The 69885-nt window shown below is 46.8% G+C and overlaps 6 protein-coding genes and 1 non-coding gene across 8 annotated transcripts; 5 read left to right on the forward strand and 2 right to left on the reverse strand.

Moving 5' to 3' along the window:
- The first annotated feature begins 7205 nt into the window (after window positions 1-7205).
- Window positions 7206-11842, forward strand: LOC103627678 (O-fucosyltransferase family protein). The gene is made up of 8 exons (XM_008647971.3): window positions 7206-8409; window positions 9559-9626; window positions 9728-9816; window positions 9922-10087; window positions 10185-10474; window positions 10590-10794; window positions 10910-11067; window positions 11201-11842. The coding sequence occupies exons 1-8, from the start codon at window positions 8133-8135 to the stop codon at window positions 11442-11444; spliced, it is 1497 nt and encodes a 498-aa protein (XP_008646193.1). The 5' UTR covers window positions 7206-8132; the 3' UTR covers window positions 11445-11842.
- Window positions 11843-32942: 21100 nt separating this feature from the next.
- On the forward strand, window positions 32943-35868 carry LOC103628835 (solute carrier family 35 member F2). The gene is made up of 5 exons (XM_008648960.3): window positions 32943-34039; window positions 34522-34576; window positions 34679-34761; window positions 35537-35602; window positions 35863-35868. Exons 1-5 carry the CDS (start codon window positions 33086-33088, stop codon window positions 35866-35868), a joined length of 1164 nt encoding a protein of 387 aa, XP_008647182.1. The 5' UTR covers window positions 32943-33085.
- A 1036-nt stretch (window positions 35869-36904) lies between these two features.
- On the forward strand, window positions 36905-38071 carry LOC100193921 (Protein TIC 20-v chloroplastic). Its single transcript, NM_001138993.2, has one exon. It carries the CDS (start codon window positions 37035-37037, stop codon window positions 37677-37679), a length of 645 nt encoding a protein of 214 aa, NP_001132465.2. The 5' UTR covers window positions 36905-37034; the 3' UTR covers window positions 37680-38071.
- On the reverse strand, window positions 37866-41808 carry LOC100279738 (Transcription factor BIM3). Of its 2 annotated transcripts, none has more exons than XR_002269423.3 (11): window positions 41450-41808; window positions 41241-41324; window positions 40742-41095; window positions 40527-40641; window positions 40188-40257; window positions 39252-39344; window positions 39078-39116; window positions 38779-38956; window positions 38543-38691; window positions 38335-38461; window positions 37866-38212 (listed from the first exon to the last, which is right to left on the reverse strand). XR_002269423.3 is itself a non-coding variant. In NM_001152697.2 (11 exons), exons 1-11 carry the CDS (start codon window positions 41463-41465, stop codon window positions 38135-38137), a joined length of 1290 nt encoding a protein of 429 aa, NP_001146169.2. In that variant the 5' UTR covers window positions 41466-41587; the 3' UTR covers window positions 37868-38134. The 2 variants fall into 2 exon arrangements, 1 of the variants encoding a protein (NP_001146169.2); NM_001152697.2 differs by having other exon boundaries at window positions 37868-38212; window positions 38543-38678; window positions 41450-41587.
- Window positions 41809-52270: 10462 nt separating this feature from the next.
- Window positions 52271-54374, forward strand: LOC103628836 (enhancer of mRNA-decapping protein 4-like). Its single transcript, XM_008648962.1, has 3 exons — window positions 52271-52849; window positions 52925-53265; window positions 54369-54374. Exons 1-3 carry the CDS (start codon window positions 52561-52563, stop codon window positions 54372-54374), a joined length of 636 nt encoding a protein of 211 aa, XP_008647184.1. The 5' UTR covers window positions 52271-52560.
- A 7688-nt stretch (window positions 54375-62062) lies between these two features.
- TRNAM-CAU (transfer RNA methionine (anticodon CAU)) lies at window positions 62063-62134 on the reverse strand. The gene has a single exon. It is a non-coding gene; the product is annotated as a tRNA-Met (tRNA).
- A 6057-nt stretch (window positions 62135-68191) lies between these two features.
- LOC103627679 (bZIP transcription factor RISBZ3) lies at window positions 68192-69202 on the forward strand. Its single transcript, XM_008647972.3, has one exon. The coding sequence runs from the start codon at window positions 68244-68246 to the stop codon at window positions 69024-69026; it is 783 nt and encodes a 260-aa protein (XP_008646194.1). The 5' UTR covers window positions 68192-68243; the 3' UTR covers window positions 69027-69202.
- The last annotated feature ends 683 nt before the right edge of the window (window positions 69203-69885 follow it).

A 69885-nucleotide genomic window follows, 5' to 3' on the forward strand; every position in this document is an offset into this window, starting at 1 on the left:
CGGGCAATGCATGCCCTTCTTCTCGTCTCTTAACCACGATCGCGGCGCTGACCACCTGAGTGGTAGCAGCGACGTAGATCAAGAGGGCTTCTCCGGCAGTGGGAGGCACCAGGATGAGTGCGTTCGTAAGGAGCGCCTTCAGGTTCTCGAGGGCTTCCTCGGCCTCGGGGGTCCAAGTGAAGCGCTCGGTCTTTCTTAAGAGGCGGTACAGAGGTAGGCCTCTTTTGCCGAGGCGCGAGATGAAGCGGCTCAGAGCCGCAAGGCATCACATGACCCTCTGTACTCCTTTCAAGTCCTTGATGGGGCCCATGCTGGTGATGGCCATGATTTTCTCCGGGTTGGCCTCGATGCCCCGCTCGGAGACGATGAACCCCAGGAGCATGCCTCGGGGGACTCCGAAGACACACTTCTCAGGATTGAGTTTCACGCCTTTCGCCTTGAGACACCGGAATGTCGTTTCAAGGTCGGAGAGGTGGTCGGAGGCTTTCCTCGTCTTGACTACAATGTCATCGACGTAAGCCTCGACCGTTCGACCAATGTGCTTTCCGAACACGTGGTTCATGCACCTTTGGTATGTCGCACCCGCATTCCTCAAACCAAATGGCATAGTAACGTAGCAGTACATGCCAAAGGGCGTGATGAAAGAAGTCACGAGCTGGTCGGACTCTTTCATCCTGATTTGGTGATACCCTGAGTAGGCATCGAGGAAAGACAGAGTTTCACACCCAGCAGTGGAATCCACGATTTGATCAATGCGAGGCAGAGGGTAGGGAACCTTCAGACATGTTTTGTTTAGACCAGTGTAGTCTACACACATCCGCCATTTCCCTCCTTTCTTTTTCACAAGCACAGGGTTGGCAAGCCATTCGGGATGGAATACCTCTTTGATGAACCCTGCGACCATCAGCTTGTGGATCTCCTCGCCTATGGCTCTGCGCTTTTCTTCGTCGAATCGGCGTAGAGGCTGCTTCACGGGTCGGGCTCCAGCTCGGATATCCAGCGAGTGCTCGGCGACATCCCTCGGTATGCCAGGCATGTCTGAGGGACTCCACGCGAAACCTTCGGCGTTCGCGCGGAGAAAATCGACGAGCACTGCTTCCTATTTGGGGTCGAGCTCGGAGCCAATCCGGATCTGATTGGAGGCGTCATTGCTGGGGTCGAGAGGGACGGATTTGACCGTCTCAGCTGTCTCGAAGTTGCCGGTGTGGCGCTTAACGTCTGGCGCCTCCTTGGAGAGGCTCTCCAGGTCGGCAATGAGGGCCTCGGATTCGGTGAGGGCCTCAGCGTACTCCACGCACTCCACGTCGCATTCGTACGCGTGCCGGTACGTGGGGCCGACGGTGATGACCCCGTTGGGGCGCGGCATTTTGAGCTTGAGGTAGGTGTAGTTGGGGACGACCATGAACTTGGCGTAGCATGGCCTCCCCAGTACTGCATGGTAGGTTCCTCGGAACCCGACCACCTCGAACGTGAGGGTTTCCCTTCGGAAGTTGGAGGGAGTCCCGAAGCAAACGGGCAGATCGAGTTATCCGAGGGGTTGGACGCATTTCCTAGGGACGATCTCGTGAAAAGGCGTCGTGCCTGTCCGGATCGAGGACAGATCGATCTGCAGGAGCCCGAGGGTCTCAGCGTAGATGATGTTGAGGCTGCTGCCTCCGTCCATGAGGACCTTGGTGAGCCTGACGTTGCCGATGACGGGGTCGACGACGAGCGGATATTTCCCCAGGCTCGGTACGCGGTCGGGGTGGTCGCCCTGGTCGAAGGTGATGGGCTTGTCGGACCAGTCTAGGTAGACTGGCGCCGCCACCTTTACCGAGCAGACCTCCCGACGCTCTTGCTTGCGGTGCCGAGCCGAGGCGTTCGCCACTTGCCCCCCGTAGATCATGAAGCAGTCGTGGACCTCGGGGAACTCCTTTGCCTTGTGATCCTCCTTCTTGTCGTTGTTGTGGGCCCTGCCACCCTCCGCAGGTGGCCCGGCCTTGTGAAAGTGGCGCCGAAGCATGACGCACTCCTCAAGGGTGTGCTTGACGGGTCCCTGATGATAGGGGCACGACTCCTTGAGCATCTTGTCGAAGAGATTGGCACCTCCAGGAGGATTCCGAGGGTTCTTGTACTCAGCGGCGGCGACAAGGTCCGCGTCGGTGGCGTCGCGTTTCTCTTGCGACTTCTTCTTGTTCTTCTTCTTGGTGCCACGCTGAGCGGACGCCTCGGGGACGTCTTCCGGCTGGCGGCCCTGGGCCGCTTGTCCTTTTGGAAGATGGCCTCAACCGCCTCCTGGCCAGAGGCGAACTTGGTGGCGATGTCCATCAGCTCGCTCGCCCTGATGGGGGTCTTGCGACCCAGCTTGCTCACCAGGTCGCGGCAGGTGGTGCCGGCGAGGAATGCGCCGATGACGTCCGAGTCGGTGACGTTGGGCAGCTCGGTGCGCTGCTTCGAGAATCGCCGGATGTAGTCCCAGAGAGACTCTCCCGCTGCTGGCGGCAGCTTCGGAGATCCCAGGAGTTCCTAAAGCCCACGTACGTGCCCTGGAAGTTGCCGGCGAAGGCTTGGACCAGGTCGTCCCAGTTGGAGATCTGCCCCTGAGGCAGATGCTCCAGCCAGGCTCGAGCGATGTCGAAGAGGAACAGGGGGAGGTTGCGGATGATGAGGTTGTCATCGTCCGTTCCACCTAGCTGGCAGGCCAGTCGGTAGTCCACGAGCCACAGTTCCGACCTCGTCTCCCCCGAGTACTTTGTGATGGTAGTCGGGGTTCGGAACCGGGTCGGGAACGACGCCCGTCGTATGGCCCGGCTGAAAGCCTGCGGACCGGGTGGCTCGGGCGAGGGACTTTGATCCTCCCCGCTGTCGTAGCGTCCCCCACGCCTGGGGTGGTAGCCTCGGCGCACCCTCTCGTCGAGGTGGGCTTGACGGTTGCAGTGGTGGTGCTCGTTGCCGAGGCGACCCGGGGCCGCAGGCGCCGTGTTGCGCGTGCGCCCGGTGTGGACCGAGGCTTCCCGCATAAATCGGGAAGTCGCGGCGCGATGCTCCGAGGGGTACCCCTGCCTTCGGGAGGCAGAGCTTTCGGTCCGTCGGACCGCGGCATCCTCCAGGAGATTCTTGAGCTCTCCCTGGATACGCCGCCCTTCGGTGGTCGATGGTTCCGGCATCGCGTAGAGTAGTATTGCTGCTGCAGCCAGGTTCTGGCCGACCCCACTGGAAGCCGGTGGCGGCCTTGCCCTGACGTCATCGGCAATGCGGTGCTGGATGCCCTGGGGTAGATGACGCGCTTCTCCGGCCGGAGCTTGGTCTGCCCATTCCTGCCCGATGTTCCGCCGGAACTGCTCAAGTGTTCCTGCTCCCTCGTCGAGCCTGGCCTGCATCTCGCGGATTTGCTCGAGCTGTGCGTCCTGACCCCCCGCAGGGACTGGGACCACAGCTAGCTCCCGAAGGATGTCAACGCGAGGCGCAGGCCTAGGGGGATCGTCGTTTTCCGGCATACCAAGATGGTTGCCTTCACCGGGACCCCCTAGATCGACGTGGAAACATTCACGACTTGGGCCGCAGTCCTCGTCGCCGAAGCTGCGGCTACCATCGGAACAATCGGAGAGGCAGTAGTCGCATGCGGTCATGAAGTCCCGCATGGCAATGGGGTTACCGAGCCCGGAGAAATCCCAACAAAAGTCGGGCTCGTCATCTTCCTCGGAACCCGAGGGTTCGTAGGTCGAGACGGCCGTCAGTCTGTCCCAGGGCGACCGCATATGGTACCCCGGAGGGTTGGTACATGCCTCTATGAAGGCTTCCACCAAAGCGAGGTCGCTTGGTGGGTCAAAGTTGAATCCAAGAGGCACGAGATGAGAATCGGACGGTACCTCTTGGTCGACGGGCGGTGACGAAGTCGCGTCAGGGGCGGACTGCACCGTTGTCTCAGGTACGAGGGCGACGCCCAGCAAGTCCTTCACGAGCGTGCTGGCGTCGCTCGTCTGCATGGGGTTGGCGTGTTGCGGGGAAACGACGTTCGTCTTCGTCTCAGACACAAGGTCGAAGCCCGACGTGTCCCCCGCTGGGGCGCCGACGTCGTCGACTTGCTCGACAGCCGACGAGGTGCCGCCTCCTGCTTGGCCATGGTTGCCCCTCCTCCTCCTCCGTCGGCGAGGGAGGTGACGGGACAAACCCGGATGTTGTTCTTCCGCCACGTGGGGAAGACGTCGTTGATTCCGCCGCCGGCGGGCGGGCTGACGGCCGCCATTGTCGCTGTCGCGCGGCGGAAGAAGGAGTATCATGTCGTAGCTGTCGTCGAGGGACATGAACTCAAGACTCCCGAAACGGAGCATCGTCCCGGGTTGGAAAGGTTGCTGGAGACTACCCATCTGGAGCTTGACGGGAAGCTGTTTGTCAACACACAGCAGGCCCCTACCTCGCGCGCCAACTGTCGGCGTTTCGACCCCGAGGGGTCCCTGGACTGACGAGTAAATTGTCGTTGCGTGTCCCAGCCCAGATGGGTCGGCGCGAGACGGGACACAAAGGGGGAGAACAGTAAGGGGAAACCGTGGCCTTCGGGTTGTCTTGGCCAGGGCGGATGGATGCGCTTGCAGTAGGGGGTTACAAGCGTCCGCGTGGGAGAGAGAGAGAGCGAGAGCCTTATGCGTCGGCCCGTTCTCCCGCGTGGCCAACCTCCTCGTACGAGAGCCCTGGACCTTCCTTTTATAGGCGTAAGGAGAGGGTCCAGGTGTACAATGGGGGTATAGCAGTGTGCTAACGTGTCTAGCAGAGAGGAGCTAGAGTCCTAAGTACATGCCGTCGTGGCAGTCGGAGAGGTTTTGGCACCCTGTTCATGTGATGTCGTGGCCGTCGGAGGAGCGCTTGGGCCCTGTGGAAGGACAGCTGTCGGGGCTGTCGAATCCTTGCTGACGTCTCCTTGCTTCCGTAAGGGGCTAAGAGCCGCCGTCGTCATGGAGCACGCGAGGCGCCATCATTATTTGTTTACCGGGGTGAGCCGGATGGGACGCCGGTCTTGTTCCCTGTAGCCTAAGCTAGCTAGGGGTAGGGTAATGATGGCCTTCCTTGTGACGTGGCGGGTCCGAGGTCAGGCGAGGCGGAGGCTCCTCCGAGGTCGAGGCTGATTCTGAGCCCTGGGGTCGGGCGAGGCGGAGTTCGTCTTCCGAGGTCGAGGTTGAGTCCGAGCCCTGGGTCGGGCGAGGCAGAGACCGTCTTCCGAGGTCGAGGCTGTGTCCGAGCCCTGGGGTCGAGCGAGGCGGAGTCCGTCGTCTAGCGTCGAGGTTGAGCCCGAGCCCTGGGGTCGGGCGAGGCGGAGACCGTCTTCCGAGGCCGAGGCTGTGTCCGAGCCCTAGGGTCAGGCGAGGCGGAGTCCGTCGTCCAGCGTCGAGGTTGAGCCCGAGCCCTGGGGTCGGGCGAGGCAGAGCTTCCTATGGCGCCCGAAGCTGGACTTAGCTGCTGTCAGCCTCACTCTGTCGAGTGGCACAGCAGTCGGAGCGACGTAGGCGGCGCTGTTTTCTTGTCAGGTCGGTCAGTGGAGCGGCGAAGTGACTGCGGTCACTTCGGCTCTGTCGACTGAAGAGCGCGCGTCAGGATAAGGTGTCAGGCGATCCTTGCATTAAATGCTCCTGCGATATGGTCGGTTGGCGTGGCGATCTGGCCAAGGTTGCTTCTCTGCGAAGACTGGGCCTCGGGCGAGCCGAAGGTGTGTCCGTTGCTTGAGGGGGCCCTCGGGCGAGACGTGAATCCTTCGGGGTCGGCTGCCTTTGCCCGAGGCTGGGCTCGGGCGAGGCGAGATCGTGTCCCTTGAGTGGACTGAGCCTTGACCTTAATCGCGCCCATCAGGCCTTTGCAGCTTTGTGCTGATGGAGGTTACCAGCTGAGATTAGGAGTCTTGGGGGTACCCCTAATTATGGTCCCCGACAGTAACAAGTTCACAAGGATCACAAATTTATAATATAAAAAGTTTACAAAGATCAGAAGTTCATAATATAACAAGTTCACAGTATAACAAGTTCATAAAGATCACAAGTTCACAAACTCAAAGTTCGCAATTCACAATATCCACTCGATTTAGCTGACATGGCATGCTTACTCATGAAATATCTTTTCTTCCTCGCATAAAGAGTTTTTTCACAGCCTCATATGAAAACCCTAAAATATAGTGTGTGGAAAATATAGACTATCGACTCTCTATCATTATATATTACTAATACATAACATGTGCATAGAAAAGAATGGATTTGTTCGAGAGACCAAACCGTTAATCTCAACTGCCTTCCAACACTATCTATCCAAAAAATCTTAAGGCATCCAAAAAATACAAAAATAAGTAATCCTTATCAGAGACATACAAGCGATGCGAAAAAATCACATGCAGGAAAATTCTGAAAAAAATTCCGAGACACAATTCCGGGAAATTCCGAGACACAAATCCGGTAATTTCCGACAAAAACCGGTAACCGAAGAAAACAGTCGGTAAAACACCACGCCGATTCCGATACCGACCCCGATAGAAAATTCCGAAAACCGATTCCGTTTTCGAAAAATATCGTTACCGGTGAATCCGATCGAAAAATTTCGAAATCGGTTTCCGAAATACCGAAAAATTCCGAAACCGTTTTCATCCCTAATCATGTGTTTTATGCTAGAACAGAGCATATATAAATCAATTACCTGGGTTTATATCTCGACGGTAACCGTCGGTTACCAGTATTTTTTCTAGGTAGATTTCGTAAATTTCGTTTTGAATTTTTGAATTTCAAAAACACTTATAAAAAATCTGGAAAATAAATTCTATCAAAGACTAGAAGATCACATGAGCTCAAAAATAATTTTCTTGATAAAAAATCTATCTTTAGGTTACAATTTTTTTGTGTGTGCTCCATCACTCGTTGAACCTCTTACCTGTTAGATCCATTAGGCTATCCGCACTCATACTACTCTAAATTTCTACCCTAAAAAGAATATTCTGTCCTGATCAGCAAAATTCTTTACTCTATACCACAATCCTCCGCACTCATATTACTCTATATCCATACTCTATATCAACTATCATATATTTAATTCAACCACGTCGTTGGTGCGGGAGGAGAAAGAGTATAGAGCGCCACGCCGTACGACGCTCGCAGTACCGTCCCGAAGCCCGCACGCTATCGTTCAGTTCCATTTAGCGCTACCCACTGCACGCGAACTGTACGCTAAACAGGGGTAGCGTCCCGTTTGGCGTTCACGAGTGCGGGCAGCCTCACAAATGTGATTCTCTATGTGCTCATTGCTTCTCTATTCCACTCTCTCACCAACTCAACTCTGGGCCAGCGTCTCACTCCCTACACGGAGAATTCGCTCGCTGCTCAACAGATCCTAGCGATAAGCAGCGGGACGCGTTTCTCGGTGCAAACAGCCCCATCTTGCCAGCGCTTGATTTAAACAATTCCCGGTCAAAAGTTAGCGAATTCCACCGAGAAACAAACGAAATCCGTCCAAAAAAAACCCCCCCGCCGATTTCAATTTGAAACTGTAAATCGTTCGAAAACAACGAAATTCGAGCGGTTTTCGCTGTTTTTCGGTTGTCGGTCGCTGCCGAGAAACGATACCAAGGTTAACCCTGCTCCATACGCACGCACGCCCACTCCCCCTGCTTCTGAGGACCCCGGGATCCGCCCGCTCCCCGCCGCCGACGCGCCGCAGCAGCCATTTTCACCTGCTCGTCACCTTTCCTGTTACCGGCGCGGCGCGAGAGGAAGAGGAAGGCTGCGTCGTTTGGTGCCGTGTCGGGGTCCGCCAATCCGGAGATTCGGCTGCGAAAGGAAGGTGATAAGGCGGAGTGCCCGAGAATTGGCAATAACTGCTGGATTGCTGCTGGAGGCGCTCAGTTCCGCGTTCGGTTGCCCGATTTCGTGCCGATTCGGAGCTCTCATTGGGCGCTCGAGCGTGCGTTTATATATAGCGCATTGGTGGTGGCCTCTCGCCGTCCGTGGCCCGTGGGCCGTGGGTGTGGGTGGAGAACTTGTCGCCGTGCTGATGATGCATTGAGTGGCGGCGAGGCGATACCCCCTCCCTGATGTTCCAGGTGGTTGTTTTGCGTGCGTTGGTGAAGATGCCTCGCGGGCAGGCTCTTTGATCGCGCGGGGCCTCGCTCGTTGGTGTGTAAGGCGGCAATGGGGATCAAGGCGGTGGAGAAGCTCAGGTGCCCCTCGTCGGTGGCCGCCGCGGCGCGGTCAGGCTTGAAGCTGTGGATGCTGCGGGCCGTGACGACGGTGTTGCTCTGGACCAGCGTCGTGCAGTTCACGGCGGTAGGGAACACCTGGACCTGGGGGCCTCGCGTGCTAAAGGGATGGCCGTCGTGCCGGACGGCGCGGGAGGCGGCCGCGGTCACCACCACGCGGCTTTCAACGCCGGAGCCCGTCGTGGAGAAGGCTGCGCTGCCACCGAAGAGTGAGTACCGCCGCTCTGCCTTTCATCGATTTCGTACGTTTTGGAAATTGGAATGGAAGCACGAATTGTATGCCTACGAAAATGCGTTTTGTGTTAACTACTTCCTATTCAGATACAGATTTTGTGCATTGGTGGTTGCCACTCCTTGGATGGAGCGCAATAAGTTATCTTCGCATTATGGGTCGTTTCAATGTTAGTCACAGTATCTTATATGTTAGGATTAGGATTCATGGTCTGGAAAAAAAAAGTCTACCAGGTTTTACAGGGGAAGGTTTTTGACAGAAATACCAGCTGTTCGAAATCCTATTAGACCATGTTTGGATCATTTGAATTGAATTTCATTCTAATAGTAGCAATTTATGCACAAATTAATTAAGCTAATATAGTTTTATATGGAATATATTTGTATACTATTGTTGGTCATATGATGGAGATATTTATGTGCTACATTTCTACTATATGGGACTATGGGAGCGAGCCGAGGAGCATGTTATAAATTGCAGAGTATAAACATAGTGTCATACTCTGGCTATGCATAAAATCAATTTCTATCCCTCACTCTATAAATTTGATATAGGCATATATCTGAATTTTGAAAAGTGGTAAAATATCAAATTCAAGCCAAATAGCGTAATCTATTAAGTAGATTCCAATTCTTCTAAAATGAATGGATCCAAACGACCCTTTATGATAATATGTTAATTAATTATTTTGGGAAAGGTGTGAAAGTAACAGTACCAACCTTTAGCTTGTACACTGAATTTATGGCTTATGCTTTCCCTTCTTGGTACCAATCAACCAATCATGCTGCATTTCGGTATATAAGTGTCCTTTCACCTTTCACTTTCACCATGGTGTCTAGGTATATGAACTACAAGGTGATGATGGACACACATGTGATACAATAATCATTTTTACTGTTTGATACATTTTTCATGAATATCTTTCACTTGCCCAATGTTGTTAATATAAATTGGCTTGACTATATGATTACCAATTTACCATTGTCAGTGAGCTGTGAGCCTCAACTGTATCACAATATTGACAGTATTATCTGTTGCCTAATATGGGTTGATGCGCATGAGAGCATGTGTTTTAATTTCCTTCATTGATTTTCGTAATCTTTTTTTCTTCCTGAAATCATGTTAGGAATTTATCAAAACAATGGTTATTTGATGGTCTCATGTAATGGTGGGCTTAACCAAATGCGAGCTGCTGTAAGAAACTTTAAGACTCCTCATGTAGTCATTTGCTAAAGAAAGACAATTCTTTCTAGGGCCTAACATCTAGCATCCTTGTCTTTGCCCTGTTGAATCAGATATGCGATATGGTTGCCATCGCAAGATCTTTGAATGTGACTTTAATTGTGCCTGAGTTGGATAAGACGTCATTTTGGAATGATCCAAGGTGTGTTTATTGTTGATATTAAAGTTTTCTTTTCCCAGTTCTTTTTTACTGGATGGATTTTATGCATAGTCTTTGTGATAATATGCTTATGCATTCTGCCTCTAGTGAATTTCAAGACATATTTGACGTTGAACATTTTATAATCTCTCTAAGAGATGAGGTTCGCATACTTAGAGAATTGCCACCAAGAGTAAAACGGAGAGTGGAGTTAGGAAAGTTCTACTCAGTGCCTCCTGTTAGTTGGTCGGATATCTCCTATTACCATAAGAAGGTTAGAGATGTCCGATGTCATGAACTCTTGTGTCCATATCCAATCCATAGAATCTTTACCATTTGGCCAAAAGCTGATAACATTTCATCCTGTACAGATTCTACCTGCAATTCAGAAATATAAGGTACTCCATCTTAATAGAACTGATGCTAGGCTTGCTAATAATGGTCTGCCTCTGGAGATCCAGAGACTGCGTTGCCGGGTCAATTATTCTGCACTGAAATTTACGTCCCAAATTGAAGTGTTAGGAAGGAGAGTGATTAGAATGCTTCGCCAAAATGGCCCCTTCTTAGTTATTCATTTACGATATGAGATGGATATGCTTGCCTTCTCTGGCTGTACTCAAGGCTGCACTCCTAAAGAAACCGAGGAGCTTACAAGGATGAGGTAAAACTCTTCTACTTTGCCATTTATTCCAGTCTCTTGGTTCATACCACCTTTTGATGTCTTGTAAATGTGTCTGGTCTTTCTCATACTGATAGTGCAGTTACTCACACTTCAGGTATGCTTACCCATGGTGGAAAGAGAAAGTAATAAACTCTTTTGTGAAAAGAAAAGATGGTCTTTGCCCTTTGACGCCAGAGGAGGTTGCTATTGTTCTTAGAGCATTGGATATCGACAAAAGTATGCAAATCTACATTGCAGCTGGGGAGATATATGGTGGAAAACGCAGAATGGCTTCTCTTACCTTGGCTTACCCTAACGTGGTATGGACCAAATGCTTCACTTGCGAGTTGCGACACCACTGTTGTATTGTGCTGTCATCAATCGATTTGTCTCTTTCCTGTTTTCACTAATGGGTAGTTCGGACAATGTGTGCAGGTGAGAAAGGAGACGCTTCTGGAACCTTCTGATCTCATGTTCTTTCAGAACCATTCGTCGCAAATGGCTGCACTGGATTACTTAGTATCACTGGAAAGTGATATATTTGTTCCCACATATGATGGCAACATGGCTAAAGTTGTCGAAGGACACCGGAGGTATCCATAATCTCAACTTAGTCTGTTTTTGAACGAACAACATATTCTGAAGATTTGCACTATGTTTTTCATCGAGTAAATTCTGCATCGGAAGTATCCACCTGCACATATCGAGTGCTACTTATTTGTACAGGTACCTGGGATTCAAGAAAACAATCATGTTGGATCGAAAACTTATAGTTGAGCTGGTAGATCAGTATACCAGTGGTTCTTTGCGGTGGGATGAGTTTGCTTCATTGATCAAGGCTGTCCATTCAAACCGTATGGGATCAGCAGCCACCAGGGCAGCGATCCCTGACAGGCCTAAGGAGGAGGACTACTTCTATGCCAACCCTCAAGAATGCTTGCAAGGTCCCAATATGTTGCAAACATTGTGAGCTTGTCACTTGTCAGCGCTCTTGCCATTCTTTTTGCAACTTGGCATGGCTGAACATAGGATTATCCATCATATCTTCTGAACCTGCCAAATGGAATAACATGCTTTTGTTAGCAGTTCAGAGCCCAATGAGAAGGTCTGTGAACGGGTTCTGAAACAACAAAGGTGGATATATGACTTGAATTTAGGTGATAGGCAATGCTTGAGTGGAGAGGCAATTTGTTTGTGGATTAAACCAGCAAAAGCTGTCAAGCAGAGCTGATGCTCATGTACGAGACTGTAGTATAGATGGTGCAGTAAGTCCAAAAGTGATCTTTGTAGGGAAATATTGTTTCAAAAGAAAAACTTTTCTACACGTGCCAACATTTGGATAAGAAAATCTGTCAACTTTCCGGTTCAGTTGAAATTTTACGGTCTTTGAGCAGATCCGCTAGCTAAAGGGTAGGGATGTAAAAAGTCGGAAACAAACCGAAAAACCTCTTTTCCGTTTTTTATCTGTATTTTATCATCGGAAACGGAATCGGATCCGGAATAGTTGGAAGCGAGAGCGAATAAATGGAATTGCGAAAACGAACGGTAACGAAAATGCTAATGGAAACTCGTAATTTAATACAATCATAGATGTAGCTTTATGTACACCATTACCAAACAAATAACAATGGTTACAATGACCACTTGTGTTATAATTTGTCACATAAAAACACGATGCTTGAGTTTATATACTAATGCATATTAGGATCGTCCTATATCTATTAAATACAGAATAAATAAAGATTAAATCCGGATAAAGACGAGATCTCGCAAAAGGGGTGGAATAAATCCTCCTGGTTTCTATATTTTTCCGAAAATACGGAAACAGTTGGAGTAGGATTTTACCCGCCCGTTTTTAACTCTACTAAGGCCTTGTTCGTTTCTGTCGGATTGGTGGGTCGGAACGATTCTTAACCAGATTGCTTCTCTAATTTATATAAACTTTGATTGAGTGGAACGATTCCGGGTGCGATCCTACACAAACGAACAAGGCCTAAAGGGTACATTCGGACCGCTCGGACCGGTCCAATCCAAGCCCAAAAGAGCTTGGCCGTTTGAATTTCGGGCCGATTCGGTCTATAATTAGTTCGGGTTGTATCGGGTGGACCCATGACCCGACACATAATTATTTAAACGTGTCAGGCTTATTTTGGACAGTCTGAAAAAGCCCAAAAATCAAATTTTGTCTCAGAATTCACTTTAGAGTCCAGATTTTAAAGCGAATTTAATATATAAAAAAATAAGACAAACAAATTTGAATAAAAGAAATTTTAATGTTTTTATTAATTTACTAGAGATGTGTAATAACTACATTGTTAAAAATTCTTTTTACGGAAGAAAAAAAAGAGTATAAATAGCTCCGGACAGAGTTTATAAGTTCAGTTGATTGTCTAATGTTCATAACAAAAGTAAAGCTACATCACACCTTCTAACTCAAAGTTGTAAAAATATCTAACTAACATTATCTCTAGTTGTGTTCTTTATCAGTTACATGAAATTGTGAAATTAAATGTGGTTTTGTTGAATATATAGGTCTTCCTGTGCCTCTATATGAGTCATTTCATGTCTGTCTTAAACAAGTCATGCTGGTGCCTACCCATGAGTCTCAACCTTGGCCCAAGCATAACTCTATGCAACGGGCCAGCCCGACTTGACACTAAAGTATTTCAAGGCATATCGTGCCCGTGTCGTGCTTTAAGCCAGCCCAACCAAATATATCGTCTTGGTTTCAGTGATGAACTGATAATTATTATACGATTGGGCTTGATGTGCTATCAGTTTTAGCCTTTTAGGGGCGTGGGAGCTGTTAACTGGACGTGCCACGTCGCACAATTATCTTATTGCAGGACTGTTAGGAAAGATGAATGAGTCTCTGGTATGTGGGGCTGCGTCCCTGAGTCACTGGTCCGTGGAACATATGTCGTAGTATAAGTACGATAGCTGCTTTGGGCAGGGGGATGAAATTACGGAGAAACTGAATACAACGGAGCTCTCTGTTGTCTCATTCCCAACCCAAGCTATCTCTCTCGCCTACCTCTTTCTCTTCTCCAATCCGCCTGTGATCGATGTGCTAACAATTGGTATCAGAGGAGTCAATTCTCGTTCTGCTAGCTCCATGGATCCCGCTGCCGTCAAGTTCCTCCTCGACGAGATCGGCAGAAAGTTCGACGAGGCCGACGCTCGCTTCGATCGACTCTTCGCCAGGCTGCAGCAGCCCGCAGGCGGAGACAGCCCGTCCTCCTGCAACAACGACTGCAGCGTCGTCCCCGTTACGATCCAGCCCACGACCGTCGGAGCCGATGTGGTTGCTGACGATTGGGCCAACCTCTTTGACAATGGCGATGACTCCGACGAGCAGCGCGACGAGGAGCCCATCATCGCCGACGATTGGGGTGGCATGTTCGAGCAGTCTGCGCAACTTCGGGAGGAGCGCGACTTCGATTTCTCCGCCGGTCTTTCCTACGCGGCCGCGCCCAGCGCACCGGTGACCACCACACCCATGCCCACAAGGTACTGAAAGGGAAATGTGCCTTTGGGCCATTTCTAAGTATTTTGGTGATTGAGTGCAAACACAAGTGCTTAAATGTGAAAATATGCCCATGGATGAACAAAGTGCAAATCACAAGTTAAGGTATGTTTCTAAGCCTTAGTACATTGGTTTTGTGTACTAATATTCTTGTCTAAGTGTTAGAAACAGGAAGAAGAAGAGGAGTGGAGGGCTGCTTCGGGCTGGGGCACCGGACTGTCCGGTGTGCACCGGACAGTGTCCGGTGCGCCAGACCAGCGCGGAGCAAACCAGCCGCTCTCGGGTTTTTCTCCGGCGACTTCGGCTAAAATTCACCGGACTGTCCGGTGTGCACCGGACTGTCCGGTGAGCCAACGGTCGGCCGGGCCAACGGTCGGCCGCGCGATCGGCGCGCGACACGTGGCCGAGCCAACGGTCGGAATGGGGCACCGGACTGTCCGGTGTGCACCGGACATGTCCGGTGCGCCAACGGCGCCCAGATCTGCAACAGACAGCAACGGTCGGATGCGCTGTTTATGGAAATAAATCGGGCACCGGACAGTGTCCGGTGTGCACCGGACTGTCCGGTGCGCCCGACGACAGAAGGCAAGGATAGCCTTCCAGATGTGTTCTCAACGGCTCCTAGCTGCCTTGGGGCTATAAAAGGGACCCCTAGGCGCATGGAGGAGAATACACAAGCATTCCTTGAGCACTCTTGATCACTCACACATCAATCTCGCGCACTTGTTCGACATTCTAGTGATTTGAGCTCCGTTCTAGTGTGCTAGTCTTTTGAGCTCAAGTCTGGGTCTTGTGTGTGCGTATTCGCTGTGATCTTTGTGTCGTGTGTGAGTTGCTAATCCCTCCTTTGCTCTGTGATTCTCTGTGAACATCTTTTGTAAGGGCGAGAGGCTCCAAGTTGTGGAGATTCCTCGCAAACGGGATTGAGAAAAGAAAAGCAAGAACACCGTGGTATTCAAGTTGATCATTGGATCACTTGAGAGGAGTTGAGTGCAACTCTCGTCCGTTGGGACGCCACAACGTGGAGTAGGCAAGTTTTGTACTTGGCCGAACCACGGGATAACCACCGTGTCATCTCTGTGTTTGATTTCTTGTGGTTATTGTGTTTTGACTCCTCTCTAGCCACTTGGCCATAATTGTGCTAACACTTAACAAGTTTTTGTGGCTTAAGTTTTGAAGTTTTACAGGATCACCTATTCACCCCCCCTCTAGGTGCTCTCAATTGGTATCAAAGCCGTTCTCTTCAAGAAAGGGACTGAAAGGGAATTAGGCTTACACCGAGTTCCTAAATAATTTTGGTGGTTGAATTGCCCAACACAAATAATTGGACTAACTAGTTTGCCCAAGTGTGTAGATTATACAGGTGTAAAAGGTTCACCCTCAGCCAATAAAAAGACCAAGTTTTGGATTCAATAAAGGAGCAAAGGGGCAACCGAAGGCACCCCTGGTCTGGCGCACCGGACTGTCCGGTGTGCCACCGGACAGTGAACAGTACCTGTCCGGTGCACCAGGGGACTCAGACTCAAACTCTTCGCCCTCGGGAATTCTCGGAAGCCGGCGCGCTATAATTCACCGGACTGTCCGGTGTGCACCGGACATGTCCGGTGCTCCAAGGAAGCGTGGTCTCCAGAACTCGCCAGCCTCGGGTTCGCGCGGCAGCCGCTCCGCTAAAATTCACCGGACTGTCCGGTGTGCACCGGACTGTCCGGTGTGCCAGCGAAGCAACGGCTCCCTGCGGCGCCAACGGCTCCCTGCGGAGCATTTAATGCGCGCGCAGCGCGCGCAGACGTCAGACATGCCCATACCGGTGCACCGGACATCAAACAGTACATGTCCGGTGTGCACCGGACACCCAGGCGGGCCCACAAGTCAGAAGCTCCAACGGTCAGAATCCAACGGCAGTGATGACGTGGCAGGGGCACCGGACTGTCCGGTGTGCACCGGACTGTCCGGTGTGCACCGGACTGTCCGGTGCGCCATCGAGCAGACGCCTCCAGCCAACGGTCAAGTTTGGTGGTTGGGGCTATAAACACCCCAACCACCCCACCATTCATTGCATCCAAGTTTTCCACTTCTCAACTACTACAAGAGCTCTAGCATTCAATTCTAGACACACTAAAGAGATCAAATCCTCTCCAATTCCACACAAAGCCCTAGTGACTAGTGAGAGTGATTTGCCGTGTTCATTTGAGCTCTTGCGCTTGGATTGCTTCTTTTCTTTCTCACTTGTTCTTGAGATCACAACTCCATTGTAATCAAGGCAAGAGGCACCAATTGTGTGGTGGCCCTTGCGGGGAAGTTTTGTTCCCGGCTTTGATTTGAGAAGAGAAGCTCACTCGGTCCGAGGGACCGTTTGAGAGAGGGAAGGGTTGAAAGAGACCCGGCCTTTGTGGCCTCCTCAACGGGGAGTAGGTTTGCAAGAACCGAACCTCGGTAAAACAAATCTCCGTGTCTCACTTGCTTATCCGCTTGGGATTTGTTTTGCGCCCTCTCTCTTGGACTTGTTTATATTTCTAACGCTAACCCGGCTTGTAGTTGTGTTTATATTTGTAAATTTCAGTTTCGCCCTATTCACCCCCCCTCTAGGCGACTATCAATTGGTATCAGAGCCCAGTGCTTCATTAGAGCCTAACCGCTCGAAGTGATGTCGGGAGATCACGCCAAGAAGGAGATGGAGACCGGCGAAAAGCCCACTACAAGCCACGGGAGCACTTCATCGGAAGAGTCCCGCACCAAGAGAAAGGAGAAGAAAAAGGATTCCTCCAAACGGAAGGAGAAAAAGGCTTCCTCTTCTCACCACCAAGAGAAGAAGGAAAAATCTTCTTCCCACAAGCCGCATCGGAAAGGCGACAAGCATAAGAGGATGAGGAAGGTGGTCTACTACGAGACCGACACTTCATCAACTTCTACCTCCGACTCCGATGCGCCCTCCGTCACTTCTAAGCGCCAAGAGCGCAAGAAGTATAGTAAGATCCCCCTACGCTACCCTCGCATTTCCAAACATACACCTTTACTTTCCGTCCCATTAGGCAAACCACCAACTTTTGATGGTGAAGATTACGCTAGGTGGAGCGATTTAATGCGATTTCATCTAACCTCGCTCCACAAAAGCATATGGGATGTTGTTGAGTTTGGCGCGCAGGTACCATCCGTAGGGGATGAGGACTATGATGAGGATGAGGTGGCCCAAATCGAGCACTTCAACTCTCAAGCAACCACAATACTCCTAGCCTCTTTAAGTAGAGAGGAGTATAACAAAGTACAAGGGTTGAAGAGCGCCAAGGAGATTTGGGATTTACTCAAGACCGCGCATGAAGGTGATGAGCTCACCAAGATCACCAAGCGGGAAACAATTGAGGGGGAGCTCGGTCGGTTCCGGCTTCGCAAAGGGGAGGAGCCACAACACATGTACAATCGGCTCAAGACCTTGGTGAACCAAGCGCGCAACCTCGGGAGCGTAAAGTGGGATGACCACGAGGTGGTTAAGGTTATTCTAAGATCACTTATTTTCCTTAACCCTACACAAGTTCAATTAATCCGTGGTAATCCTAGATATACCAAAATGACCCCCGAGGAAGTTATCGGGAATTTTGTGAGTTTTGAATGCATGATCGAAGGATCAAGGAAGATCAACGAGCTTGATGATGCCACCACATCCGAAGCTCAACCCGTTGCATTCAAAGCAACGGAGGAGAAGAAGGAGGAGTCTACACCAAGTCGACAACCAATCGACGCCTCCAAGCTTGACAATGAGGAGATGGCGCTCGTCATCAAGAGCTTCCGCCAAATCCTCAAACAAAGGAGGGGGAAAGACTACAAGTCCCGCTCCAAGAAGGTTTGCTACAAATGTGGTAAGCCCGGTCATTTTATTGCTAAATGTCCTATATCTAGTGACAGTGACCGAGGCGACGACAAGAAGGGGAGAAGAAAGGAGAAGAAGAGATACTACAAGAAGAAGGGCGGTGATGCCCATGTTTGTCGGGAATGGGATTTCGACGAGAGCTCAAGCGACTCCTCCGACGACGAGGACGCCGCCAACATCGCCGTCACCAAGGGACTCCTCTTCCCAAACGTCGGCCACAAGTGCCTCATGGCAAAGGACGGCAAAAAGAAGGTTAAATCTAAATCCTCCACTAAATATGAATCCTCTAGTGATGACAATGCTAGTGATGAGGAAGATAATTTGCGTTCCCTTTTTGCCAATCTTAACATAGCTCAAAAGGAAAAATTAAATGAATTGGTTAGTGCTATTCATGAAAAGGATGACCTTTTGGATTCCCAAGAGGATTGTCTAATTAAAGAAAACAAAAAACATGTTAAGGTTAAAAAGGCTTATGCTCTTGAGATAGAGAAATGTGAAAAATTATCTAGTGAGCTAAGCACTTGCCGTGAGATGATTGACAACCTTAGACATGAAAATGCTAGTTTAAATGCTAAGGTTGATTCACATATTTGTAATGTTTCAATTCCCAATTCTAGAGATAATAATGATGATTTGCTTGCTAGGATTGAAGAGTTGAACATTTCTCTTACTAGCCTTAAAATTGAGAATGAAAAATTGCTTGCTAAGGCTAAGGACTTTGATGTTTGCAATACTACCATTTCCGACCTTAGAACTAAGAATGAAATCTTGCATGCTAAGGTTGTAGAATTAAAATCTTGCAAACCCTCTACATCTATTGTTGAGCATGTATCTATTTGTACTAGATGTAGAGATGTTGATGTTAATGCTATTCATGATCATATGGCTTTAATTAAACAACAAAATGATCATATAGCAAAATTAGATGCTAAAATTGCCGAGCACAACCTAGAGAATGAGAAATTTAAATTTGCTCGTAGCATGCTTTATAATGGGAGACGCCCTGGCATCAAGGATGGCATTGGCTTCCAAAGGGGAGACAATGTCAAACGTAATGCCCCTCCAAAGAACTTATCTAACTTTGTTAAGGGCAAGGCTCCCATGCCTCAGGATAACGAGGGTTACATTTTGTACCCTGCCGGCTATCCTGAGAGCAAAATTAGAAAGATTCATTCTAGGAAGTCTCACTCTGGCCCTAATCATGCTTTTATGTATAAGGGTGAGACATCTAGTTCTAGGCAACCAACCCGTGCCAAGTTGCCTAAGAAGAAAATTCCTAATGCATCAAATGAACATAGCATTTCATTTAAAACTTTTGATGCATCATATGTTTTGACTAACAAATCCGGCAAGGTCGTTGCCAAGTTTGTTGGGGGCAAACACAAGGGCTCCAAGACTTGTGTTTGGGTACCCAAAGTTCTTGTTTCTAATGCCAAAGGACCCAAAACAGTTTGGGTACCTAAAGTCAAGAACTAAATTTGTTTTGTAGGTTTATGCATCCGGGGGCTCAAGTTGGATACTCGACAGCGGGTGCACAAACCACATGACCGGGGAGAAAAGGATGTTCTCCTCATATGAGAAAAACCAAGATCCCCAAAGAGCGATCACATTCGGGGATGGAAATCAAGGTTTGGTCAAAGGACTTGGTAAAATTGCTATATCTCCTGACCATTCTATTTCCAATGTTTTTCTTGTTGATTCTTTAGATTACAACTTGCTTTCTGTTTCACAATTATGTCAAATGGGCTACAACTGTCTTTTTACTGATGTAGGTGTCACTGTCTTTAGAAGAAGTGATGATTCAATAGCATTTAAGGGTGTGTTATAGGGTCAGCTATACTTAGTAGATTTTGATAAAGCTGAGCTCGACACATGCTTAATTGCTAAGACTAACATGGGTTGGCTCTGGCACCGCCGACTAGCCCATGTTGGGATGAAGAATCTTCATAAGCTTCTAAAGGGAGAGCACATTTTAGGATTAACAAATGTTCATTTTGAGAAAGACAGGATTTGTAGTGCATGCCAGGCGGGGAAGCAAGTTGGAGTCCATCATCCACACAAGAACATCATGACGACCGACAGGCCGCTTGAGCTACTCCACATGGATCTATTCGGCCCGATTGCTTACATAAGCATCGGCGGGAGTAAGTATTGTCTTGTAATAGTGGATGATTATTCTCGCTTCACTTGGGTATTCTTTTTACAGGAAAAATCTCAAACCCAAGAGACCTTAAAGGGATTCTTGAGACGAGCTCAAAATGAGTTCGGCTTAAGGATCAAGAAAATAAGAAGCGACAACGGGACGGAGTTCAAGAACTCTCAAATTGAAGGCTTCCTTGAGGAGGAGGGCATCAAGCATGAGTTCTCCTCTCCCTACACGCCACAACAAAATGGTGTAGTGGAGAGGAAGAATCGAACTCTATTGGACATGGCAAGAACCATGCTTGATGAGTACAAGACACCGGACCGGTTTTGGGCCGAAGCGGTCAACACCGCCTGCTACGCCATCAACCGGTTATATCTTCACCGAATCCTCAAGAAGACATCATATGAACTCCTAACCGGTAAAAAGCCCAACATTTCATATTTTAGAGTTTTTGGTAGCAAATGCTTTATTCTTGTTAAAAGAGGTAGAAAATCTAAATTTGCTCCTAAAACTGTAGAAGGCTTTTTACTTGGTTATGACTCAAACACAAGGGCATATAGGGTCTTTAACAAGTCCACTGGACTAGTTGAAGTCTCATGTGACGTTGTGTTTGATGAAACTAACGGCTCTCAAGTAGAGCAAGTTGATCTTGATGAGATAGGTAATGAAGAGGCTCCATGCATCGCGCTAAGGAACATGTCCATTGGGGATGTGTGTCCTAAGGAATCCGAAGAGCCTCCCAATGCACAAGATCAACCATCCTCCTCCATGCAAGCATCTCCACCAACTCAAAATGAGGATAAGGCTCAAATTGATGAAGGGCCAAATCAAGAAGATGAGCCACCTCAAGATAATAGCAATGATCAAGGGGGAGTTGAAAATAATCAAGAAAAGGAGGATGAGGAAGAACCAAGGCCGCCACACCCAAGAGTCCACCAAGCAATCCAACGAGATCACCCCGTCGACACTATCCTCGGAGACATTCATAAGGGGGTAACTACTAGATCTCGGGTTGCTCATTTTTGTGAACATTACTCTTTTGTTTCCTCTATTGAGCCACATAGGGTAGAGGAAGCACTTCAAGATTCGGATTGGGTGATGGCAATGCAAGAAGAGCTCAACAATTTCACAAGGAACGAGGTATGGCATTTAGTTCCACGTCCTAACCAAAATGTTGTAGGAACCAAATGGGTCTTCCGCAACAAGCAAGACGAGCATGGTGTGGTGACAAGGAACAAAGCTCGACTTGTGGCCAAAGGATACTCCCAAGTCGAAGGTTTGGATTTCGGTGAAACCTATGCACCCGTAGCTAGGCTTGAGTCAATTCGTATATTATTGGCCTATGCTACTTACCATGGCTTTAAGCTTTATCAAATGGACGTGAAAAGTGCCTTCCTCAACGGACCGATCAAGGAAGAGGTCTATGTTGAGCAACCTCCCGGCTTTGAAGACAGTGAGTATCCTAACCATGTTTATAGGCTCTCTAAGGCGCTTTATGGGCTCAAGCAAGCCCCAAGAGCATGGTATGAATGCCTTAGAGATTTCCTTATTGCTAATGGCTTCAAAGTTGGCAAGGCCGATCCTACACTCTTTACCAAAACTCTTGAAAATGACTTGTTTGTATGCCAAATTTATGTTGATGATATTATATTTGGGTCCACTAACGAGTCTACATGTGAAGAGTTTAGTAGGATCATGACACAGAAATTCGAGATGTCAATGATGGGGGAGTTGAAGTATTTTCTAGGATTCCAAGTCAAGCAACTCCAAGAGGGCACCTTCATTAGCCAAACGAAGTACACCCAAGACATTCTAACCAAGTTTGGGATGAAGGATGCCAAACCCATCAAGACACCCATGGGAACTAATGAGCATCTCGACCTCGACACGGGAGGTAAGTCCGTGGATCAAAAGGTATACCGGTCGATGATTGGTTCATTGCTTTATTTATGTGCATCTCGACCGGACATTATGCTTTCCGTTTGCATGTGTGCAAGATTCCAATCCGACCCTAAGGAATCCCACCTTACGGCCGTAAAACGAATCTTGAGATATTTGGCTTACACACCTAAGTTTGGGCTTTGGTACCCTCGGGGATCCACATTTGATTTGATTGGTTATTCGGATGCCGATTGGGCGGGGTGCAAAATCAATAGGAAGAGCACATCGGGGACTTGCCAGTTCTTGGGAAGATCCTTGGTGTCTTGGGCTTCAAAGAAGCAAAATTCGGTCGCTCTTTCCACCGCCGAAGCCGAGTACATTGCCGCAGGTCATTGTTGCGCGCAATTGCTTTGGATGAGGCAAACCCTGCGGGACTATGGTTACAAATTAACCAAAGTCCCTTTGCTATGTGATAATGAGAGTGCAATCAAAATGGCCGACAATCCCGTCGAGCATAGCCGCACTAAGCACATAGCCATTCGGTATCATTTTCTTAGGGATCACCAACAAAAGGGGGATATCGAGATTTCTTACATTAATACTAAAGACCAATTAGCCGATATCTTTACCAAGCCACTTGATGAACAATCTTTTACCAGACTTAGGCATGAGCTCAATATTCTTGATTCTAGAAATTTCTTTTGCTAGCTTGCACACATAGCTCATTTGAATACCTTTGATCATATCTCTTTTATATGCTATGACTAATGTGTTTTCAAGTCTATTTCAAACCAAGTCGTAGGTATATTGAAAGGAAATTGGAGTCTTCGGCGAAGAAAAAGGCTTCCACTCCGTAACTCATACTTCGCCATCACTCCGAGTAACTCTCTATTCCTTGGGGGAGAAATGAGCATCAAAGAAAAGGACTTCATCCTTGGGGAAGAGAGTAAAAGCTCAAAAGCAAAAGGACCGAACTTCGTCTTTGGTATAATCTTAACTCATTCATTTATGACCAAAGAGGAAGAAATTACTTCGAGGGCTCTAATGATTCCGTTTTTGGCGATTCATGCCAAAAAGGGGGAGAAATGAGCCCAAAGCAAAAGGACCGCACCACCACCACCAAACTCAAAAACTTAGTGCTTTCCAAAAGTATTTATCATTTGGTATCCTATTGTGTTCAAAAGAGGGAGAAAGTAGTATTTCAAAAATGGTATATCAAAACCCTCTTGAACACTAAGAGGTGGATCTCCTTTAGGGGGAGTTTTGTTAAGTCAAAAGAAAAGCATTTGAAACAGGGGGAGAAAATTTCAAATCTTGAAAATGCTTTACAAACTCTTATTCATTTACCTTTGACTATTTGCAAAAGATCTTTGAAATGGATTTACAAAAAGAATTTGCAAAAACAAAACATGTGGTGCAAACGTGGTCCAAAATGCTAAATAAAGAAAGAAACATTCCATGCATATCTTGTAAGTAGTTATATTGGCTCAATTCCAAGCAACCTTTACACTTACATTATGCAAACTAGTTCAATCATGCACTTCTATATTTGCTTTGGTTTGTGTTGGCATCAATCACCAAAAAGGGGGAGATTGAAAGGGAATTAGGCTTACACCGAGTTCCTAAATAATTTTGGTGGTTGAATTGCCCAACACAAATAATTGGACTAACTAGTTTGCCCAAGTGTGTAGATTATACAGGTGTAAAAGGTTCACCCTCAGCCAATAAAAAGACCAAGTTTTGGATTCAATAAAGGAGCAAAGGGGCAACCGAAGGCACCCCTGGTCTGGCGCACCGGACTGTCCGGTGTGCCACCGGACAGTGAACAGTACCTGTCCGGTGCACCAGGGGACTCAGACTCAAACTCTTCGCCCTCGGGAATTCTCGGAAGCCGGCGCGCTATAATTCACCGGACTGTCCGGTGTGCACCGGACATGTCCGGTGCTCCAAGGAAGCGCGGTCTCCAGAACTCGCCAGCCTCGGGTTCGCGCGGCAGCCGCTCCGCTAAAATTCACCGGACTGTCCGGTGTGCACCGGACTGTCCGGTGTGCCAGCGAAGCAACGGCTCCCTGCGGAGCATTTAATGCGCGCGCAGCGCGCGCAGACGTCAGACATGCCCATACCGGTGCACCGGACATCAAACAGTACATGTCCGGTGTGCACCGGACACCCAGGCGGGCCCACAAGTCAGAAGCTCCAACGGTCAGAATCCAACGGCAGTGATGACGTGGCAGGGGCACCGGACTGTCCGGTGCGCCATCGAGCAGACGCCTCCAGCCAACGGTCAAGTTTGGTGGTTGGGGCTATAAACACCCCAACCACCCCACCATTCATTGCATCCAAGTTTTCCACTTCTCAACTACTACAAGAGCTCTAGCATTCAATTCTAGACACACTAAAGAGATCAAATCCTCTCCAATTCCACACAAAGCCCTAGTGACTAGTGAGAGTGATTTGCCGTGTTCATTTGAGCTCTTGCGCTTGGATTGCTTCTTTTCTTTCTCACTTGTTCTTGAGATCACAACTCCATTGTAATCAAGGCAAGAGGCACCAATTGTGTGGTGGCCCTTGCGGGGAAGTTTTGTTCCCGGCTTTGATTTGAGAAGAGAAGCTCACTCGGTCCGAGGGACCGTTTGAGAGAGGGAAGGGTTGAAAGAGACCCGGCCTTTGTGGCCTCCTCAACGGGGAGTAGGTTTGCAAGAACCGAACCTCGGTAAAACAAATCTCCGTGTCTCACTTGCTTATCCGCTTGGGATTTGTTTTGCGCCCTCTCTCTTGGACTTGTTTATATTTCTAACGCTAACCCGGCTTGTAGTTGTGTTTATATTTGTAAATTTCAGTTTCGCCCTATTCACCCCCCCTCTAGGCGACTATCAGGGACTAGCCGCCCGAAGAGATGGATCCTAAGGGGAAGGGAATCGTGATCAATGATAAGGAGAAGGAGTCCTTCGTCAATGAGCTCAAAGATGACAAGCCTACCGACTCCGGCTCGGGTCATAGACGAAAGGAAGGGAAGAAGAAGAAGACGAGGCGCATCAAGGAGATCGTCTACTACGACGACAGTGATGAGTCTACTTCTTCCCAAAAGGACGACGACCACAACGACTACGAGCAAAGGAAACCGGTTAATTCTAACTTTTCCTTTGACTACTCTCGTATTCCACAAAGCTCAAATTCACATTTGCTTTCCATTCCACTCGGCAAGCCCCCACACTTTGATGGGGAGGACTACGGATTTTGGAGCCACAAAATGCGTAGTCACCTATTCTCTCTCCATCCTAGTATATGGGAGATTGTAGATAGTGGAATGCACTTTAATAGTTCGGATAGTCCTATATTCATTAATGAGCAAATCCATAAGAATGCACAAGCTACTACTGTTCTTCTAGCTTCATTGTGCAAGGATGAATATAACAAAGTGAGTGGCTTGGATAACGCCAAGCAAATCTGGGATACCCTCAAGATCTCTCATGAGGGAAATGACGCTACCTTGCTCACCAAAATGGAGTTGGTGGAGGGCGAGCTTGGACGGTTCGCGATGATAAGGGGCGAGGAGCCAACTCAAACATACAACCGGCTCAAGACCCTTATCAACAAAATAAGGAGCTACGGAAGCACGCGATGGACGGACCACGACGTCGTCCGACTAATGCTAAGGTCCTTTACCGTTCTTGATCCTCATTTGGTGAATAATATTCGTGAGAATCCCAGGTACACCAAAATGTCGCCCGAAGAAGTCTTAGGAAAATTCGTCAGCGGGCGAATGATGATCAAGGAAGCAAGGTACGTGGACGACGCCTTGAATGGACCGATCAACGAACCACAACCTTTTGCTCTCAAAGCTACAAGAAGCAAGGAGGTGCTACCTAGCAAGGTGGCACAAATTGAGGCGGTCGGACTTAATGATGAAGAGATGGCTCTCATCATCAAACGCTTCAAGACGGTGCTAAAAGGTCACAAGGGGCAGCCAAGCAAGACCAAGACGAAGGGGAAGCGCTCATGCTTCAAGTGCGGTAAGATTGGTCATTTTATCGCTAACTGCCCCGATAATGATAGTGACCAGGAAAAGGGAAACAAGAGGGAAAAGAAGAAGCATTACAAGAAGGCAAAGGGCGAGGCACATCTAGGCAAGGAGTGGGACTCGGATTGCTCCTCTTCCGACTCCGACAATGAAGGACTCGCCGCCACCGCCTTCAACAAATCAACCCTCTTCCCCAACGAGCGTCACACATGCCTTATGGCAAAGGAGAAGAAGGTATGTACTCGCAACTCTACCTATGCTTCTTCAAGTGAGGACGAATCTAGTGATGAGGATGAAGTAGATTATTCATGTTTGTTCAAGGGCTTAGATAGATCTAAGATAGACAAAATTAATGAATTAATTGATGCCTTGAATGAAAAGAATATACTTTTAGAAAAGCAAGAGGATTTGTTGTATGAAGAACATGATAAGTTTGTAGAGGCTCAAAAATCCCTTGCATTAGAAATTAAGAGGAATGAAATGCTTGCCTGTGAAGTGTCAACATGCCATGATTCTATTTCTAACTTAAAGAGCATAAACGATGATTTAAATGCTAAACTAGTAAAAGCACAAAAATCCAACTCTTGTGTTGAACATGTTGAAATTTGCACTAGGTGTAAGGATGTTGATATTAATGCCTGTAGTGAACACTTAGTTTCCATTTCAAAATTGAGTGATGAAGTGGCTAGTCTTAATGCTCAACTTAAGACTAGCAAAAGTGATTTTGAAAAACTAAAATTTGCTAGGGATGCCTACACGGTTGGTAGACACCCCTCAATTAAGGATGGACTTGGCTTCAAGAGGGAAGCCAAGAACTTAACAAGCCATAAGGCTCCCATTCCCGCCAAGGAGAAAGGGAAGGCCCCTATGGCTACTAGTGCTAAAAGGAACCATGCCTTTTTGTATCATGATAAAAGACAAAATAGAAATAGAAGTTATGATACTTTTGATTCATATGTTTATGATTCTCATGCCATGTTTGCTCCTAGTTCTTCTTATGTGTATGATAGAAATGTTACTAGGAGAAATGTTGTTCCTAAAAGAAATGTTGCAAATGTTCATAGAAAAGTAGTGAATGAACCCTCTACAATTTATTGTGCTTTGAATGCTTCATTTGCAATTTGTAGAAAGGATAGAAAAGTAATTGCTAGGAAGTTAGGGGCAAAATGCAAAGGTGATAAAACTTGCATTTGGGTCCCTAAGGAAATTGTGACTAACCTTGTAGGACCCAACAAGAGTTGGGTACCTAAGTCCCAAGCCTAAATTTGCCTTGCAGGTTTATGCATCCGGGGGTTCAAGCTGGATTATTGATAGCGGATGCACAAACCATATGACGGGGGAGAAGAAGATGTTCACCTCCTACGTCAAGAATAAGGATTCCCAAGATTCAATTATATTCGGTGATGGGAATCAAGGCAAGGTAAAAGGGTTAGGTAAAATTGCGATTTCTAATGAGCATTCTATCTCTAATGTATTTTTAGTAGAGAGTCTTGGATATAATTTGCTATCTGTTAGTCAATTATGTCATATGGGGTATAACTGTCTATTTACAAATGTAGATGTGTCTGTCTTTAGAAGAAGTGATGGTTCACTAGCTTTTAAGGGTGTATTAGACGGCAAACTTTATTTAGTTGATTTTGCAAAAGAAGAGGCCGGTCTAGATGCATGCTTAATAGCTAAGACTAGCATGGGCTGGCTGTGGCATCGCCGCTTAGCACATGTGGGGATGAAGAACCTTCACAAGCTTCTAAAGGGAGAACACGTGATAGGTTTGACTAACATGCATTTCGAAAAAGATAGACCTTGTGCAGCTTGTCAAGCAGGTAAACAAGTGGGAGGAGCACATCACAGCAAGAACGTGATGACCACTTCAAGACCCCTGGAGCTGCTGCATATGGACCTCTTCGGACCTGTCGCCTATCTGAGCATAGGAGGGAGTAAGTATGGTTTAGTTATTGTTGATGATTTTTCCCGCTTCACTTGGGTGCTCTTTTTGCAGGATAAGTCTGAAACCCAAGGGACCCTCAAGCGCTTCCTCAGGAGAGCTCAAAATGAGTTTGAGCTCAAGGTGAAGAAGATAAGGAGCGACAACGGGTCCGAATTCAAGAACCTTCAAGTGGAGGAATTCCTTGAGGAGGAAGGGATCAAGCACGAGTTCTCCGCTCCCTACACACCACAACAAAATGGTGTGGTAGAGAGGAAGAACAGGACGCTAATCGATATGGCGAGGACAATGCTTGGAGAATTCAAGACCCCCGAGTTTCTGGTCGGAAGCCGTGAACACGGCTTGTCACGCCATCAACAGGGTCTACCTCCATCGCCTCCTCAAGAAGACTTCGTATGAGCTTCTAACCGGTAACAAACCCAATGTATCTTACTTTCGTGTATTTGGGAGCAAGTGCTACATTCTAGTGAAGAAAGGTAGAAATTCTAAATTTGCTCCCAAAGCTGTAGAAGGGTTTTTGTTAGGTTATGACTCAAATACAAAGGCGTATAGAGTCTTCAACAAATCATCGAGTTTGGTTGAAGTCTCTAGCGACGTTGTATTTGATGAGACTAATGGCTCTCCAAGAGAGCAAGTTGTTGATTGTGATGATGTAGATGAAGAAGATGTTCCGACGGCCGCTATACGGACCATGGCGATTGGAGAAGTACGGCCACAGGAACAAGATGAACGAGATCAACCTTCTTCCTCAACTATGGTGCATTCCCCAACCGAAGATGACGAACAGGTACCTCAAGTGGAGGCGCTTGATCAAGGGGGAGCACAAGATGATCAAGTGATGGAGGAAGAAGCGCAACCGGCACCTCCAACCCAAGTTCGAGCGATGATTCAAAGGGATCATCCCGTCGATCAAATTCTGGGTGACATTAGCAAGGGAGTAACTACTCGATCTCGATTAGTTAATTTTTGTGAGCATTACTCCTTTGTCTCTTCTATTGAGCCTTTCAGGGTAGAGGAGGCCTTGCTAGATCCGGATTGGGTATTGGCCATGCAGGAGGAGCTCAACAACTTCAAGCGCAATGAAGTTTGGACACTGGTGCCTCGTCCGAAGCAAAATGTTGTGGGAACCAAGTGGGTGTTCCGCAACAAACAGGACGAGCACGGGGTGGTGACGAGGAACAAGGCTCGACTTGTGGCAAAAGGTTATGCCCAAGTCGCAGGTTTGGACTTTGAGGAGACTTTCGCTCCTGTGGCTAGGCTAGAGTCCATTCGTATCTTGCTAGCATATGCCGCTCACCATTCTTTCAGGTTGTACCAAATGGATGTGAAAAGCGCTTTCCTCAACGGGCCAATCAAGGAGGAAGTGTACGTGGAGCAACCCCCTGGCTTCGAGGATGAACGGTACCCCGACCATGTGTGTAAGCTCTCTAAGGCGCTCTATGGACTTAAGCAAGCCCCAAGAGCATGGTATGAATGCCTTAGAGACTTTTTACTTGCTAATGCTTTCAAGGTTGGGAAGGCCGATCCAACTCTTTTTACAAAGACATGTGATGGTGATTTGTTTGTGTGCCAAATTTATGTCGACGACATAATATTTGGTTCAACTAACCAAAAGTCTTGTGAAGAGTTTAGTAGGGTGATGACGCAGAAATTCGAGATGTCGATGATGGGCGAGTTGAACTACTTCCTTGGGTTCCAAGTGAAGCAACTCAAGGACGGCACCTTCATCTCCCAAACGAAGTACACGCAAGATCTACTAAAGCGGTTTGGGATGAAGGACGCCAAGCCCGCAAAGACGCCGATGGGAACCGACGGACACACCGACCTCAACAAAGGAGGTAAGTCCGTTGATCAAAAAGCATACCGGTCAATGATAGGTTCTTTGCTTTATTTATGTGCTAGTAGACCGGACATTATGCTTAGCGTATGCATGTGTGCTAGATTTCAATCCGACCCTAAGGAGTGTCACTTAGTGGCGGTGAAGCGAATTCTTAGATATTTGGTTGCTACGCCTTGCTTCGGGCTCTGGTATCCAAAGGGGTCTACCTTTGACTTAGTTGGATACTCAGACTCCGACTATGCTGGATGTAAGGTCGATAGGAAGAGTACATCGGGGACGTGCCAATTCTTAGGAAGGTCCCTGGTGTCATGGAACTCTAAGAAACAAACATCCGTTGCCCTATCCACCGCTGAGGCCGAGTACGTTGCCGCAGGTCAGTGTTGCGCGCAACTACTTTGGATGAGGCAAACCCTCCGGGACTTTGGCTACAATCTGAGTAAAGTCCCACTCCTATGTGACAATGAGAGTGCTATCCGTATGGCGGAGAATCCTGTTGAGCACAGCCGCACAAAGCACATAGACATCCGGCATCACTTTTTGAGAGACCACCAGCAAAAGGGAGATATCGAAGTGTTTCATGTTAGCACCGAGAACCAGCTAGCCGATATCTTCACTAAGCCTCTAGATGAGAAGACCTTTTGCAGGTTGCGTAGTGAGCTAAATGTCATAGATTCGCGGAACCTGGATTGAATTGTAGCATACATGTACTTATGCTTTTGATCATGTTCCTTTTTGCATTTTGTTGCTTATTATGCTCAAGTTGTACAAACACTCCCTGGACCTCACAAGTCCGTTGCAAAGTGATGCACATGTTTAGGGGGAGATGTGTTACAACTTGACCCTTTGAGACTAACCATGTGCTTGAGTTTGATGATTTAGTCTCGAAGGAGGATTGAAAGGGAAAAGGTGGACTTGGACCATGAAAGACTTCCACTGCACTCCGATGAGAGGGTAACTAATTCCAAGTTCATCTCATGAAATCTTATTGCCATTTGCTCTTAATTGAAGACTTTGGTGAGGCAATGGGGTTAAAAGGCCAAGATTAATCCCGTTTTGGTGCTTGATGCCAAAGGGGGAGAAAATAAAGGCCAAAGTAATAAATGGATCAGCTACCACTTGAGAGATTTTGAAAATAGTAGAATAGAGTTTTTGTGAGTTTTTGTCAAAAGCTTTTATTATCTCTTATTTGTCAAAAGCTTTTATTATCTCTTATTGTCTCTATTGTCAAAAGTTGGCTTCTTGTGGGGAGAAGTGGTGATTATGGGAAATAGGGGGAGTTTTTGAAATCCTTGATCAATCTCTTTTGGAATGACTCTCTTTATGCCTCAACATGTGTGTTTGACTTAGAGATAGAGATTTGAGTTTGATTTGCAAAAACAAACCAAGTGGTGGCAAAGGATGATCCATATATGCCAAAATTGAATAAAACTCAAAGTTAGTTTTTATTTGAAGTAGTTTTGCACTTGTTCCACTTGCTTTATGATGTGTTGGCATAAATCACCAAAAAGGGGGAGATTGAAAGGGAAATGTGCCTTTGGGCCATTTCTAAGTATTTTGGTGATTGAGTGCAAACACAAGTGCTTAAATGTGAAAATATGCCCATGGATGAACAAAGTGCAAATCACAAGTTAAGGTATGTTTCTAAGCCTTAGTACATTGGTTTTGTGTACTAATATTCTTGTCTAAGTGTTAGAAACAGGAAGAAGAAGAGGAGTGGAGGGCTGCTTCGGGCTGGGGCACCGGACTGTCCGGTGTGCACCGGACAGTGTCCGGTGCGCCAGACCAGCGCGGAGCAAACCAGCCGCTCTCGGGTTTTTCTCCGGCGACTTCGGCTAAAATTCACCGGACTGTCCGGTGTGCACCGGACTGTCCGGTGAGCCAACGGTCGGCCGGGCCAACGGTCGGCCGCGCGATCGGCGCGCGACACGTGGCCGAGCCAACGGTCGGAATGGGGCACCGGACTGTCCGGTGTGCACCGGACATGTCCGGTGCGCCAACGGCGCCCAGATCTGCAACAGACAGCAACGGTCGGATGCGCTGTTTATGGAAATAAATCGGGCACCGGACAGTGTCCGGTGTGCACCGGACTGTCCGGTGCGCCCGACGACAGAAGGCAAGGATAGCCTTCCAGATGTGTTCTCAACGGCTCCTAGCTGCCTTGGGGCTATAAAAGGGACCCCTAGGCGCATGGAGGAGAATACACAAGCATTCCTTGAGCACTCTTGATCACTCACACATCAATCTCGCGCACTTGTTCGACATTCTAGTGATTTGAGCTCCGTTCTAGTGTGCTAGTCTTTTGAGCTCAAGTCTGGGTCTTGTGTGTGCGTATTCGCTGTGATCTTTGTGTCGTGTGTGAGTTGCTAATCCCTCCTTTGCTCTGTGATTCTCTGTGAACATCTTTTGTAAGGGCGAGAGGCTCCAAGTTGTGGAGATTCCTCGCAAACGGGATTGAGAAAAGAAAAGCAAGAACACCGTGGTATTCAAGTTGATCATTGGATCACTTGAGAGGAGTTGAGTGCAACTCTCGTCCGTTGGGACGCCACAACGTGGAGTAGGCAAGTTTTGTACTTGGCCGAACCACGGGATAACCACCGTGTCATCTCTGTGTTTGATTTCTTGTGGTTATTGTGTTTTGACTCCTCTCTAGCCACTTGGCCATAATTGTGCTAACACTTAACAAGTTTTTGTGGCTTAAGTTTTGAAGTTTTACAGGATCACCTATTCACCCCCCCCCCTCTAGGTGCTCTCAGGTACTCAGCGCATATTTCCACCCCGATCCCATCACCGCCGCCCACTACTTCACCTTCGACTACAACAATCGCTTCGCCGACCTGTACCACTGCAGCAACCGCCTCCACCACGGCCTCGTGCGATGCCATCCGTGATGCTCCGTCCTCCATTCGAACACAAGCCGCGCCTTCGAGTACAGAGGAAGCGTACCCTGCCATCTCGCCCACAAGGTGTTTGTCAAATTTCCTTAGTGGCGCCACGCGCGAGCTGGTTAAGCAGGTCAAGCCCGTGTCAGTCACCAGGATGGTCATTTCAGCCAAGCCTTCGTTTGCTTCCATGGACGCCCAAGTGGTGTTTGCAGAAATGCCACAAAGGTACATCATCACTTTCTTCTCAGATTCAGCGGGTGAAATGCTTCCATGTTTGGACACCAATGTATATGATGCTAAGAGGGGGTTTGTGGCGAAGATTGATGAGTACTCAGTAGTGTTGTGGCCACCGTTCACTGATTACTTGAATTGGATGTTGTCAAGGCAACCATGGCCTCCACCTATATTATTGGCTAAGCTGGATGTACCTGTCAGTGGAGTTGAGGACGGACTGGCAAACACAATCCTGACACTGCCTTTTGCAACTTAGCAGGAGATCCTTCTGGCAATGATTTGTTGTTCGGGTATAGGTGACAGGAAGGCAAAGCTACAGGCACAATTTACACAAATGCGTCCTGTTGTACGAGTGGCACAAGATGCCCAGGATCTTCTTGTAGAATGTTGCGTATGGTTCATCAATCTCCTTTCGTCTGAATCCAATGAAGTGCACAGCTACAAACAATCATTGCTGAATTACATCCTTCTTGACATCATTGATGTGGAAGTTCATTACATCGTTGTGTCGGCTTATCAGTACACGTCCTTAACCAGTGTGATGCTGCGGAATTGCTGGTCGGTTCCATGTGTCATTGTGTGCAGTTGGATCTTCCTGAAGGCAAAGTATGGGCTGAGGAATTTATTGGGTGTGGGAGTTTGCGTGGCTAGGCTAATTTTGGTCTTATTTTCGGATGTACATGCTTTCGGTCGAGAAAAAGGACTCAACTTTCTAACAGGTGATTTGCTTGTCATTGGAGGCTCCATGCTTCATGCCTTCAGCAGGGTTACCAAGGAGTACTTTGTCCACGAAAGCACCAGAGTTGAGGTGATGGCAATGCTAGGTGTTTTTAGAGCAATTATAAATGGTATACAGATAAGCATATTCAAACAAAAAGAGCTCAGATCGACTCACTGGACTGCTGATATGTGGGCTGTTCTAATGCGTACAATCGCTTACCAAGAGAAGGTTGATGTGATGTACTTCATTTCTTTTGTTGGCACAGCAACTGGCTTTGTGATATACTCATACAGGGGCTCAAGGCAGAATACTAGAGAGACAGCACGAGTTACACATGCCATGGATGAGGAGGCTGCAGCGGCAAACAACACAGCACAAGTTCCTGTTACTTTTGGTCAGTGCTTGCAATTTTCCTGGGATCCTGGTGGAAGTAATGCTACACATCGGCTTGAGGGCAAGCCGAATTTTAAGAAGAGGGGAATGTTAGGAAAGATGAATGAGTCTCTGGTATGTGGGGCTGCGTCCCTGAGTCACTGGTCCGTGGAACATATGTCGTAGTATAAGTACGATAGCTGCTTTGGGCAGGGGGATGAAATTACGGAGAAACTGAATACAACGGAGCTCTCTGTTGTCTCATTCCCAACCCAAGCTATCTCTCTCGCCTACCTCTTTCTCTTCTCCAATCCGCCTGTGATCGGTGTGCTAACAAGGACACCGTCAGCAGTGATGAATATCGAGGTCCCCGCGTCGCTGGGGTGACATCCGTAGTGACAACTCTACCATCTAGATTTCGCTATGAGCTCTAGCTTTTCCACAAATTTCTGCTCCACTTGACAACTTAAGCTGGAGCAACCTTCACGTGGAGCGGAGGAGATGTTTGGCTAGAAGGATACCCTTAGCTCAAAAAAATTGTCATTATTGCCCCTAATATAGGTTCCAGATGTCATCCCCTATGTCTGTGTCTCCTTCTTCACGCACATGCTTGCTAGGACAGGAAGGGGATGCCGGTTTTTCCAGAGCATCCAACAATAAAGGTGTATGAAGGTATTCTAGTGTGATTGGTGATCGGGGGGAGGGGGATGACTTCCCATGGCTTGGACGTCGTTAGGTTGTCGATGTTGTGCACTCCTATATATGTTGTGCCAGAAGGAGGAAGCAATCAGACACTTGAAGATAATGTGGTCGTAATCTTCATCTGCCTGACAGAGCCAAGGTCACACACGACGCTGGTAATCATCCCTTTCTTGACAAGGTTCTTTTTGTGGTTAACCTTTCCTTATATGAGGATCCACACAAAGAACTTAAACTTTAGGAGAGAAAGAGCTTCACACGAAGTCTGGATTATCAAAGTTGGAGGTAGTCATTGATTGATCAGCTTGTAGAGCATACCGGTTTTTAGGATCCCTTCTATGTCAATCAGTGGGCTTAGTCTTTTATCATTTTGTTGTGTGAGAGAGATGTCGTGGAGGGTGTTCTGGAGGGTGGCAAGCTCCTGTCTTTGAGGTTGTGCTCAGGCGTGGTTTGAGGTGCTGATCCAAGCCCATCAAGCAGCACTTGCCTGACAGTGGTTTCCATATTCGTTGCATGGCTTGCAAGGGAGGGGAAGCTGTCTGTGATCGGACCACTATCCATCTAATCATCAAGGCGGAAGCAAGTTGTCCTACCATTCCCGATGCTCTCTCATAGTGGTGATCACGCGGGAGGAGTTTCTGCATGCTATCCTAGTTTGCTCTTGACAGAGGGAGGCCAAAGTAAGTTTGGGGGAAGCCTTCCAACTTGGCACCGCACTGCAGGATCGAGGTGAATTGACCGGCTTGATGTTGTGGGTCAACATGAATGGGAACAAGGGTGCTCTCATCGTAGTTGATGCAAAGACCTGTTGCTTGGGCAAAAGTGTCAAGGATCATCCGGAGCTAGGTGACACTAGAGAGGGAAGCATATGTGGCAATGAGTGTATCATATTTGCATATTGGATTACCGGCCCCCGGTTTTGTCATTTGACAGTGGGTGGCGGACTTCCCCGTTTTTCTTGATGAGAACCTGAAGGACATCTTCCACTGGCAGGAACTGGTAAGGTGAGTGGTGAGATCGGGTCGCTCTGCCTCAGGCCTTTCTTGCATGGGAACCATGGGTCGAGGCAAGTAGGCAACCGTGGAGGAGATTTCCAGAGCTTGAGGTGGAGAGGATCTCGGCGATCCAGGATCTCCATCGGTCAGGGAAGCCTCTCTCTGCCATGGTCCTTCAGAGAGCTTCCCAATTCACGGTGTCGAAGCCTTGGCAAAGTATAATTTGATCACTAGGACTGGTGTGGTGTTTTCCTTTTGTGGCAGGTCTGAACAAGTTCAAAAGTGTAGATGAAGCTCTCTGTGATCGATCTGCCTCGAATGAACCCGATTTGGTCAGTGTCGATGATCCTGTCAATCTGTCGTTGTAACCTGGTGGTGAGTATCTTGCTGAGTATTTTGACGCCGCAGTTATGCAAAGAAATAGGGTGGAAGTTTGACGGCGGTTTGATTTGCTGTCCAACTTACCATATTTTATCTATTTTTTATGTCTAAGCTTAGTTCTTCGATTCAAATAATTAACATTAAACAAATTATGACATAGTTAACCGTTTTATCTATTTTTTATGTCTAAGCTTAGTTCTTCAATTCAAACGATTAATATTAAATAAATTGTGACATAGTTAGCCGTGAACCAAATAGACTGAGTGTCCTTTTTTATGAGGAAAATGTAGGAGTGGTTATTCCGCCCGGGTCAGCTCTCCCGGAGTGGAAATCGTTTTGAGAGGCATCACTACTTTGCTATTATGAAACATGCCGCATATGCTATAATATCATTTGATTGTTTAAAAAATGAAAATAATAAATATATTATAGACATTGAGGGATGATTTGCCTCTGTTGTTGTTCGTGCATTCACTTTGGTCGCTGATGTTCGTCTCCCTATAAAATTGACCCTCAATGTCGCTATATATATAATATATATATTTCTTTTCCGATTTATTAAACGATCAAATGATATCATAACGTGGATGACATGTTTTATAATGATATTCAGACGAATCCTCTCAAAACGATGAATCCCAATTTTTTCCGTGGCGGGCCACAGCGGGCCACGCTGCAAGGCGCGAGCGCATGCCGGCCGGCATGGCGGCCCACGTGAGGCTCACCGCGCGTCGCCCACGCGCCCGTCCTTCCTCCCCCGCGACGCCGCAGCAGCACGGCCCGCACTGGCACTGCACCAAGCAGGCAGGCAGGCAGAAGCAGGCACCACCAACCAATCTCCTCGTCTCCCACTCGGCTACCCACATCCCCCGGAGCTCCACAAAAATCTCCGCTCCCAGGCTCCCACCCGCGCGGAGGGGGCAAGCAGCCAGCAGCCGCGCGGCGCCACTGCCTTGCCCTCAACCCCTCACCCAAACGCCTCGCTTTGGCCGCCCCCCACAAGGCCACTCACCCAAAAAATCTCCACTCCTCGACCGCACCGAGCAGAGGATCACATGGCATCCGCCGTTTCGCTTCTCCTCTCGCCCCCGCGCCTGCTCCACCGCGACGGCACATCCCGCCTCCTCAGCATCCCGCACCGGCGGGTCCTCCTCGCCGCCCCCAACAACGCGACCCCTCGTCGGCTCCTGGCCCCCGCGCCGCGCGCCTCCAACAAAAACGACAACAGCGGGGCCGTGGAGGCGCCCGACCGCCTCGTGGCCGCGGTCGCCTACCTATACCCGTTCCTCGACGGCGCGCACCACGGGCGCTTCCTTCTCACGCAGTTCCCCTTCTTCGGCGCGCTGCTCCGCCCGCTGGCCCCCGCGGCTCGGCTCTTCCACTCATCGCCGCTCACGCCCTTCCTCCTCTTCCTCACGCTCTACTTCGCCGTTGTGCGGAACCAGCAGGCGTTCTCCCGCTTCGTCCGCTTCAACGCGATGCAGGCCGTCGTGCTCGACGTGCTGCTCATCTTTCCCGACCTGCTCGCGCAGTCGTTCGCGCCCTCCGGTGGGGTTGGGTTCGAGATCTTCCAGAGCATGGAGAGCACGGTCTTCCTCTTCCTGCTCGTCTCCTTGGTGTACGGCGGTGGCGCCTGCCTGCTCGGGAAGACACCACGTCTGCCCATTGTCGCAGATGCAGCGGAGCGCCAGGTGATGTGACTACAATTCGTTTCCTGCGGACCATGTTGATGGAAAGGGAATCTGATGATATGCAGAAAACATCCCAATGGTTCGTTGGCGCTTGCAGCAAATCACAAGCTTAGTATAATTTACAATTGCCTTGCTGTTTATATAGGTCTAGTTGCCGATTGAATGCATGTACTGTGGAAGGTTGATACAAAAACGTTGCAATACTACCATATTTGTTGAATTGACAAATTTTGAGAGAGCAGTACATGTACACTGTTTTACAATCTGAATTGCATTTACAAATGAGGAGGAATGTCTGAATTGGGGAGCTTTATGACTACCCTCCCCTGAGCAGCTTCCTTTGTACCTGAATGGAGGCTTAGGTCAGTAATTGTGATTTCAATATAAATAAGAGCATTCCATCAATTGTCAATTTCGTCGACAAAGTCCTGGTCTGTTGTCGGCTTGTCGCCACAGTTTGAATTTCAGTTTGAGCTGGAGATCTTGCTTCTCTCGCCCCGAAGCTTCTTGGTCACATGTATAATATCTTCACATTCATGATCCTGTCAGGTAAGGTTAAAAAGAAGTGGTAAAGAAATGGCTGATTCTGTGAATAAGCCATGACATAAGTCTAGCAACTTTGCAAGCATTAACGTGCTGATATACTTTCATGTGCTGTTATTACCTTCAAATTGTCATGTATATTATTAGGTTCTGTTGCTCTTCTGTCCATACTGATCTCTACAGATATACTAGCTTGAGATGGGTCTACTCCCGACCTTTTTAGAGCTTGTGTCAATCTATTTAGAAGCCTGATGTAAATAATGTTTTCTCTTGTTAGTTGCAGATATAGCAAAATTACCATCATAAACAACAGTAGTTTCGGAACAAACCCTTGAGAGTAAGCATCAGAAAGACTTTGAGTATCCTCTTGGAGAGTTTGTTTCTCGTTCTTGCTCAGTGTTTTGTTGTCTGCATCAGAGGTTGACATGCTCAACCATGGTGGCTGTTTGCCAGGTACGCTGTTGTCTGCATTTTAAAGCTATTAGCCTTAGTAAATCAATTTCTTGCCATGATCTTAGCAATTGAAAGGTGGTAATGCAACGAAAGAAGGAAATTGGGAACTTACCTGCCCTGCATTTTGCTTTGCTTGTTGCCTTTTGGGAGGAAATATCGTTTGCACTAGTTTCTCTAGCACTTTGTGTGTCAAAGAGAGCAGACGATGCCACCGTAGTTTGCTTGGAATCATACTGTTCTTTGTTCTCATCTTTCGTGGAAGGTGCTAATCCTCCTCCTTGGATGATATTCTGCGAGACCATGAAAAAGAACAAAGAAATTTGTTATCATTGATATATCATGGGCTCCATGCTTCCATGTGGCATTCCTTTTTTCTTTGGTATGTGTGTGTGCACGCGCGTGTGGAATTACCTCTGTGTTTTTCCAGCATGATCTGTAGTAAACTTTTGCCTAGCAAGGGGAAAAAATAGTGGACAAGTGAGTTAAAATCCAAATGCAGCCCTTTTTTTTGTGTTATATAGTAAAATATGTGCATGATTATTGTGCAGTACTGCGATGAACGTGATAACGTGGCTATGTTAGTACCCATGGCATGGAGGAGTCCTCGTGATTCTTTTCTGGTTGGGCTGACTCGTACTTTTGGACCTTCTCTTGCAAGAACCTTATGTATTCAATAACCTGCGAGCAAAATGTTCCACATGCTAAAATACTTGCTGTAACGTGCTGATCAGGATTCCGGTCTCCCCAGTTGCTGAGATCATGTTACATTGAAATATTTTTTAGTATTATATTTTCGTTCTGGTTCGTGTTATGTGTTTGCGTATCATTGAACAAGCAACATGGAGGATATTGCACCCAAAACTGGGACCAAAGGGGGCATTTCAATGTTATAAGAGCATCTCAAGAGGAGCCCTAAATAAGAAATTGTATTTTAAAATATAGGGCTCAAAAAATCATAAAACAAAAAAAACTTGACCTGCGGCATCGAAGCCCATGTGAGAACGACCACGACCGGGGCTGAGCCTTAGACCTGTGCTTTGTCGTGGGACAGACGAGTGGATTTTTTTAACCACAGCCTAAAATTCGCTCCCACGGGGAGTCGAACCTAGGACCTGAGGAGTGCTACTCAGACCACCTAACCAACTCAGCTAGAGGCTCTTTCGCAAAAAAAAAATCATAAAACATTTAGTCCTATTTTATAAAAAATCATCAAACGATTATAGAGTTCGGTCTCTCGGACCCTAAATATAGTACCCCATATGTTAGAACCCTAACCTTCTTTCCTCTTAATCTACAACTATTTATTTTCTAATAACGTGATTTATTTTCTAAATAGCATTATTTAAAGCCTAACTGTTGGAGTAAAATGTTTTATTGAGGTCCTAAACATTTTAAATATGATTATATTTTTAACTTTTAGAGCTTTATTTTAGACCTTGTTGGAGATGCTCTAAGTGCAGCATTATGAGATCTCTGGTTACCGGCGGCTGGCTGTTGTAGAAAGGTTGGCGATCTATTTACCTCAAGAAGGAAAGATGCCTTGTCCCTCTTCTGGTCACCGTGCGGCAGGAGTTCCCGAAGTATTTCCAACCTAAACCAGAGGCATATACACACATACTCGTTAAAATGCATCTCCCATATATATCGCATCTCATGTATCTATCTGCTGCTGTTCGGCAACAGAAGTAGAATTCAAGATTTGCGTGTTGATGACAAGTTCATGCCGTGATGTAATTCCAACATGTTGAGCAGACAGCTGGCTCACTCAGCTTCCCTACGTTCTGGGTAAATCTTTTTTTTTAGTTTCTGATCTGCTAGATGCAATTGATGAAAATTGAAATTGGACTCAACGAGCATTGCCTGTCGTTTATCTTTGTCCGTCTCCGCTGCTCGGTAGCGGAATGCTTGGATCTCGGTGTGCTGGGCCCCTGATCGGCGCTGCTGCCGCTGCTTCTCCCCTCCCCTCCTCTCGCGCCTGAACATGCAGCAGGGCAGTGTAATAAAAGAGGGTCCTGAATTCTGGAACCGACCCGAGAGAAGAAAAAACGACAGCGTATGTATATATAAATTTTCACCTCTGGATCTTTGGTCGACGCCAGAATCTTGCCACATCGCGAGCGGGCCGCTGTGAGCCCTGGCTCCCGATTCTGCTCCATGCGGCGGGCCCTCCTCCGTTCTGGACACATGAACGGCAGGTGGAAAGGCGCCGCTGACGACGCCATGGCCGGCGGCTTCTCCCCTCGATCGAGTCGCAGATGCCACCTGCCTGATGCTGAACGTCCCGACGCCGCCCGGCAAGACGTGCTCCTCGGAGTCCGACTCCAAGCCCGACGACGGTGCCATGTCGATCGCTCCGCCGCCGCCGCCGCCGCGCCGCCGCCTGTCCAGTTTCATGGGCTTCAGCGAACTGTGCGCCCCCGATTCGTATCCTGCGACCGCAACCAAATGGCCTGGGTTGTTACGCTGTACTATGTAAGTCGCGAGGCCCTACCTAGTAGCTAGCCTAGGTTCTCCGAGTGGGGGGGACGCAGGTCGCATTTCCGGCCGAATTATGAACCGAGAGGGCTCGCATACCTTGGGCGGGATGCTGCTGCTGCACGGGCGACGACGGGCCTCCTCCGGTGTGGAGCGAGAGGAAATCGTGGGCCGGCTTCTCTCCTGCGGATCGCGGGCACGTCACAAATCCAGCGGAAGAGAGGGTGGACGGAGGTGGAGGCCGCCAGCTTAGCGCCGGCGACAGAGAGGCGAAGGAACGAAAACATCTATTCCAGTATAGTACGTACCTTGGAAGAGCTGCATTTTGGCACGCGGGCAGGGGAACCGAGAGATCTCTCGCTCCTGCGTCCTGCCTGCCAAGCCTGCTGCGCTGCCTGGCGGATCTTGCTGCCTGCTAGCTAGTAGTACCGACACGCCCGGCGGAATGTGCAGCGAGTTCGGCTGCCGATCGGCTCCGCTGACCTTATTATAGTCTCAGCCTCTCTCTCAGGCGGAGGGAGCCAGCAGGCCACGGCCACGGGGGATGAGATCGAAGATGGCCAAGAGGTAAGCCTGCATGTCTGTCAGACTGTCTGATTGTGTTTTTTTTTATCTTTTTGAAATTTAGAGCACCTTCGAAACTTTATTTATTTATACTGGTACAACATATATAACAGCAAGCAAGCATGTCAGCTGTGATTATGTGAAGGGCTGGCGGAGCGTGTCTAGCAGCACGCGGGGCTACTACGTGCCTGTCGGCGAAGTAGTATATATATGACATGTCCGGCCGGGATGAATAGTGATCCTAGTGAACGGCTAGCGGTGTGCGGTGACAGCTGACGTTATACCACCGCTAATTGCGGCACACGAACGCTAGCGTAATAAGCAAACCGATCCAACTCCCTCGGACAGCGCTGCTAGCGAGGCTTGGAGTAAAAGACCAGGAAAATACTACTGCAGACAGTGTTATACTCCACTGCTCACGTTCACGTAGTAGAAGGGAGAACACCGGATGAGAGAGAGAGAGAGAGAGAGAGAGAGAGAGAGAGAGAGAGAGAGAGAGAGAGAGAGAGAGAGAGAGAGAGAGAGAGGGGAAAGGAAGAGGGTCGTCCAGGCTAGCTCACGTGCTCCATCGGTGGCCGGTGCGGAGACGAAGCTGTACACCGCCTTGCCGGTGGGCCTCCCTTGCCCGCCCGCCCTTTCCCTCTCCCCATCCGATCCGTTGCGCGCACATGCCCAGCCACCGAGGCTGCTGGCTGCGCTGCGCGAGACACCCGCGCTTTCCGGCAGGACGAGCTAGCTAGCAAATAGCAATAGCAATAGCAAGCTATGCCTCCGCTCCGCTCATTGCTCATGTGCCGCGCGCGTCGTGCTAGCCTAGCAAACCACCAATCGATCGAGAGCGACATGCACCACCGCGCCCCGCCGGCCCGGCCTTCACGCACGCGCACCCACGATCCTCGATCGCTTAGCGCGCGCTGCCCTGCCGATCTATCCATCCCGATGCCGCCAGCTATCCAGGCAGAGCCAGCGCTGGCGTCGCCACGTTGCTGCGCTCCACCGCCGGGGGATGGTGGCCGACTGGCCGGCCTTTACAACCAGGAGCCCCTCAGCTAGAGAGCGATCCGATCCAAAAGGGGCGCCGGCCGGCGGGTGCGAGCGCGACAATGTGTGGCTAGCTAGAGCACGTCGAGAGCTCGCTCGATCGCATGGCCGCGCGCGCGGGACGGGCCGCGGGTCGACCGGCCGGCCGGGGAGACACGGCACGTTCGACGGCGACGCGTGGCCTGCCTGCCCCTGCCTGCGTCACGTCACGGCGGATCATGAGCGCGTGTACGATGTGGCCCGGCCGACGCACCTACTGCCTGCCTCTGCGTGCATGCGCCTGTCGCCGTCAGCGATCGCGCGCAGGTACCACGGGTGCACGTGACGCCGGTGGGGCGACCGACGCCTACTACATGGGTCCGGTCCGGTCCGGTCCATCAACGGTGACACGGACGGACGGTGCGGTGCATGCATGCATGCATGCGTGAACCCAACAAACCGCACACGGTCCCATCCCATGAACGCGCGTCACCACCTGCAGCACACGTACTGCATGCCTCTGATCCGTCGCCCCTGGCGCGCGCGTGACACTGGACTGATCAAGCCACACGGGCGTCTCGCCAACAACAACCATGGCCCGCGCGCGCGTGCATCATCGACTCACACTTCAAACTCGCCTGTGCTACCAAATCTGGGCGAAGCGATGGGTAGCTAACTAACACCAGTTAAGGTAGCTAGATAGGGCCGCACCCGCGCGCCAAGTAGCTAATACTCCTAGTAGAGTAGGTGAGGAGGCATCGGAGGCTAAACTGCCTACAGTAGCTTAGCAACAGGCCGGCCGGGCTCCAAGTCGTCGCGCCCACCAGATACGACAAGGCGCATGTGTCTCGCACAACCCGGGAAGCTTCGCGGCCGTTTCCCCCCCGCGGCGTAGTAGCAAAACATGCATCGCGCGGGTTAATATTCGAGATGGAGGTTTAAAATGATGATGAGATCCCATGGATCACAAATCATTGGGAGGTCAGTGGATGGCGTCGTGCTCTGCCCCGCCCCGTCCTGCTCTGCTCTGCGCTGATCGGAACATTCCCTCTGCCACACCCCTCTGCAAGCTGAGGAATCCGTTTAGGGATCAGTAAACAACTCCCGGAGGGAGCCGATTAGTTTAATCGGCTTCCGGTGGATTAAGATCGCAGCGCAGCGCAGCGCTCGCCACTCAGATCTGACCCTTAACGAGAGGCTCGGGAGTTTGGCGTCACGTGGCCAACGCACCCACCCAACACCCCGCGCGGTGCGTGGCGCTAGCTTTGTTGCTGCCTGCTGCAGCTGCAGGAGTAACAAGTAAATCACCGGTAGGCAGTAACCGAGACGGCAGGGGCGCTGATGATTTGCTTGTGCTGCCTTTCGGGTTTAGATTACGGGACACGGATCTGTTTTTTAGGGGAGGGGGAGGGGGGCATGTGGGTTTGGGGTGGCCTTTTGCAAGTGAGTTGTCGCCGTCATGGCGTGGGGGTGCCGCGCGCACGTGAGTGGCCCGTCGGTTTAGATTTCTGATTAGTGATAGCCATTGATGGGACCTGGCCACCACAACCTACAGGTCGCGACTCAGGCGTACCAACAAACACAAAGAGGGTGCACACCATTAGGGCTGCAAAATAAGCTCGAGGCTCGCGAGCCGGCTCGAGCTGGATCGGCTCGGCTCGGCTCGCGAGCCTCGAACGAGCCGAGCCGAGCCGGCTCGTTTCAGCTCGCGAGCCTTGTAAAAATGATCAATTTATGGAATAATAATGAATATTAGATAATTTTATGGATAATAGCTCATTTTTTAATCTCTGATGATGAATATATTGTACTTTATAATTTAAATTACTCATAATGTTGAATGATGATTTTATATTTTAAATTTATATAATGTTAATTTAGCAAATAATACAACGATAAATACCAGAATATGGCTCGCGAGCCGAGCCGAGCCACTTTCGCCAGCTCGTGGAATGGGCGAGCCGAACCGAGCCGAGCTCGGCTCGGCTCGTTTCTAGCCCTACACACCATATACCAATATGAAAATATTTCAATATAACGAGTTCGTAATTTAATAAGATAACAACTATCACAAGTAAAAAAACAAAACAAGTTCACAATTCAAAAAATCATAAAGATCACAAGTTCATAATTCACAAGTTGACAAGTTATCAAAGATCACAAGTTCACAATTCACATACATAACAAGTTCCACAAAGATCACAAGTTCACGTACTCACATTTCACAAGTTGACAAGTTTTAGGGATGAATGTGGTAATCCAAATTGTTACAGCAGATTTAATATTTTAAAACAGCTATGTATAATTTTTATGTTGATTTTTCTTCTTCTTATGTTATCAAGCACATTATTACAAATGAGAATAAATTTTTTCATAAATTGTTTTATGCATCATTTACTCCCTACAACAAAAAAGGTGAAAACTACCAAATTTGCATCTGAATCCATACCGATCGTTTGAGAAAATATACGATAAATTTAAGCTTTACCTTTTATGAATCTTTATAAGCTCAATGCTAAAAACAAGAATATAAATTTGCATAACAAATTTTGATACCCTATTTATTCGTAATCAAAGGGAAAAATGACAAAACGATATCCGAATAATTATCGTTTCTGATACAAAATTTCGATTCCGGTTACCGAAATTTCGATAATCGATTTTGTCACCCTATTTATTTGATACCGGTTCGGATACAAAATTTCGATAATCGATTCCATTCCCGAACATTAACGTTATCGATGAACCCGATCAAAAAAATCTCTTATCATGGTTGCATGGGCGGTGCTAAGGAAGGGACTTCCAAGGATGAGAGATAACTTCTTGTCTACTTCCATGTCCAACACCATGAAGTCCACTATATGAAGAAATCTCTTATCATGGTGAAAATGTCTTCCACTATTATTGCAGGGTTGCAGACCGGTTGATCTCCTAGCTCGGCAAAACTTTCAAATTGTTGGTGTTGTAGTACTCACGTAGAGCCATCTTTCTATGGAATTTGATGTTGTCATCTTGTGTTGGTAGCTCCTTTTTTATGTCTCATCAGCCCTGTCTTTCTTAGTTGTCGTCTTTGCAGTCACATTGGGATGTGGCGAACCATGAGTGGATTTTCCTCTCGTGTGATTACCACACTAAATTTTGCAAAGGTTTTGGGTAGACAAAGGGAATTACCATGTTTGAAGAGCATATTAATGACAACTAATTGTGCTAGTTGTGTTTCTAACATTTTATTAAAACTTAATTTGTTTCCAACAATCGAAGGTAAATTGACTATTTTAGCATTCATTTTCCAATATTTTTTCATCAGCTAACAACTTTTTATTGATTTTAGCTTGGCATAACAAAAGATCTTCCAACGAACATTTCTTATTTAAACTATTGAAATTATTACCTCCATTACCTTGATAGAAGGGGCGAGAATTCCAACCTTGTTATTAAGGAGGATGGTACCATTGTTGTTGTTGCTTTTGTTGTTGATGATGATAATGACGATTAAGTTAATGTTCTCTTTTGTTTCAGGACATTTGTTACCAGAATGATCATCTTCTCTACATATCTTGCACCATGGCCCATACTTCTATGGCTTATGCAGATGCATAGTGTCGGATGTCGCACTGTCCTTATTGAAATTAGGTTGCTCTTAAAACTTCATTGGAAGGTCCTCTATCTTTTTGATGGTGTGCATCTCTTGCTTCTTGGGTTAGAGACTATAACATTTAGAACACGTAAAGTAAGGAAGATACACTTTCTATGTGGAAAACACATTGTTTCTTGACGTGGTCCCTTCATAACCCTGTACTCTCTCTCTATAAGACTCCCCTTCCCTCTCTTTCACCTGCATAGCCACCATTCATGGGGTTGTTCGATTTGGATTAAAGTTAGCTGTTTAGATTAATGCAGTTGTAATTCATAGAGACAACACTGTAGAAGCAGTACAAGCCGGTACAGATTAATGTCAAATGAATAGACTGCATATTGCCTTAGTGTTGTGATACGCCAACATGAGTAATGTTGGCGTAGCGGTGGTGAGCAAGGTCATGGCAGCCGAAAGTCCTCAAGAGACCTCAACCATTTGCGATTGTTATAGCAACTCCAATAGTTTTCTAAAAGACTTTCTAAATATAATTTAGCCAATTAACATAAAAACTCCTCTCCAACAGTTCTCTAAATGAACTTTCTAAATTTAGAAACTTATCATGTAACCTCATTTCCTCTCTACATTTGGCAACCATTTAGCAACTCCTTAAACAAAAATGTTGGTTGCATTATGTAGATAATGAAGGTAATTGATAACATTTGTGACTTGTTTTTTGGATGTGGATAGATACAAAACCAAACTACAACCTATATTTTAAGAACTATTGGAGAACTCATATTTTTTTTACTTCCAAAGTTATTTATTAACTTCTTAAATCTGTGATTTAGAGAGCTAAATTTTTCATAACTATTAGAGTTACTCTTATCTCATCCTGGTTAACACTAACACGATAGATAAATTAAAATACTTTCATTACATATCATATAAATATACTATAAAAACTATATATTTATAGAAAACATAAAATATCTTATAATTTGAAATAAATATAATACTATGTGATATCACATCAGTTATGGATTCCACGTTACGACCATGCATGGTGGGATTAGACGCGCTAGCCACAGCTATGGTACTATCAGCGCTGACTAATTTTTAGATATGCTTGAGCTTGACGTAGCGTAGCCCTGGTTGCCATTTAAGGGCGTGTTTAGAAACCAAAAAAATGGTTTATAATACTATAGATTTAAGATGTCATGATATAATCATAGTATTTTTATCACTCTTAGCAATATATCTTTAGAGACAAAGCATTTTAAACTATGATATTTAATATACATAGTCATAGATAAAAAAAATTTGGGTTGGAGTGAAATTTTAAATACTCAAAAATTCCATGTTTTACCTTGAAACTCTAAAAAAATATTTTGCTTCCAAACAACGTCGCTGTGCACTGCCGCGGCGTTTGCCACCACAGCAAGAACAATCATGAACGCTGGAACTTGTCTCTCTTCTTTGCTATGCCATGACGATCCCTGGTAAACCGGGACAAATGACACCGGTGAACTGGAAGGCGTCCCATATATTTGGGATAAAACTGGCGGCGAGGAATATCACCGCAAGGAGCGCCGCCATCAACCAGAGCCAAACCTTCGGTTGTCACAGGCCAGTGGCCGCGCCGACGGGAAGAGGAGCCCGTCCATGTTGAGCCGCAGCGCTCGGAACATGACGGGCCGGGAAGACGAGCATGAGGTGGAGCACGTAGCTGACCCTGACGGCGTCGTTGAAGAGTAGGCTGTAGGGGATGCCGAGGTTGGAGTCGAAGTTGGCGAGGAGGTCGTCCAGCGTCGAATCGCCGAAGAGGAGGAAGCCGAAGAAGCTGCTGGTGATGTACACAGCCGAGCACAGCAACAAGGACGTGCGCACGATAGGCCTGATCTGGGAGGAGTCCTTGAGCTCCTTGTAGATGGGGGAACTGTTGGATCTTTTATGGGCTTGGCCCATTTATTGAATAAACTCTATGGTGTGTAATGGTGGAGAATACCAATAGTACCACATTGGAAGTCCAAGGGTCTTTTGCCTTGACTTATATGGTGGGATTTATTCCACTTAACTTGAGAAGTCAAGAAATGGACAAGGGCGTGCCACACGCGCGCGCCACCGCCACCGCCACCGCTGCCGGCGTGGCGTGGCGTGGCAGGTGTGGTGTGTTAATTTTTAGCACTCACTAACCGCTAACCGACCCTGTCTCTTCGTCAGCCAGCCGAGTGACCTTTCTCCTTCAGCTGCCGACTTATGGCGTGACTCGGCGAGAGCTGGCCGACTCATGACATAACTCGGCTGGAGCTAGCCGACTCCTGGCGTGACTCGGCGACCTTTCTCCTTCAGCTTCCCTCTGCGAGAGGTTAAATAGAGGAGCAGGTGCCTCCGGAGCCCTTGCCGTTCGAGACCTTGCACGAGGGATCGGCAATTAGGTTTTTGGGGAGCGTCTACGCGACTGCCCAAGTCTTCTTCCTGCTAACATGACAAGTGAAGTTGGACAAGGATCTAGATCCTCGGAGCGCATGGGAGGGTATGATCAATTCATCTCCTTACTGTTTTTCATTCTGCAAATTATATATGTTCATACCTGCTGTTTTATTTATAACCATAAATTTATCCAATCTGTTTTGTCGTATTATATCATGACATGTCTGATGCCTGATTATACTAGTAATATGATAAATCTGTTTGTCTTCATTTTACAGTCATGTTGTTGCTATCTGTTTATTTTCAGTTGTTCCATAATAATACATGTTCCATGTTTATATGCTTATTATATTTATATGATTCATATGTTTCATGTTCTCTTGATCCATATTGTTATGGATATATTTGAGATAATGATTTCTATGATTAAACATATTTTATATGTCATCATCATAATGTTAATTTATGGAATTAAAATAATACGGAAAATGCCTATATTTCTAACAATCCAAAAACCTAACGTTAGGCATTTTTCTGTCAGAGGTTTTGCTGCTGTGCTAAAGCCTGATCCTTTTGATGGTAAAAACTTCTTGATATGGAAAGCTAAAATGGAATTGTGGCTAACTGCAATGTCTTGTTTTCATGCCGCTGAGGGCAAGCCTGCCAACTTACCTCCTGAGGATGAGGCTAAGTTTAAGGCTGAAGACAACCTCTTTCGAGGAGCAGTAATTAGCGCACTGGATACTAAATTCCAGAAAAGCTATATCATCCTTCCCACAGGGAAAGAGCTGTGGGATGCACTTGTCGGAAAGTTTGGAGTAACTGACGCTTTGGAGTAACTGACGCTGGTAGCGAGCTGTATCTCATGGAGGAGCTGTATGACTACAAAATGGTTGAGAACCGATCTGTAGTGGAACAGGCTCATGAGTTTCAGGCACTAGCTAAGGAACTCGAACTTTTTCCTTGTCCTTTGCCTGACAAGTTTGTGGCTGGCGGTATAATCGCCAAGTTGCCACCTTCTTGGAAGGACTTTGCTACCTCTGTCAAACATAAGAGACAAGAGTTCAATGTGGAAGAGCTCATTGGTACTCTTGATGTTGAGGAAAGGGCTAGAACTAAGGACAATGGAAAAGGTGTGGAGACCTCTACTGCTAATGTGGTGCAGAAGAGAAACTTCCGCAAATTTAACAAGAAGAAAAACCAGAACAAACCAGAGAACGTGAATAAACCTGTTCAAACAGCATAGTTTAAAAAGAAGAACAACAATAACAAGGGAAATGGAGGATGCTTTGTCTGTGGCAGTGATCAACATTGGGCAAGAGAGTGCCCTGATCGCAAGTTCACTCAAGACAAGAAATCAGCTAATGTTGTAACCACTGAAACTGAAGGAGGAACATCTGGGTATGGTAATTCTTTACCATTTGTTCTTTCAGTCTGTAATTCACTTGAGTGGTGGATGGACAGTGGTGCAAACATTCATGTGTGTGCTGATGCCTCTATGTTCAATTCCTACCAGGTCGGGAGGTCTGGCGCCTTGTTGATGGGAAATGGGTCGCGTGCTCATGTTCTTGGTGTTGGTACGGTCATTCTGAAGTTTACTTCGGGAAAGACGGTGCTATTGAAGAGCGTGCAACATGTGCCCTCTATCAAGAAGAATCTCGTTAGCGCGTCTATGCTATGTCGAGATGGATACAAAGTTGTTCTTGAGTCTAATAAATGTGTTGTGTCTAAACATGGTATTTTTGTTGGTAAAGGATATGACTGCGGAGGTTTGTTCCGCTTATCACTGCATGATGTGTGTAATAAACTCGTGAATTCTGTTAATTTTTCTGATGAGTCAGATTTATGGCATTCACGGTTTTGTCATGCAAGCTTTGGCTGTCTTATGCGGTTAGCAAATATAAATTTAATTCCTAAATTTAACTTGGTCAAAAAGTCTAAGCGCCATGTGTGTGTTGAATCAAAACAACCCCGCAAGCCTCATAAGGCTGCTGAGGCGAGGAGTTTGGCACCTCTAGAACTTGTTCATTCTGATCTGTGCGAGATGAATGGAATTTTGACCAAAGGTGGTAAAAGATACTTTCTCACTTTTATAAATGACTCCACTAGATTTTGTTATGTGTATCTTTTAAAAACAAAAGATGAAGCGTTCAATTATTTTAAAGCCTATAAAGCTGAAGTTGAGAACCAACTTGAGAGGAAAATAAAACGTTTAAGGTCCGACCGAGGTGGAGAATATTTCTCTAATGTGTTCGATGAGTTCTGCGTGGAGCATGGTATTATTCATGAGAGGACACCGTCATTCTCACCACAATCCAATGGGATTGCTGAAAGGAAAAACCGCACTCTAACAGATTTGGTGAATGCCATGTTGAGTACAGCGGGATTATCCAAGGCATGGTGGGGTGAGGCGATTTTGACAGCATGTCATGTCCTGAATAGAGTTCCAACAAAGAACAAAGAGATCACTCCATTTGAGGAATGGGAAAAGAGAAGAGTAAATCTCTCATATTTGCGCACTTGGGGTTGCTTGGCTAAAGTGAATGTGCCAATCAACAAGAAGCGTAAACTTGGGCCTAAAACTGTTGACTATATATTCCTTGGGTATTCTTTTCGCAGCACTAGGTATAGGTTCTTAATTATAAAATCTGATGTGCCTGATATGTATGTTGATACTATCATGGAATCAAGAGACGCAACATTTTTTGAGAATGAGTTTCCCATGAAGAATACACCTAGTGATATAAGTCATGAGACTATAATTTCCCATGAGCACGAACTGTCGATTCCTATAGATCATGCTGAGGATTCTCACGTGCACATCCCTGAGGAGGATGACACTATAGTCACTCGAAAGAACAAGAGACAGAGGGTTGCAAAATTAGTTCGGTTCATGCTGCATCCCTCAACCAAAGATCAAGTCCTAGTTCTTGTTCTAGTTAAAAGGTCTCATAGCAGTGTCATATTACATTTTGAAATAAAAATAAACCATGAATGGGGTCTTAGCTGGCTACAATTACTATGAACCTAACATGGTCCAGCATTGGGTAATGTATGAAATGTTTGATACATTTGAGAATGCTCATCAGTGGTGTTCCTTTTAGGAAAGGCATAAGACCAACTCCAGCAACACTCCCCATCCCACTCCGCATCCGCATTTTGCACGGTCTGAGGCACTATTGCGCTCTCCAGCAGGCTCCGCATCCGTCTCCGCAAAATAGACGTCGTGTCCCTGCACTCCCCATTTCCACGCTTTCTCTCTCCTCTCCGCAGCTCTCTGCGTGCGCGCGCGGCTGCTCGCGGGCCCCAGGTGTCATAGACTGCATGCGGAGTGGGATGAGGAGTGTTGCTGGAAACGGAGACGGATACGGAGAGGAGAGAGAATGTGTTGGCCGCGCGTTTTAGGGATACGGAGAGGGAGTCTGCTGGAGTTGGTCTAACAATGTTGGGTTATACTTTCCAATATTCCATGAGAAAAAAACCTTTTATGTGCTTTAATTAGAGATCTTCACCATTTGTTTCACCTTTTTGTTGATGATGCAGGGTCTTCTGAATCGAGAAGTTAAAATTTGGGCTTCTACTAATGAGGATGGCTGGTTGTTGCCAAGTGATTCTGAGACTTGGAAGTGTACTCAGACGTTGGAACTCGTTAGTTCTCTGGAACCTAGAGTCGAAGAGGCATTTTTCAACCAGGTTGCGGTGCTGCCCCAAGCGAGCCTGATTTTGCTTGCAAATGCTAAAAAGAACGCTATTTATGCTGTGCATGTTGAGTATGGCCCAGACCCTGCTTCTACTCGCTTAGACTACATAGCAGATTTCACAGTTGCAATGCCTATATTAAGCCTTACAGGAACACATGATAGCCAACCTGATAGTGAACAAGTTGTTCAAGTCTATTGTGTTCAAACTATGGCCATTCAGCAATATGGTCTAGAGCTACCACTCTGTTTGCCTCCTACAGCTGATAGTACTGGGTTTGGAAGAGATCCTGCTATTTCTCGTGTTTATGAGGCACCTCTGGAAATGGCAGGAACAGAGTCATCTACAGGAACTAGTTTCACAGATTCTTACTCTGTCAGTTCTTTGAGTAAACCATCAACTGTTGACCAGTCTGCAGGTAATGCAGTTGCATTTTCTTATTTAATACTTTCAGTTAATTCAGAAATAGTTATTCCTCGTGATTTATCTGCAGAGCTTGATCTGAAACCATCAGCTCCACCGCTTGCATACTCAGAAGGTGATGGTTCCGTGCCTCTTCCATCTGCACCTCCTGCACCAAAGATGGAGGCTCCTGGATCAGGACCAGCACCTGGAGCTCGTGGTATAGATCAATCAGCTTTTGACTATACAACAAACAGAAATGTGGAGCGTGATGTTTTGAAAAGACAAGATACACCCATGCCCATTAGAAAGGATATCTTAGGTAAAGATGAGCCAAGAGATGGTCACAGTGATGTTCCAATGCTTCCCAATCCCCATTTGATGTTTCAGGTTGGAGGGAATGCTACACATTTGATGTTCAACTCCTACCAGGTCGGGAGGTCTGGCGCCTTGTTGATGGGAAATGGGTCGCGTGCTCATGTTCTTGGTGTTGGTACGGTCATTCTGAAGTTTACTTCGGGAAAGACGGTGCTATTGAAGAGCGTGCAACATGTGCCCTCTATCAAGAAGAATCTCGTTAGCGCGTCTATGCTATGTCGAGATGGATACAAAGTTGTTCTTGAGTCTAATAAATGTGTTATGTCTAAACATGGTATTTTTGTTGGTAAAGAATATGACTGCGGAGGTTTGTTCCGCTTATCACTGCATGATGTGTGTAATAAACTCGTGAATTCTGTTAATTTTTCTGATGAGTCAGATTTATGGCATTCACGGTTTTGTCATGCAAGCTTTGGCTGTCTTATGCGGTTAGCAAATATAAATTTAATTCCTAAATTTAACTTGGTCAAAAAGTCTAAGTGCCATGTGTGTGTTGAATCAAAACAACCCCGCAAGCCTCATAAGGCTGCTGAGGCGAGGAGTTTGGCACCTCTAGAACTTGTTCATTCTGATCTGTGCGAGATGAATGGAATTTTGACCAAAGGTGGTAAAAGATACTTTCTCACTTTTATAGATGACTCCACTAGATTTTGTTATGTGTATCTTTTAAAAACAAAAGATGAAGCGTTCAATTATTTTAAAGCCTATAAAGCTGAAGTTGAGAACCAACTTGAGAGGAAAATAAAACGTTTAAGGTCCGACCGAGGTGGAGAATATTTCTCTAATGTGTTCGATGAGTTCTGCGTGGAGCATGGTATTATTCATGAGAGGACACCACCATTCTCACCACAATCCAATGGGATTGCTGAAAGGAAAAACCGCACTCTAACAGATTTGGTGAATGCCATGTTGAGTACAGCGGGATTATCCAAGGCATGGTGGGGTGAGACGATTTTGACAGCATGTCATGTCCTGAATAGAGTTCCAACAAAGAACAAAGAGATCACTCCATTTGAGGAATGGGAAAAGAGAAGAGTAAATCTCTCATATTTGCGCACTTGGGGTTGCTTGGCTAAAGTGAATGTGCCAATCAACAAGAAGCGTAAACTTGGGCCGAAAACTGTTGACTGTATATTCCTTGGGTATTCTTTTCGCAGCACTAGGTATAGGTTCTTAATTATAAAATATGATGTGCCTGATATGTATGTTGATACTATCATGGAATCAAGAGACGCAACATTTTTTGAGAATGAGTTTCCCATGAAGAATACACCTAGTGATATAAGTCATGAGACTATAATTTCCCATGAGCACGAACTGTCGATTCCTATAGATCATGCTGAGGATTCTCACGTGCACATCCCTGAGGAGGATGACACTATAGTCACTCGAAAGAGCAAGAGACAGAGGGTTGCAAAATCCTTTGGTAATGACTTTATAGTGTACCTTGTGGAAGACACACCATCTACCATTAGTGAGGCATATTCCTCTCCTGATGCTGACTTATGGAAGGAAGCAGTAAGGAGTGAGATGGAATCTATTATGTCTAATGGAACTTGGGAGGTCGTTGACCGTCCTTATGGTTGTCAACCTATAGGTTGCAAATGGATCTTCAAGAAAAAGCTTAGGCCTGATGGTACAATCGAGAGGTACAAGGCAAGGCTTGTGGCCAAAGGATATACCCAAAAGGAGGGTGAAGATTTCTTTGACACCTACTCGCCAGTGGCTCGATTGACTACAATTCGCACATTAATAGCCGTGGCAGCCTCTTATGGTCTTGTCATTCATCAGATGGATGTTAAGACAGCTTTCCTAAATGGAAAGTTGGATGAGGAGATCTATATGGATCAGCCAGAAGGGTTCATTGCGGATGGTCAAGAGAACAAGGTATGTAGGTTGATAAAATCATTGTATGGCCTAAAACAAGCACCTAAGCAATGGCATGAAAAGTTTGATAATACTCTTACAGCAGCTGGCTTTGTTGTAAATGAATCTGACACGTGTGTATACTATCGGTATGGTGGGGGTGAGTCTGTTATGCTGTGCCTTTATGTTGATGACATTTTGATCTTTGGATCAAATCTCAATGTGATTGAGGAAGTTAAAAATCTTCTATCGAGCAATTTCGAGATGAAAGATTTGGGAGAGGCTGATGTCATTCTAAACGTCAAGCTTGTTAGAGAAGCTGATGGTGGGGTAACTTTGTTACAATCCCATTATGTGGAAAAGGTATTGAGTCGCTTTGGTTTTAGTGACTGTGATCCTGCTCCAACACCTTATGACCCCAGTGTGCTATTAAGAAAGAATCGGAGAATAGCAAGGGATCAATTGACATACTCCCAGATCATTGGCTCGCTCATGTACCTTGCAAGTGCAACAAGGCCAGACATCTCTTATGCTGTGAGTAAGCTGAGTCGATTTGTGTCGAAACCAGGAGATGATCACTGGCGTGCTCTTGAGAGAGTGTTGCGGTATTTGAAAGGTACTATGACATACGGTATTCATTATACCGGAAACCCAAAAGTGCTGGAAGGCTATTGTGATGCCAAATGGATTTCTGATGCTGATGAGCTTTATGCCACAAGCGGATATGTGTTTCTGTTTGGAGGTGGCGCTGTTTCCTGGAAGTCTTGCAAGCAGACTATCTTAACGAAGTCTACAATGGAAGCAGAACTCGCAGCATTAGACACTGCTGGGGCTGAGGCCGAGTGGCTTCGTGATTTCCTATTGGACTTACTGGTAGTTGAAAAACCGATACCGGCTATTTCCATGAACTGTGACAACCAAACGGTGATTACAAAGGTTAACAGTTCTAGGAATAACATGAAGTCTACAAGGCATGTTAAGAGGAGATTGAAATCTGTCAGAAAGTTGAAAAACTCCGGAGTTATAACTGTGGATTATGTCCACACATCAAATAATCTGGCAGATCAATTCACTAAGGGTCTATCACACAATTTGATAGAAAGTGCATCGAGGGAAATGGGTATGAGACCCATGTGAGATCTACTCTAGTGGTAACCTGCTCTATGTGATCGGAGATCCCGTGAAGTAGAGTGGAGAAACAAGCTAGGAGTAGATTGTGAGGAAAGATCCCTTCTTTAACTCATTTCTGATGCACATCTTTCCTATCTGTAAGGCAGGATGGTTTTTACCTTAATGTATTCCAAGAGTATTATAAAGGTGAGATGTTGTCCTACAGAACATCTTCTGAGGAATACACCTATATGAGTCAGACTGCTAGTCACAGTCTATGGGACTTGGGTAATCCCTAAATACTCATGAAAGGCACTGAAGTATGACTTATATGCTTCTAAACAGCGGGAATACCCTTCTGCAGCCTAGTATCAGCAAAGGATTTGAGTGAATCTTATTTCGCACAAAACTGTCAATTCAAGGCATAGTCCATTGTTCAGTTGTGAATGAGTGAAACTCTTATTCTAGATGGATGTTCAACTTAACAGTCTCCATCGAAACACTGGTATATCAAAGGATTGTGATTCTGATACTTCATCATTACAAACCCTAGAGTTTGGTGGGGATTGTTGGATCTTTTATGGGCTTGGCCCATTTATTGAATAAACTCTATGGTGTGTAATGGTGGAGAATACCAATAGTACCACATTGGAAGTCCAAGGGTCTTTTGCCTTGACTTATATGGTGGGATTTATTCCACTTAACTTGAGAAGTCAAGAAATGGACAAGGGCGTGCCACACGCGCGCGCGCGCGCCGCCGCCGCCGCCGGCCGGGCATGGCGTGGCGAGACGTGGCGTGGCGTGGCGTGGCGTGGCGAGGCAGGCGAGCGAGCGAGCGGGCGGGCGGGGTGTGGTGTGGTTGTGTTAATTTTTAGCACTCACTAACCGCGTAAGTCAGCCGAGTGACCCTGTCTCTTCGTCAGCCAGCCGAGTGACCTTTCTCCTTCAGCTGCCGACTTATGGCGTGACTCGGCGAGAGCTGGCCGACTCATGACATAACTCGGCTGGAGCTGGCCGACTCTTGGCGTGACTCGGCGACCTTTCTCCTTCAGCTTCCCTCTGCGAGAGGTTAAATAGAGGAGCATCCCTGTCATTCGGTACACGCGAGAAAACACTTTCAGAACACAGTCCAGCAGCCGAGTGAGGGTATTTCCATCTCGTGACTCTGCGCGCACAGAAAAGCGAGAGGGCAGGTGTCTCCGGAGCCCTTGCCGTTCGAGACCTTGCACGGGGGATCGGCAATTAGGTTTTTGGGGAGCGTCTACGCGACTGCCCAAGTCTTCTTCCTGCTAACATGACAAGTGAAGTTGGACAAGGATCTAGATCCTCGGAGCGCATGAGAGGGTATGATCAATTCATCTCCTTACTGTTTTTCATTCTGCAAATTATATATGTTCATACCTGCTGTTTTATTTATAACCATAAATTTATCCAATCTGTTTTGTCGTATTATATCATGACATGTCTGATGCCTGATTATACTAGTAATATGATAAATCTGTTTGTCTTCATTTTACAGTCATGTTGTTGCTATCTGTTTATTTTCAGTTGTTCCATAATAATACATGTTCCATGTTTATATGCTTATTATATTTATATGATTCATATGTTTCATGTTCTCTTGATCCATATTGTTATGGATATATTTGAGATAATGATTTCTATGATTAAACATATTTTATATGTTATCATAATAATGTTAATTTATGGAATTAAAATAATACGGAAAATGCCTATATTTCTAACCGGAACTGCACTATGATTTCACCAGACGAAATCTGAGGCATGACTGCTTCTGTTAGAGGAGGTAAGGACGCGACGGCATCAGTGGTTGCAGCTTCTTTCGTTGCAGGTGCCTCTTTTGTTTTCTTTTTAGCCATCTTTAACGATTCGTCGTCTTTGATCCTCGTTTTTGTAGGCTTCCTTGGGAGTTGGGACCATCAAATGCGAGAAGCCTGGAGTGGGAGGTGCAGTCGACTGCCGAGCCATACATCCTCTCTGTTGCCGAAACACTCAAAACATAGGGAAGACAGAACAATGTTTGCGCAAGTGCACTGCCAGACTTGTCTTTTTTTAGAATGTGTAGGCAATACAAATATTACTTTGGTATTCTAATTCGTTCATAAAGCGATTATTTGACAAATCGGCAATGTGAGGAAAATTTGAAAGGCATTTATCGCGGGGGAACTACCAGAAATGTATGCTAAGTTGCTAACTCATCTGCTAGTCAATGCGCACAAGGAATGGTCAGTAGTACTAGTACCTAATTAACCTAACTGAATGGGATATCGCTTCATATTTCCGCTGTGTTGGCCTTGAAATTATGATGAATTTACTTATGGTTTTGATGTACCAAATCCTCCAAGTTATGGCTGAGGGATCTTGCCTATATGAACCCCTGGACAGATCTACCATTGCAAATGCAGTATTAGGCATTTGGACTTGAATTTCGAAGTAGGCAGAGTTAAGAATACAATAGGGTTGTGTGTGTTGCTGCGGCCGGTTCGGGGTTGCTTGGTTCTTTTGCCAGCCCAAGCTAGCGACCCCAGAATTGCCCAGCCACCCTATGCAAGCAACGGAAGGGCAGCAAGAATCCTCGCAAGTTTCCGTAGCTTGAAAGCAGGAGGTACGCACAGTACGCCGAAAACGAGAGCGAGGTACACACAGTATGACAGTACGAACAAAGGATGAAAGGAGGAACCGATTCTCTCCTCACAATCTGCTTATCCCCTGCTGCATTTTTGGCGTTGAGCACAGACGCCAGAAGGTAAAGACTGCTGATATCTCTCTCTACTTGGTGATTCGTTTCCTGGTTCGTCGATTCCTTGGGTTGGCGCTCCTTCCGTCTTGTTTTTTTTTTTAAATGATGATGTGATGGCGCTCAAGACCTCCGAAAGAATGGGAGGGAGGTATAGAAGGGAGTACTAGAAGAAGAAGAAAAAAAATGAATGCAGTAGGCCCAATGCAAATGTGTCCAACATTCAAGTCACACTTTACAAGCCCAAACCCCAACTTGCACATGCTACTGGGCTCATCAGATTTATGAAGCTGCTGGCGCAATCTCATGGTGGTATTCGGCTTCACCGTCTGCCTCTTATTGGGGAAAAAAACAAAACGCAGTTTACTCACCTCGTGATCCTGTTCAGCTCTCGGATAGAAAAGTGGCTGGAGTTCGTGGCGTGCGAGTCTCTCAAAGGCTGCGATACAAGAAGAGACTTCCTGTCCACACGATAATAAAAAAAGACACCAAAGCCATTGAAAGGATCTGGCCAACTTTTGTCGCTCGACAAAAAACATTTAACAATCCCACAGACCCTAGTGCTCTTCCTTTCTTTTTTTTTCTGTAATAAAAAGGGGAAAAAGGAGAAGGATGGGAGATTATTTAGCACTTGCAAGTTGCAACTTTCTGCCCGCCGCAGTCTGCACACATGAGTTAGGAGAGATCTAGACCGCCTTAGAATCCGGCAAAACCGAGCAACCGATCGAAACGCGCTTGTGATTGTGAAAGTTCGTTCGATCGTTTATTATTTAACAATTATTCACAGTGTGCTCAAGACGGGCACACAGGTGTTGTCATGTCCACCGCGAGATTGTCCACGTGACGTGAGTCCTCGGTGAGACGAGGAATGCCGACGCCGCTAGTCTTCTCTTCTCCACGCATGGCCACCAGTCCACCACCGTTCTTCCGACAGAGGAAGTTTTTAATTAGTTTTTTTATTGCGAGTAAATTGCGTCCTACCCCACAATAACTTAGCAGGTGTGGATGGCTGGATGCACATACCGCTTGAATCCTCAGACACGTACAGCAACTTAATTATAACTTGGTGTCTTGGTGCGTCTTCGGCCTTAGCATTGGCAGGGTACGGTGGCAAAATATGAACATACAAAGTTCGCGGCACATATAAGGATGGTAATGGATCACGAACTAAATGTTAATTCACAAAAAGTTATAACTCTTAAATAATGTTAGCTTAAAAATAAATTAAAAATATAGTTTGATCTTAATTCGATTCGATTCTTAAAGTTTGTAGTATAATATCTAGAGCACATTATCACCCCTACGTACACTACAAATTTGCAAGTAAAATTTAGAACTCGCTACCACCATGCGAGGTTACACTGACGATCACGCGCGAACACAGCTTGACTACTTGACTCTGCTTTATAGCCATCCAGGTGCTTGCTTGCTGACAGGTGGGTCTAGATGAGTTAGGTTCGCGGGGAAAAAAAAATACCACGCGCGGCGCGGCCGAAGCCGAAGCCGAAGCCGACGGTGGAGTGTTGCAGCTGTATGGAGCACGGTACCGCGCCGTGCGACCCCAGGGCCACACGCTCTCGCAGTCGCCCTCGCGCTCGCGCTCACCGCGCGGTGAAAAATGTCGTCAGCATCACCCACTCGCGTCGCGCGCGGGGCCGACGCTGCACTGGACGTCCAAGTTAAAGCAACGACAAAAAAAAAACGATCAGCGAACGAATCCCACAATCCCAACGGGCGATCGATCGAGGAAAGCGACGCGGGGGGCGTGGGGGACTCGACACCGCGCCGGCGGGCACGGAGGCGCGCGGGACAGGCAGGAAGCGGCGGGCAACGCGATCGCGAGCCCGATCAACGCGCCGCGAGTGCGACGGGCGGCCACTCTCCACGCCGGCTGCCGCGGTCAGCAAAAGCGGAGACGGCAGTTGGTGCTTGCTTGCGTTCCGCGACGAGACGGCAGGGGGGATTAGGGAAAAGAGGGCGGCGGGGGCACCACGCACGGCTCTCTTATCCGCGAACGCCAACTCGGCTGGCTGTCCGCGTCTCAGGCTATCCGCAACCGTTAAACCTAAATTTTCACCTCTATATTATTTTCCCCCCTATTTTTTCCTTTATTTTTTCATCTCCCGCAGCGGTTCTCCCTAAATACTCCCCTATACCCCACTACAACTATAAAATATCATTTTCTATATCAACTATTAATTTTTTATCTACTAACAATTACTCGTGGACCCACAGTATAGTGTTTAACGAGGTACCGCTGCGGCCGTAGAGTGCCCCTGCGCGCCGCATGCAAGGGGAGGGGATGGGCAGCGTTCACCGCTGCAGTTAGCCTCAGCGAGTCGGTTTGGCTGCTTTTGGAGACGGCAGACATAAGAGCGTCGTCTCCAGCCAATTCGTCAGTCCCGTCCTCGTAAAACTGTTATGTTAAGATGAGACGACATAAATTTGTTACTTTAACATCTCTTCAGTAGCACTTTATTTTAATATATGATCACTAGAAAATATCTCATCTTTCCTTACATAAAAGGAGAATCGCATTCCCATCATCAAAATGCTGAGACCACAGCCTATCTGTTAGCTTCCCTCCTCCTCTATTTCGATATATGGGTTCTATGTATTGGAAAATAGGATTGATAATCTATCGGGCATCTCTCCTCTAATACCATTTTATTAAAGATGAATTGTTGGTGAGCTATCGAAGATAATCTATAGCCGAATGCGTCCACGCGCTCAACGATGCGTGCCTGCGTGCGCAGCTGTCCCTGTCCACGTCGCCTTTGAGTCGACCAGCATTAGCGTGATGATTAACTAATGATAGTGGTTTTGCTGCTCGACCCAGCCGCTTACCGAGGCAAATCTGCTTTGCGTTCAACCAAGCTGCTACGCTTGTTTCGTTCGTGGTGGCACGTACAAAAACGGAGGGGGTGCTGAATGGTTCGTGCGAGCAGGCGGGTAAGTTAAATTGTTAGTTGCTGCTGCTTGCAAAACCGGAGTTCCCAAGGAGGAAAAAAAGTGAAAAGAGGAAATTATCAGAGCCAAGTTTCGATCCGGAGATCAGCTTTCGTTCCTAGGAGAAGAAAAAACTATCAGAAAAAAGCAAAATAAAAAAATTAATTATATCAGAACCAGGTTTCGATCCTGGGACCTGTGGGTTATGGGCCCACCACGCTTCCGCTGCGCCATTCTGATATTTGCGATATATTTGTAATATCAATATTAATATACATAGATTATTGTATTGACCAGCCAGATACCTAGGCCTGTTTGTTCCCGCTTTGGTGTGGGATACTATCGACCACATGCTAAGGCAAAATGATCCAACTTTTTTGTTCGCTCTCGAAAAACTTAAAATACTAGGTTTTAAAGACATAGAGAAAAATATGAAAACAACGTCCACATGAGATTCTTTTTAGTTTTAGGTATACGTGAGATTCTTACGAGGAAATGAACTATTTTTTTTTCAATACCTTTCTAACCAAACACTACAAGAAACTGGTTAAAGAACATGGGTGAAAAACCGTCGAACTTAATGTAATAGGCCGTCGAACTTACCATAAGAACGTGGGTTTACCCACGAACATAGCCGACGGCGATTTTTGAACGAACTTAAAAAAATAAGTTCGACGGCCCCCACGTTCTTAAGGTTAAGAACGTGGGTACCGTCGAACTTAAGGTTAAGAACGTGGGTACCGTCGAACTTAAGGTTAAGAACGTGGGTTTTTAAGTTCGACGGGGGCCGTCGAATTTTTTTCCATAAGTTCGACGGCACCCACGTTCTTAACCTTAAGTTCGACGGGGCCACGTGGCCGTCGAACTTATGGGTCGTGCCTGGGTCGGTGAGGGTTGCCCATTAAGTTCGACGGCACCCACGTTCTTAACCTTAAGAACGTGGGTACCTAACTTCTTAACCTTAAGAACGTGGGTACCCACGTTCTTAACCCTTTTCCAGAAAAAAATAAAAAATACAGAAATGTAAAATTAGACACTCATAATATCACATGCAACACAGAATATCACATACAATACAGATTTCAAACACATTGATATATGTTCATATCACAAATTCACATAAGTCCAAATACATAAGTTCGCAAATTCACATAAGTCCAAATACATAAGTTCACATCCATAGTACACATTTTTAGTTCACAAGTTCAAACATGTACCAACATATAATGCATTCATATCACATTTGCTATGATAGTACGATATTTACATTGAACTTCTATTAAGTCGACTTATCACTCTTTCTAATCTAACTAAAATGAAAAGTGAAGCAATCATTCCAATTCCCTCGCATCCTTTTAGGCAGGTTTTTGTTGGTTCCAACCTGAAATCAAAATGGAAATTTAATGTTTAGAATAAGTACATTAGACTATATAAACACACATAAATGAACATTTGAACTATATAGGACAAAAGATTTATCTCCTAGACCATTCTTCCTCACTGATACAAAGTATTGTTTTCAAGAATTAATTTTTTTAGCACTGTTAAAGACTTCTAAGCATGCAAAATATTACTTTATGTACCAACTCTCAGAAGCTCATCACATAGACCAATGATTGGGAGAAACAAATATTATGGAGGGGTAAAACAAATATTATGCAATGATTTGGTAAACAAGGCATTCATAGAAAAAGTAACATGAATTGGCGTAGAAAGAATTTGAGCACTACCAAAAAATACTAGTTTGTGTTATAAGAACGTGGGTACCCACGTTCATAATATGATAAGTTCGACGGTTTTAGCTAGGGCGCACGAATTTAAACTAAGAACGTGGGTACCCACGTTCTTCAACAAACCCATGAACTTAACTCAATTAAGAACGGTACCCACGTTCTTAAATTAACCCACGAACATTTATTAGTTTCTTGTAGTGAAACGAGCCCTTAACAAAAAGTTCAATAACAATAACAAAGCTTCTAGGTCATGAACAAGTCATAGTTGGATAGATTTAAAATTCAAAGCCATAAATTAAAGTTCGGACATGTTAGCTATTCTCAACATGCTTTTATTGAAGGTTACATTTTTATGTATATTTCATTATTTCAATAGCCTGTTTGGTTTCAAGGGACTAAATTTTAGTTTCATCACAGCTCATGTTTTGATGCTAGTTAGAAGTATTTATAGTATAACTATAAAACTAACTATATATAAGGATTAAATGACAAGACAAATCTATTAAATGACCACACACCGATACGTCCGCTCCGTCCTAGTGCGCTCCCCGTGGCCCACCGCTTTCTCTCTCTCTGGCTCTCCCCTAGGACAACCAAAAAGTTTTCCCAGTATCATGTCATTTTAAGACACTCCTAGTATTATCATCTAACCTTCACGACATTATCACAAAGCTGCTTTTATTTAGTGGTCTAGTCTAATAATTTCTCTCTTACGGTGTCGGCTATCTAGAACTTTTGCCCTGCGTCGATCACTGTTGTGTGGTGATGACATTGGGCAACTAGCTATATTATTGTGTTTTTCCTCTACTGCGCCACGTGTCTAATAACAAAGATTCATAATATTTTATTTGTATGTTATTTTGGTTGGACGTGATAATCTGTTGTTTTTCTGCCCTTCCTCTATAGCTCGGGCAGACGGGCACCCGCGCGCCTCCGTCTTCGGCTTTTGCCGAGCTGGGGTGACCCATATCCCTTCCTCTCTTCCGTCCGCGCGGCCTCGAGTGCTCTACCGGTGGAGTGTTGACCCATTCGTCCGCCTCCCGCGGCAGCACCTGCCCGTGTGGCCCAGACGGGGATTGAAATTGACCCTCTCGTGGAGTCCGTGGTTCGCCAGGGGGCGGCAAGGCGAGTGGGCGCAATCATCGCGCCATGGATTGCCTCCCAGCCTTGGCTTGGCGAAAGCAAGCACACGGACAACACGGGGGGCCAGGGCTGGGCTGTGTGCCAGGCTACCTACTAGCTGCTAGCTTTGCTCGCGTCGTCTATAATTTGTAGCTCTAGCTAGCTAGTAGTAGTATGCAATGCATGGTGGTGGGTGGGATATTGGACGCCGGCGTACGTCTCTTTTGAATTATGAGGGTGGCCTGTCTCGACGTCTCTGCTTTATTTCGTCTCGTCGCCAGGGATTTGGCGATTTGCTGTCGTCTGTGCAACATAAGCATCCTACTGGTCCGGCCGTGTGCATGGGACATGCAGTGACTGGGAATTAGCCTCTATAGCCATAGCGGGTTGCACGTGTCGGTGGTCAATTCGAGAAGCTTTAAATGTATGGACGTGGCTTTTTTTTTCAAGTATGAGTTTATTAGAATGCACATGTATCGATTAGTTCGAGTGATTTTTGTATGAAGTTTAGTTTAAAACTAGGTCAAACCGGCTCCAAACCATATATTTATAATAGATCGAGGCGCATCTAAACAAACCATATTTTGCAATAGTAAGGGAGTTCTCCTCCAATTCCCTTGTTACTAAACCAGCTCTAAGTGTGGGGATATCATGTTTCTCTTCACATAGTTTGCGATAGCAATATGTGAAGGCAAGGCATTGACTTGTCTGTGTGTAGTTTCTTATTGTGTTACTAAGCTATAAACTGTTCGCTTGACTTTAATCTGAAACGACTTCTACTGTTTCTATTATTTTATCTCTATAGATTATAATTGTAACAGTCCGAATAACTGACTTTAATCTGATGCGAACAGGCTGTTAATTAGTACCTTCTAGTTAACTAGTAGCTAGTTTCTTCGAGAAGGGGGGAAAAGGAAACAGAAGGAGAGTGCCCTGTCGTTGCACTCGCACTAGCCACACTAGGGCTAATTTTTTAATAACAGAAAATAAAGATACGTGCGGGACGTGCCCTATTCTTGCATGCGCATCATTAGATGCTGACTTGTAAGCAAGTACTTGACCGTGCTGCATCACCCAACCCAACCCAAGCGTGCGAGTGTGCAGACATCAGCGGCCTATAGGCTCTAGCACTAGCACCAATTGCCCTTGCCCCCCAAAAGAATTCTGCCGCCGTAGGCCCGCCCGTACCGCCGTCTAGGCGTCTACAGGCTACAGCGTCCCACAGAACACTCCAAATTAGGTAACCGCCGGGTCCAGCGTCTCCCCAAAGAGACAGACACGCACAGCCCCCCGTGTCTCTTCCTTCCCAGGACAAAGCTTTCGACGGCGATACGACCCGTGATCGGGCGATCCAACGGCTGAAAGATTCTTTGTCCGGGTCGGTGGATCTACGGGCACGATTGGTGCGGCTGATGGGAGTTGCCGGGCACGAATCCCCCCCCGCCGTAGACGAAAAGAGAGAAACCGATCTTCGTGTAGGCCAACGGGCCTCCGGTTTCAGTGTGCTGGCCTCTCGGTACCATTATTGACCCAAGTAGCCACCCGGCCGGTCATAGACAAGGCGGCCAGAGTGTGAGTGTCCTCCCCCCGTAATCCACATATAGATCAGTCAAAATCGTCGAGCTCTCGACACGCTCGGTCGACCATTAACCGGCTGATGCACGCACGCAATTGGTCTTCGGACAGTGATGTTTTACACTGTCGTCGCACTGGAGGAATCGACGCAGGTTCAGACAAAGGGGCACATCCACCGTACCATTCGGAAGATCAATCAGGAGATAGCAAAGGCTTGTTATTACCTCATGCTTGATGACGCCCCTGATCATCGATTTGTCAGGTCGGACGGAGCCCGGATCTTCGACAGGTACGCCACCACACCACAGGAGAGGAGAGCCAATCCTAGAAGCAAAGGAAACCGATCGAGGGGAAAAACAAACAGACAGACAGACAGACAGACATCTTCTTTACCTCTGATCGTGAACCGTCTTTTTTGTGTTGTGACTTGTGAGTTTTCTCCCTTGGTTCTTATGATTCAGATCCAAAGAGACCCGGATAAGATTTCCATGTCCTCCAAAGACGATGGCCTCGTATGTAGACCATTAAAAGAGTCCAGAACGAGTAGGCTGCCCTAGGTGCGGCCAGGTGATTTGACTGCATCCTGGAATCCCCCCACCCCCGTAAACCCCGGAGCCTCTAATTCTTTCTCTCGCTATGCTCCTTAGATCCAGATGACGGGTACTCATTATCGTTCTTCTTTATCATGCAGAAGCAACACCGAAAATTCACAGCCGGTGGATAACCAACCACAACATTTCTGTCAACGACATGCTGAATATTCAGATGACAAAGACGAGTAGCTTGTCGGCTATATGACCTGCTCACTGCTGCATCGATCTGTTATTTGCACTATAGCACAATGCATTTTCATATCTGGATAGTCTTAATTCAAAGGTTACCTGCTTTTCTTCTTCTAATAACACAAAGGGTAGATGTTAACATGGTATTGTGGGTTGTGGCAAGGAATCAGAACATGCAAAAACAACTCAAAAGAGTTGTCGTTATATACTGTCCCCAGGCCTCTAGATTTAATACTGAAGAAATCAGCAGCAAAACTCCCAATTATTAGAGTGGAGCCATGATTAATGGATTTCTTTTTATGAGGCTTATGCATAGACCGACGCTCCGATTAAAAAAAAAGAACAGACACCGTGGATCAGCAGCGCAGCTCAGATTTTACTTTGAAAACTGGGACCCTGAAGGCCTGACGGAACCATGCTGCCCACCCGGAACAAAGCCATCCTAGGAATGGAAACATCACACCATAGGCCACCGGAACTGTTAGTTTATATATAAAACCCAATTCAAAAAAAATATTTGAAAGCTAGTGGATATGTTTGTGGCAAAGCATACTAGATAGTGGATATGTTTTTTTTCCCTTGTTCATGAAAAAAATAATAATGCCAAGTTGCCAACTTCAGAAGTGCACGTTCCTTTTATCCAAGCAAATTTCCACTGCGGGCCACACAGCAGCAGCGGACAGAGGACACCAATAACCTTGGTACCTTCCTTTTTTCTGAAATATTCTCCCATCGAATGAGAGCTCTAGCAGAAACTGATTATAGCGGCCGCTGCAGAATCAAACAACATTCCTTAAGAACTCCGGCTGTGGTCATGTATGATTCCTGCGAAATTCCTGCGTTCCAAAGGGGGGCCTCAGATCGACTCAGTATAGCAGCTGATCCCTGCACGATCGATAGAGCATTGCTCTCAGGCATACGCAGTCCATTTCCATTCCACGATTCTCCGCAAATGCCTGTCACTGTTATCCAACCACCATCTCTTTAAATGGCTAGAGCACCTGGTGCTAGTGATGTTATTCAGGGCCTTGCATCCTCGCAAATGGACAGTCTCGATGGAGACAGTTTTTGCAAGCATGCTGGCCCCGCGCCCAGTAGTACATTTAGAAAAAAGATGGCACAGTAATAATAAGAATCATGAAAATTTCCGTCAAAACATTTGGCAACTTCAGCCTCATGTATACGTGCTGCTGTCCCTGGCTTCTTCTTCTTCTGTATATCAAAGCAGCACAGAAAGGTGAGTTTCAACGATGCAGGTGTGGGTCCTGTTCATCTCCATTAATTATTCTTGCACGCTATAAATCCACCCGGGTGCCCTCACCTCTTCTTTCACAAGCCACACTTTCCCTCCATTTCATAGCTAGCTCATCGACCGATCGAGTGGTGAACATGTACCCTGCTGCTGAGATCGCTAGCGTTCCATACTTATCTCCTGCGGCCTCTTTCAAGCCTCACTACCATGTAGCTACCGACGACGACGGCGGCTTCCTCTACCAGCAGTACAGCAACCTTCTGCTGCCTCACCCTCCGTCCTACTACCAAGAAGTTGCTTACGACCAGCTGGTCCTTGAAGCCAGCTTCCCGGTTGGTGGTAACAACAGATCCAATTCGGAGTCAGACGAGTACCAACGCAGTGTCGCGGAAGAGCGCAGGAAGAGAAGGATGGTATCCAACAGGGAGTCCGCCCGACGGTCGCGCATGAGAAAGCAGAAGCAGCTGAGCGAGCTCTGGGCGCAGGTCGTTCACCTCCGCAGCACCAACCGCCAACTCCTTGACCAGCTGAACCATGCCATCAGAGACTGCGACCGTGTCCTCCGTGAAAACTCCCAGCTGAGAGATGAACAGACCAAATTGCAGCAGCAGCTAGAGATGCTCCCTGTAGATACCACAGAGAGTGGTGCCATGAGTCCTGGCTCTTGAAGTATCTACTAGGATTCCAAGTGTTAGATGAGATAATATGAGATTTAAACTAGGAGGCTCCTTTCCTTCTATCCGAGGCTTTCAAATTTTTTTTTGTATCTTTGTTCTATGTTTGGTCTCAATGCCAGTATGTAGCATCATGTGGTAAATGGTGAGTTATCCGTTTCATTTTATCACATGCATGTTCCGTTGAATGTCACAAAAAAAGATCGAGTAACAATGAACTTCAGTAAGTTATTCCTCAGAAAAGGGTGGCATGATAAGGCTATTAGCAGAATCAATGCTAGATAAGAGACGTCACGCACTCGTTCCATACTCATCCAGCAATGCATAGAAGCAAATTCACGCAAAACTGGATCACATTTGGTAACTAGGGAAATGTAATAAGCGCTCGCAATCAGGATGAGAACGATATCAATATATCATGGTACGACGGCTCATCCAGGATACCAGCCTTACCAGGTCTGTCTTTCCTCTGCTTACAGCCTATTACATGGCGTAATGGGCTCGGCCTACTTCCTCACTCTGCACCAGTGACGCGCGTGTTGGGCCGAGGAACTCGCGAGATCCTTCTGGGCGCTTTCCCGAGTGGGCTATCGCGACCGTCCTTCTTCACCGCCTCGTGATCACTGAGACATTTTCTCTCCCTTGAAAGCCACCTTGTCCTCAATTAAGGGCTTGTTCGGTTAGCTCTTAATCCATGTGGATTAAGTGGGATTGGGTGAGTTTAAATCCTAAGTAAGTCAAATTTCTTAACAATTTTTTTCAATCACATCCAATCTATAGGTAACGGGATTAACCGAACAAAGCCTAAGCTGGAGCAAATGGGAAGCGGCGATTGATGTCGGCCTCGTCTTCA

Source organism: Zea mays, chromosome 5, assembly GCF_902167145.1.
Source record: "Zea mays cultivar B73 chromosome 5, Zm-B73-REFERENCE-NAM-5.0, whole genome shotgun sequence".
Lineage (NCBI taxonomy): Eukaryota > Viridiplantae > Streptophyta > Magnoliopsida > Poales > Poaceae > Zea > Zea mays.

Coding starts and splice junctions, on each gene's coding strand:
- LOC103627678 (XM_008647971.3), top strand. CDS start 8,133: ATGGGGATCAAGGCGGTGGAGAAGCTCAGGTGCCCCTCGTCGGTGGCC. Junction 9,627..9,727: donor TTAACCAAATGCGAGCTGCT/GTAAGAAACTTT, acceptor CTGTTGAATCAG/ATATGCGATATGGTTGCCAT. Junction 10,795..10,909: donor CCTTGGCTTACCCTAACGTG/GTATGGACCAAA, acceptor CAATGTGTGCAG/GTGAGAAAGGAGACGCTTCT.
- LOC103628835 (XM_008648960.3), top strand. CDS start 33,086: ATGATTTGTTGTTCGGGTATAGGTGACAGGAAGGCAAAGCTACAGGCA. Junction 34,577..34,678: donor AACAATAAAGGTGTATGAAG/GTATTCTAGTGT, acceptor ATGTTGTGCCAG/AAGGAGGAAGCAATCAGACA. Junction 34,762..35,536: donor CAAGGTCACACACGACGCTG/GTAATCATCCCT, acceptor GTCATTTGACAG/TGGGTGGCGGACTTCCCCGT.
- LOC100193921 (NM_001138993.2), top strand. CDS start 37,035: ATGGCATCCGCCGTTTCGCTTCTCCTCTCGCCCCCGCGCCTGCTCCAC.
- LOC100279738 (NM_001152697.2), bottom strand. Junction 41,096..41,240: donor GCAGCAGCATCCCGCCCAAG/GTATGCGAGCCC, acceptor TTGCGGTCGCAG/GATACGAATCGGGGGCGCAC. Junction 40,642..40,741: donor CGTCGACCAAAGATCCAGAG/GTGAAAATTTAT, acceptor CTGCATGTTCAG/GCGCGAGAGGAGGGGAGGGG.
- LOC103628836 (XM_008648962.1), top strand. CDS start 52,561: ATGCCTATATTAAGCCTTACAGGAACACATGATAGCCAACCTGATAGT. Junction 52,850..52,924: donor AACTGTTGACCAGTCTGCAG/GTAATGCAGTTG, acceptor ATTTATCTGCAG/AGCTTGATCTGAAACCATCA.
- LOC103627679 (XM_008647972.3), top strand. CDS start 68,244: ATGAAAATTTCCGTCAAAACATTTGGCAACTTCAGCCTCATGTATACG.